The 72,089-nt window shown below is 44.1% G+C and overlaps 1 protein-coding gene across 2 annotated transcripts; it reads right to left on the bottom strand.

Moving 5' to 3' along the window:
* Positions 1-436: 436 nt before the first annotated feature.
* Positions 437-59,481, bottom strand: HUNK (hormonally up-regulated Neu-associated kinase). 2 transcript variants are annotated; one of them, XM_055702509.1, is made up of 10 exons: positions 58,983-59,481; positions 39,258-39,550; positions 30,344-30,399; positions 24,714-24,849; positions 22,746-22,873; positions 17,126-17,261; positions 12,454-12,622; positions 11,377-11,460; positions 5,954-6,017; positions 437-3,584 (listed from the first exon to the last, which is right to left on the bottom strand). In XM_055702509.1, the coding sequence occupies exons 1-10, from the start codon at positions 59,241-59,243 to the stop codon at positions 2,938-2,940; spliced, it is 1,974 nt and encodes a 657-aa protein (XP_055558484.1). In that variant the 5' UTR covers positions 59,244-59,481; the 3' UTR covers positions 437-2,937. The 2 variants fall into 2 exon arrangements, with proteins under 2 accessions (XP_055558484.1, XP_055558483.1); XM_055702508.1 differs by having other exon boundaries at positions 5,954-6,134.
* Between the last annotated feature and the right edge of the window lie 12,608 nt (positions 59,482-72,089).

The raw sequence follows: 72,089 nt of genomic DNA on the forward strand, positions 1-72,089 counted from the left end.
GACTCCTTATGGGTGTTTAAAAGCTGGTTCTCAATTGAACCAGTTGACCCTATTCCCTCCCTTGTATCTGGATACATGTATGTGTTGCTGAGGAGCAATTAATTCTCATCATTTTGGACCTCTCTTTTAAGGTGGGAAGAACTGCAGATACCTATCAGCTTCCACGGTGACAAACAGAGCTTGGATAATGACGAGAGACTAGATGTGCAACTTGCAGAGGGCTAAGATTAAGCAAGGGAAATCCCACCTTGTGCCTTTCAGTTCACTCAGGGTTTATAGGCAAGTCAGCAAGCAGACTTAAAGGGATAGTCTTTGACGGGTGAAAGTAAAGGTGCTGGTAATCCTCTTGTACCTCACCATTTTGCTGGTTGTTTTTGTGCTTAGATTATCCTTGCTACATAGTGTCCTGGCAAACAAAGTCAGCAGTCCATAGCAATCTTGTTCAAAAAGTACATATATTTAATAACGATAACAAATACAATTCTTTCCCCTGGAATTTCCACTACTGTTATTTCAGTAAGTCCCTTCTATGGTCACTGCAGTTTGACTGTACATAGCTACTGTCTAAGCTGGATACATGGTTATGTTTTAGCAGTGTAGTACTCATATATTCTCTATAAATATAATAAAAGATTTAACATTTCTGTTTTCATTCTGATTCTTACACATATTTACTGGGTTTTCACAAAAAATACATGTCTCTTTCCTGCCTCCCCCAACCTTTTATTGGGTTCCAAATAAACCTGAGTTTGTAATTCAAGTCAGTATCTGCCATCTGTTCAGGTAGGGAAGTCCGACGCATGCAAAAGACAGGAGGATTTCAGTGGTCCCCACTCGCTAGCTTTCAGCACAAACAGGTTCTTAGCGTGAAGAAAAAGAAAATGCTTTGATGTTTTTAAAGGAAAGGAAGAGCTAAAATAGATCCCTGGGATGCACAGGTGCTCTGCACAGACAGAAGATGATATTTTTTCAGTCTGAAAATGAGTGAAATTATTTCAGGGCAGTCTTTCTTATCATATTGGGATTTTCCTGTATATTATTTTACAAGTAGCTTAACTACCCCAGAGTGGGTGTCCTCACTACACCGAAGAGTACAAGATGCATATGGACTCCCTTGTACCTAACTGATGGGTGGCTTCAGTGCCAAGGTGAGGGTCCCATCTGCAGGGATGTGAAGGCCGCTCTAGGCATTCATGCTTTGCTGGTTTTGTCAGCAAGCACTCAAAATACTGAACAGCCCAGTTATCTATTATGTCAGTATCTGGATTAATGTCCAGTTTTTCCTCTTGTCAATTTTGGTGTAAGGCCTGTGCTATGCTGAGAATCGGGAACATTCACTCAGATATGGGCTCTGCTGGGGACCTTCCCCCCTGCCTCTGCTGGCCCTCCTCCCCCAGTCCCTGTGTATCCTTCTCATGAAACTGGAAGGAAAGCTTCTCAAGCAGGGGTAACTCAGCATTTGCACAGACACCAGACCAATGGGACCACAAAACTGTGTGCAAAAACATTGATGAAAATAGGGCTTGGATTCCTACTGATGGTCTTGAGACAAAATCCCCATCTTCCAACAACTCCAAGAAGAAGACAATGCTTCTGCTGCCTGGGTTTTGAAATGACATTAAGTGGGTGGGCATCAGTGGGGCATACACGCGTCAGGGCTGCCCGCTTGGGAACTAGATTGGAACAAGCTTTGATGAGACATCCTGTACACATAAACACATAAGCAAGCATGGTACAGACAAAAGAAAAGAGTAGTCTTTGGCTAAACCTTCTAATTTATAGAAAATTATTTGAAGACAAAACCAGAACCAAAAAAATGCTGCCAACCTCTCAGATGTATTATTTACTTAGAAAAACAAGACTGTTATGCAGAACATGGTGCCTGTTAAGAAAGTTAAATCTTCACCGCTCATAACAATACCAAATTTTTGGTAACCACTGCGTTACCAATCTTGCAGTATAAAACAGCATTGGTACAGGTTCATGTGTTCTTTATTAGTCTTTTTAGCTCACTGCAGTCTCTCAGAAAAGCCTTCAGGTGTGTCCAATGCTGCCTTGCTGTAACGAGCTAACACAGTCCTTCATGTAGTTGTGCCATGGAACTAGTACGGATGCAAAAACTGGAGGTGACTGGATTGTTTAAACACAGCGTCTTGCGATCTGGATTTCTGTTTGAAGCATCCACTTGAAAGGAACAGGCCTCTAGTGCAGTGAATTTCCACATGATGAAACTTGATTTTAAATAATCGTGTTTCTTCTGAGTGAGATCATTATATCATCATTTAGGAAAAAAATGATTCCATTATTAGCTACTTTATGTAATTAACAGTAAAATCTGCTTTGACTTCTAGTACTCCCACTTTTTCTGAATGTTTAGATCAATCATATCTTTATTCAAGCTTCTACCAATTTCATTTTCTTGGCAGTGCTTTTTAGCCGGCTGACTTTGGACATAGTACCTTGAGTTTTTCCACTTGTCTAGCCACATAAACAATGCCTGTAGCAGTACCACGTACTGTGTGGCACAGACAGATGGAGCAGGGACAGTCTTACCACAGGTCCTGGATGGGACCGGCATTCATGGCACCACAGAGATTGCCTTGATGAATCAAACTGTTGACGCTCACTGGTCTTCCAACCAACCTTACTGCGATACTAGATGAGAGCAGTGAAAATACATATTCACATAGCTCTTCCAAGACATGTTTTACTGTACAGTCAGATGCTAATACTTCTTAACAGCACAAGCAGAGCCCTTTTCTTTCAACTTTAATATGTAGGACAATGCCTTCCTTACAAGCAGACCTCTGATTTTCTACGCTGGACCACTGTGGTGTGTTGCGTAGTGACAGTAACATGACTGTGGCTTTCCCTTCTTGTTAAAAGTAGAAAAGGTTAGGTCCCAGAGAACAGCAGCACAAATCCCAGGTTGTCAGACTAACACTGGCCGCTGACAGCATCTGCTGCATTGAAGGAAATCTGCGTGGGGCTCATCTGCTGCAGCTGAGGCATCCTCGCTTCCAGAGGCTTGTCACTCGCTGACTGCATCGTCTGGTTCCTCTTCCGCAGCATCTGTCCGATCCCCATCATGGGGAATCTGCCTCTGCTTTTAACACAGTTAGGGCTGCCCAAGGGGTTGTTGGAAACCAGCTGAGTAGGGGACACTGCTTCTTCCTTTGCTGGATACGCTTTTTCTTCATACGTGAAAGAAACTTGGGTGGGGTGGATGGGGGATGTACTTCCTGGTTGAAAAAGTGGGGACAGTGTCCTTTCACTTGAACTTTTGTAAGGGAAATTCATGGGCGAGCCTAAAATCCTGTACTGATGAGAGGGAGAAACCTGGTCTATTTGGTCCTCTCTGTCAACTGACTCGAAGGAGTGCACAATATTCAGGATGAGAGGAGAGTCCTTTGCCCGGCCCCCAATCCTGGCTGGCTCCTGCTGTGGAGACTCCTGCCTCTTGAGGAGCCGAGGGGTTCTGGGGGGCGGCTGCTGGACTTCGAGGTACTCCAGGGAGCTGGAAGTGACACAGCCCGTCTTGTTTGCCAGGGGTTCGTGGAAAGGGCTTACCCCACCACTGGAGTCTGCAAAGCAATCAGAAAAGGAACCAGAAGAGCAGATTGCGTTTAATAGCACTGCCTGCTCTGCCTTAGGCTAACAGCGTCCAACATCACCTTTAACAAATTTTAGAACAGCATGACAAATGCACTAGGTCAAACAAATGGTCTGAGGGATATACTCAGAACGTAATTCCCTGACTTTCTCTCATTTGATACTTACATTGTTTCATGGGTAATTTATCTGCCACTTTCCTCAAAGGAGGAAGAGTGCTTAAACTGAGTAAGACAAGGCCTTGAAAAGGAAAACCCACAGATGTCTTCAGCTGTTTGTATTTATCATACCCTCTAAGGCCACGTCTGAGAAATCTCACATTTCCCCTTTCTTAGCACAACTCTGCATGGTCTTTATTGCATCTGCATACTGTATTCACTGACATACCTAGAAGACACAGGGGACAACAATAAGTTAATCCCTGATGTCTTTCCTTGCATTTTGGAACAAGATCTGTTCTTGGTGTAAATACAGAGTAGCTGCACCGGCCAGATTCAGGCTGTTATAGTTGGAACAGATTTGCTGCATCGACTTCAGTGAGAACCTTCCTCCAGCAAGGACTGAATATAACTGGAACAATCTTTGCAGGATTTGGCCCAGGAAAACAAAACAGCTCGTGGGGAAGATCTGCTTGGTTTCTACAGGATACTGGCACATGCCTATGCCAAGCACATGCCTATGCCAAGAAAACACGTTTTGCTACCTTTACGGAAAGCTGTCCAAGGAGCCTGCTTTGCTAGGTTCCCCCTAATTGAAAGAATAGCGGACTGGCAGTTAATCACAGTCCACGAGTTCCTGCAGTCTCAAACAATCTAAAAGGGATGTAAAATAATTCAGGTCTGCCAGCTCTCCGGTCACAGCAACAAATCTCACATTTATTTCTTTTGAAAGGGATGGTCTCGGCAGGGTTTGAGACCTGAATGGATGCATGGGATGAAATCACTCATTGAGACTTGCCTGGGAAAAGCAGAACAGGTTTAATCTGATTAGTTTCTCTCTAAAACTGGTCAAAATTATTTGACCACTTCATTTAAGAAGTGTCAAAACATGGTTTCCATAAGCAGAGAAATGTTTTAGCTGAGATCTGAATTATTTTCAGGTTTCAGTTCAAAAAAGCAGGGAGAAATCTAAAGAGGGAGCAAAAAAACCAAACAAGGTTTACTTGCCCCTGTACCTTCTTCCCAAAAGGAACAACAAATCTGAACAATACAAATATTAAAAAATGCTTTTTACATTTTTCTTAAAAAGTATGTCCCGTTTCTGACCAGCTCACTGGACTACTGTTACCTTGCAGCAGAGGTGCGCAGACTACTAGATGAACACCATTTTGCCATTTTTTTCCAGTAGAAAGCATCAAATGATAAATTATCAAGTTATGAGAAAGAGCATGAAGCCACCATAAGCCACCACACTGAATAACCCCCTGACACCACAGTAAGCATTTTACGTTGCTGTATTTCCCCCTGCTGCTCTGTAGTGACCTCCCCTCATTTAGTTCCTTCATTTAAGAGCTGGCTACATCACCTTCCTGCTCCTCAGCGTCTCCCATCCAGCTGTGCACTACCAACACCCCATTTTCCCCGCTGACTCCCCTTTTCCTCCACTCCTTTCCTCTGCCTCCTCTTGCAAGCAGCTCTCACCCATCCCTCCCAGGCTGCCTTCTACCCTGTGTGATTAATGCTCTGCTCTCCTCTGGCTGTCTCGTCTTTTCCTTTCCCTGTTACTGCTTTTCCCCCTCCTTGTGCTGTCTGAAATGTGCTGGGGTTGGCAGTCCCACCTGCATTTCCTCTCGGCTGTGTTTTTCCCCTTCCTCCACCACCAACTGCTGTCACTGCTTCTCCAAGGGATGCCACTGTTACCAGCACTCTCCTCAGGGTCTGGGATTTTTCTCCATGCTGCCCCTTAGTCCCCTCTTAGGAACATGAATTTGCTGGTAGGAAGAAGCTTGTCTACCAGCTTTTGGTTTGTCAGTGATCTGGGGTGGGTGTTGATGCTTTCAAAGCACCAGTGTGAACTGCAGATGATTTTGTACAAGTATGTATAAATAGGGAAAGAAAGCTTTTTTTAAAACACTGTGGGAATTCTGCTGAATAAAAAGAGAAGTAAAAGTGAGGATTCATGACTGCTGAAGATCGTCATGGTTTCCTCAGGACGTTTTGTTCAATGTTTGACTACATAATCCAGTCCTCTTTCACATACCACCTCCAGAGCAGACAGCAAATGCAAGCCCACGACTATTTACTAACAAACACATGACACACAAGATGCTCTCATTAATACTGCGCATACCCATGCATGCACATGCGCACAGGGACACGCCACTGGTATTTCTCTCACTGACCTTTCTCCGGACCTCCAGCCTTGGTGACTTTCCGGTCCTTCAGCAAAGCCTTGGTGTTCTGTATCTGTGAGATAAGACAGGAAGAAGGCTGTCTATATGAAACTGGACTTTTCTCAGTTTTCTTTGGGAGCTGACGGTGAAGAATCTCCCCTTTCTTTTCTTGTTCTTTGAGTTTTTTGTCCTTTAAGTTGTAAAACAAACAAGAACAATCTGGTTTACTTAAGGGAAGTTTAAATCACCCCCAGACTTATAAGCACATCGTTTACCAAAGCTGAATTAAAAACTATACATTTACGAGGACCTTATTCCTGGCTACTCAAAATAACTAATTCTTCCATGTCCCATTTTCCTCTGATCTGTTTGACATGATTTCATGGCTCCCATCTGCTCTGACATTCATGCAGTGTGAAAGCTGGTTTTGGAAAATTAAAGGAAAAGGAAAGCTTTCTCTTCAGAGGCCATTTGTCCTAGGACACCTCATTGGAGCAAGCAGATACAGGTTTGTGCTCTGCCATACCTGAAATTTGCCTCCCTATTTAAGCACTGGAAAAGGTCTTTGATTTCTCTTTATTGTACTTCCCCTGACATTTGAAAAGGTAAGCTGCAAAGCTTTCAAGAAATTTAAACTCTTTGAGTAATTTATCTTCTGGCCAAACAAGATCCAAAGGAATGCAGCCCTTGCTTTTACAGCATCTCTGCAACTGCGCAAGAACTGGAGGGGAAGAAAATGACTGACCCAACCCTTCACTGAACCCTAACTCCTTTTCATGATGGGGAAGGCAGCTGAAGGTGGCATTACAAGTTTATACATCCTAAAAGATAGGTTTGATCTCCAGTGATGACAGAGGTAAAACAGAACCTGGGAGTGGGACGCTGAAGAGGAATCCAATTTTCAAAGCACTGTTTTACAGTGAAAATTCACTGTATCTTCTTTCAACATGAATCACTAGATTCTGCAAGCTATGTAACACTCTCTACCTGCCACTGATTTCAGGGGGAGCCAAAAGTCTTATTTCATGTAAAAAAATCAGGCATCGTATTTCTGGCTCTGTTTTTCTACTCCTCAAAGTCTTGAAGGATCTCCTCCTATCTTTGTGGAACAACGCTGTGTGGTCTGGTTTGAGATGCCAGTCTCAAAGAAGTGGGGCTCTTGTTTTAGTTGCTTTGAGGCTGTTTCTATGGTTGTAATTCTCATTTAAGCAACATGGTTTGCTGTGTCTTATTAAAAAGTCACTGTAACTACAAGGTTTTTTTAAAGATGCAGGAAAGTTCCTACTCCCATTTATATGCCTGTATTTTGTCTGATAATTATGCATTGCCAATGCACACTCTTGATGATTTCTTTTTGAAAATTCCTTGACATGAAGTCTATGAGAACTTTCAGATGCAAAGTAAAGTGCCTACGTATGAGAGAGGGAAAGAAAGACACAGAAGACTACTTGGGTTCTCTTGGGCTGCTAAACAGCTCTGGAAATATGTTAGGACACCTAAGAGGAAAATAACTGGACTGCACTTGTTACAATCGTTCCCAGCTCCGACAGAGTCCAGCTCCCTGCATAGATGGTGTCTGGGCACCACTGGGCTTATTAACCTTTGAATTTTCAGACATTATGGAGTCAGAAGGAAAACCTCAGTGAATCATGAACTAGAGTATTTAGTTTTATTACAGAAGTGGTTAGGTGGCTTGGACGAGCAAGAACCAGAGGCCTTCTGTGAGCTTCTCACTGCCTTCACCTCAGTCCCCCTTTGTGCATGCATTTTTTTCCCCCAGCCTTCTCTACACCTGTTCCTTTTTTCTTCCAATTTCTTTCCCTTTAGCTAGGTAAAGCTGGCTAACCCTTCCACAGAAACAAATCATCACGTTACGGAGCCATCACCACTTTGCTTGCATGATACCTCTTCATCCACCTGATGTCTTTCTCCTTGCCTTTAGGGGCTGTAAACACATCCAGCACTGAGCATTTATTCCTCTCTGCCCATGCTGTGCTTGGAACAAACAGCATCTGATCGGTCCCAGGCACTGTCTTGGCAAGCACAGTCACTACTGATGATGATGAACTAATAACAACAACAATGATAATAATAATAATGATAATATTGCTGTGTGAATAACACCCTGTGACAACAGTCAAGTGGGAGCTGTACAGTTAATTTTGAGCCCACCACACTATTTTTTCTCTCCAGGCTCTGAAACTCTGCTGCCAAGTTCAGCAGAGACTGGGCCCTACTGAGTATCTTTTTTAAAGGTACTTGTGAGGATGAGACCAAGTGGTGACTATATAAAGCCTAAAGGAGCCAATCAGATCGTTAGTGGCTTTCTGCTATTTTGGATAGGTGAGGAAAGAATTTGCATGTCAGTTGCTGCAGCATCTGTCAGAATGCAGGACGTTTCAATGCTGCAAAATTTTTAGCCTAATGGTGCAAGAGCCAAGCCACAGCTCCTCACCTGCCAAGCGCTCCTGACTTTGCCTTCACACTGCTGTTTTCTAAGACGCAGTAACACAGTCATACTATGCAATTAAAGCACCCATGAAAAGAAAATTAACATATCCGGTGTTAGCAATTAATCAGTTTACCATGGATGAATGTTGCAAATAGCCTTATATGTATTTTAAAAATTACTAACATTGTTTCTCTTAGATGATGGTTGTGAGAGGGGAAACTACCAAAATCCTAAACTCCCAATGTGCCACGTATTATTACATTTTAAAAGGAAAGGAAGATTTTCTTCAGGGGAGTTACAAAAGTTCGCTCTTCACTGTACCGTGTGCAGCCACATAATGGTATGCTGTCACACAATGCAGAGCTGTACCGGTATGTTATACTTTCATATATACTTGGCATTACATCATCCTCTGCTATTTCCTGTCCTGACCTTGACCCTAAAACCTACTTTCAGTCCCAGCAACAGATTTGCAAGGAAGATGAAGGGTATATGCCTTGGCCATGCCTGAAATGGAGATAGGACAATGACAAGTTCTTTAAAATTGCAATTTCCTTGAGTCTGAGCCCACTAGCTACTCTGCAGTAGGCAGGTATCCCCAGCACTGGTCCCCTGGATTCGCTGGAGGGACAGCCACTCATCACCTGAGGCCTCTCCAACAATAAGAGAGATGGAAAGAGAGAGTGCGAGACAGGCTGCTGCCTCTGTCCCTCCTCCCTGCACTGCCCATCCAACCCGAGCACTAGAATGAAATCAGCCTACAAACCAGCTTGGTTACTTAGCACAGACAGCAGCTCCCAGCACCCTCAGCCTTGGCACACTGATCCCACCATCCCAGGTTAGAAAACTTAATGGAGAAGAGGGGCTGGCCTGACCACTGCCCATGTGCCGCTGCCTGAGGCAAAATCCTTATTTCACATCGCTGGAGTGAGGTGGAAGAAATTCAGCTGGCTGCTGAAGCTGAAGCTGACCAGCTCTTTCTCCCTGCTATTCCCATGGCAACGCACAGCTACACTCTCTGTGCAGTGTCTGCCTAGGGACCAGTGATTCCCAGTTCCCCTCTGGAAATGGGGGATGATAAACGGACTTTAACTCCAGCTCATGAACCTGCCTGAACTTCCAAAATCCCTACCCCTGAGTCCTGGTGGCACCCACTGATCCCGGTGGCATGAGCTAGACACTACCAGGGCTGTGTTCCCATTCACATGAAGGCATTTTAGGAGAGTTGCCTACCATAGTTACAAACAGCAGTAGCATCCTAGGGTCTGTATTCACCCACGTGTGCTGCTTCAGCTGTCCTGGTACAGTAATGGTAACACAATCCGCTTGTGTAAATACAGATAAAGCAATATAAAACACGTTTTATACTCAGCTATGCCCATGCAGAAAGAAAATACACCGTATTATTATCACCGTGTCTGCACTGTGATTCTATCAAGGCAACTATTTCAAGAAAGAAATGACACCCCCTCATCCTCTAAATAGCTACACTGGCACTAACTCCAAGTTAGTAAGGAGGCTTTGGAGGGAGCCTTTATCCCTAAGCATGTCTACAAAGCAAACTGGTGTCACACAGTGTTTTCAGTTATCCTTAGGGAAGTCAAACATTGGTTCCCCTCAGGGGTCGTGGAGATGTCAGGATCACCACCAAACCAGACCATGCATTTCTCTCTTGGCCACATGCAGGGGCACAGGCAGTCCTTGCTGCAGATTCGCCTGCATGGGGTAGGTACACAGAAGCTGAAAGCTAATGCCTGGATGGTGGGCAGAGCCATCCGTGGCTCTCCATCACTGCACAGAGAAGTGACACTGGAGAAGTGACTGGAGAGGCAGCTGGAGGAAGCTGGCCCAGAGACTATCAGGGTGCACCATGAGACATCTGCAACATTCACCTGCAGGCACCTGTCTGTGTTTCCAAGGGAAGGCTGCCCTGCAACAGCTTGAAGTGAGCTGTCAAAGAGCATTTTGAAATATTATATTCATTGAGTCTACCCACAGCTGATACATTTTAAGTATGTTGGGTTTTGATTTATGTAAGGAAAGAATGGTAAGTACTGTGCCCTGATATTTCCATCTGGCTTGCAGTTCAACTTGCTTTGCAAGCAGTCTTTAAAATAAACAAATCCAGCCATGATACAAATCTGCCCCTGCAATTAGATCATCAATCCAGCACTGGAGTGGCTTTTGAAATAGGTAGACTCTTCAAGAATATTGCTTTTTGTGTTGGTAGGTAAGACTTGCACAGCTCATATTACTCTTGTAATTTTAGTGCTTGGCAAAGAATCAGCCAGGGAAGAAAAATCGAGCCATGAGAAGACTCCTGTATCTGATGCATATTCCTTTAACACAAACTACCTTCTCTCTTTGCAGGCAAAAAGACTGAAGACCAACAGAGCAGAAGGTAACCTGGGTAAATCTCTTCCTGGTCAAGGGAAGTCCCATATGATGCAGTGGGCTAGTTCCGCATCACTTCTGCTAAGAAGCAAAAAATACTAACCTGGGCAGAGTTTTGAGATAATATAGTTTCATCATTTCTGGCAGTCAAGCCAGGGTTGGCCCAGGACACCAGGAACACCACCAGGTGACCAAGGATGGTCACCCTGGCTGTCACTCAGCTCTCTGCCCTATACCACCAAGGTCTTGAGACTCAGTTACGATCTTCTTACAACACCAGCAACTTACATACTAGAATGAAACTACAAAACCCCCTGAAGAACTTTGCATTATTTTGCTAAACAGAGCATTTAAAACATTCATTTTATTCATAAAAGCTGAAAGTCACCTTGACACTTCCACCCTAGGGGACTGCTATTTGTTCCTTTGGAAAGAAATTGAGGGAATTGTTTGTCCTGCACAGGTAAGACCACAGGTCCTTTTTTTCTCCACAGGTCCAGAAACCCATCGCCTTAATCACAGTTGCCAAGGATCCTCAAATTCTGTCTGTTTTCAAAGTACCTCAATGAGTTTTAAGGAGCTTTACCTCATAGGATTCTTTATTCATCTTGTATTTTTCTATCTGGTATAGCTGGTTCTTGTGGCAAATATTGTCCTGGCCTTCAGACTTCTGTAGAGAGACAAGCACAGAAAAGTGAAGTATGCAAGATAATTAGAGACCACCAATGTCCTACTTAATGGACTGTATCCACTCTTGGCATTCAGTGGAGGTGCATCAACATACAGAGATGGTGAATTTGGTCCATTATATTTTAAATATCATTGATGGCATCATCATTAAAACAAGCTTGCTAAAAGAACTGAGAAAAGAAAAAAACCAAGCTGTTTTCAGATCAGAAGGCCGTTGGCGATATTTTCTCTAAGAATCAAACACATGAAGAAGAAAAATCCATGCGACCCACCTTCCTGTGGGTGTGCCCATCTCAGCACTCCAGCAAGTACCATGCAAAACGTGGCCTGATGGCTCAGCACCTCAGGACATACAAGGAAGGATGACATGCAGCATCATTCTCCTACCCTAGAGAAAGCTACTGTGCAAACCCATCAGCAGTATTTCTGACCCCCAAGCCATACTCAGGAGCCAGGAAGGTCGGCAGGAGGTTAGGAGGCTTTATATTCATGATATTTCTCATGTAAAATAGAAACTTCCAGCTAAGTTTTCACTTAAAAGCTACATGAAATCTTGATAGCTCTTAAGCTTCCTCTTTATTTCCTGAATCAGATTACATTGTGTTACTGATATTTCAAGCGGCAGAACTATCTCAACATACGGACACAGTACACCACAAGTGGCAAGTAAGGTTCTGCATGGTAACAGTTTGCTTTCCATAGGGTAACTGCCTAGCCAGAGGGGATGTCCTATGGAAACAGGGACTTGTGAGACATAAAGCCTACCAGCTTCACAACCTGGGGAATTCTTATCTCAAATAATGTTACTAGTTTGCAAGGAGTATGTCCCCTTCATGGTTACTGCTACAAAATTAGGAAACAAAAAACCTCAAGTAAAGCTTGAGATCAAATGCCAGCAAGCAGGGAAACTTTTAGTCCTTTTTTTACCCTCCTCGCCCACTCGTCCAAAGAATCGGCATCAAGCAGTACCTACCCTAAGGCTGGCCAAATAGCGCTCCAGCTTTTTATTAAGTAGAAAGTAGATGGCAAGTGTATGACTTGCCCTGTTTGAGAGCACAGTGTTGATGACATCGCTGTTCTTGTAGCCAAGCTTCTCGGTCATATGGAGCAGCACGCTTTGGCTGAGGTCCTCAAGGTGAATCCTGCACAGAGAGAGAGGCAGAGCATGCCATTCATACCATCCTCCCAGCAACACAGCCTTGCCAACCACGGAGGATGTGGCAGAGCGTAAAGAAAAGGACTGAAAGGCTCAGTAACATGGGAGTGATTAGCTCTCTCCTCCCATAAGCAGGCATCAAAAGGGTAGATTATTCCAGAACCACAGGCACTGCAGGAAGCTGTGATAGCTGAACGAACAGCACTGTCTCCACCATGTCCTACCGTGATGCTAAATGAAACTGTGATACTCACTACGTTTGTTAGGCTACATCTGACCAGTGAAGACTGTCAAGATCGACCGGCTGGTTTTGAAGGTAAAACCCAACTCAGGTAGCGACATTTGGCTTTCTGAAATGACCCTTTCCTTGTAATTAAACACCCCTGCATTCAGCTTCACCCCTTACCTGCTGCACAATATTCATGCACTAAGCAGCTAGGGAATTTCATGCTGGAGAAAGGGGACGTACAGGGAGGGTTATTACAGCGGCTCTTAAAATGGTAAAGCTGCTGCTATACTCTTGTCAGTTAAAAGCACAAGCACAAGACATGTTTATGTATGAGCTCCTTTACAAAGTCTGTAATAGACTCAGCTAAGGCAAGAAATGGAGTACAGCAGCCTTGTGGAAACGGCAAAGCATCTTCTCAGTCTAAGCTAAAGCCAAAATTGCCTAAGAACTCTGCTCCTATTTAGACCTCTAAAAGTGCTGACCAGCTTCCCAGATGTACCTGTCAACTCCCATCCACCTCCAAAGAAATACTGGGTTTCATTTGGTTTCTGAAGGGTATTCCTTGCTCTTAATATCAAGCCTAATATCTGGCTATGGTAACTTAGGGGAGCTTAGGTTGTGGGTTTTTTTACAACCTGCCTCCCCCTTCAAAAGGACCATTCTCCACCTTTCCCACCTCTGCCCTGCTGCCCCCCTGTCCTGTGCACCTGTGATGCCCAGAGAGCAGTCTGGGTCTGACACAGAGGATTTAGACAAGATGTAAACACAGTCTGGAAAATCTCAAATAACTCTTTTCCTTTATTTGGCATCCTTATTAACATTCATTCTGCAGCTAAGGAATGCTTGGGGTTGGGGATTTTTAAGTTCAAAAGCAAAACTTATCTTGGCCATTGCACGTTAAAGCATCTGGACAGCAAAAGAAATTCAAGCAATTTCTACTTGAAGTGCTCAGCAAAATAGGAATTTTTTGCTTGCGTTCAGGGAATTTCTTTAATAAAAGCAAGCTTATAAAAAGCCTGGGAGAATATTCTCCTGAAAATGCAGTTTCTGCCATTCTTCCACCTTATCTTCATCTCTCCTTTTTCCTACCATGTTCCTGTCTTGGGAATAACGGGTGGTGGAAGAGCACTGCAAGAACATAACACAGCTTCTTCCTTGTGTTGATTAAGAGAGGAAGTGATTCTTTACAAATACAGTAGTGGATTTTTCAGAACTATTTTGACCCATCTTACCTGCATCTGCACACTAACAAAAACTTGGAGAAACTCTGTTGAAGCTGATCCTGGTGGTACTTTCTGAGGCAAGCTCAAAAGGAGTCAGGCCATTCAGGCCATGTCTTTAAATATGTCAAACTTTACAGAGTATTTTCCTATAAGGCTCCAGTATGACAAAGTCTAGGTAGGTCAAGCTTGCGGAATCAACTAATTAAACTAAAGAAACAGTATCCAAAAAATGAAGTGAAAGAATGAATCTGTATGGCTTTTATCCTTTGCAGCTTCACATAAAATCTGGGTTCAGACAGAAGGAACATGTACTTTTATTTTCAGACCACATGATAACAAAAGGAGTGCAATGAGAAAGGAAGGGAGGGAGGGAGGGAGGGAAGGAGGAAGGGAGGAAGGCAGGAAGGCAGGCATGAAGGAAGGAAGGAAGGAACAAACAAACGAACGAATGAATGAAACTGAGTTTTTTCAATAGCAAAGCACAGCACTCCACATTGATGTTCCCTTAAAAAGTGCTTATAATAGTAAAGGATTATTATCATCACCACATACACACATACGCATGAGCAAACATATGCCCTCTCTATAGTTTGGCACAGCATTTTCCTCTCTTCTTCCATTTGATTCACTTGCCTTCAGGTGGGAATGATTAATGGGGACTCCATAAATAAAGAGTGTTCCACAGCTATTCTAATGGAGGCCGGCCTCTTCTGTGAGTCACCTACCTAACTGCACCGATGAGCAAACTCTAGAAGGGACACTTCCACCACAACCTGACTAAAGCCTGATAACTGCAAGCTAGGAAATAAAAAAGAGGCATGAAGCTGTACCTAAAAATGCAAAAGAATTGTGAAAGCACATTCAAGCCCTATTTCTGTCTCTTTTCCTCTTTTCTGCAGATAAGACACACACAGCAAGAGAATTAAATTACCCATACAGCTCTCAGTTACACTTACATTCACTTAACAGATGCCACATTTAGTAGATTGATTGGACTCATTATGACAGTGATTTCATTAGCTTAACGACTCATTCAGTTTACACTTGTTTTCCCTTTCTTTACCATACAAAGTTCATACGTACCATACTTCAGTACAGTCCAATGCACCATAGAAACACAGATTTCCTTTTGTTGGACAGCACACTACACAAATTAACCCAACTGCCCTTAAATTTGGCACAGTAATGTCAAGATAATGGGTCCGCCTGTTCTCATTCCTTGTGAAACAACTGTTTGTAGGGGCCATCTTTATATTCTGTTGGGGATTGCAGGCAGCTGGCCTCACATTTCCCTCCCCATTTCAGCGGATGGCTCTAGTGATGCCTGCAGGCATCCAAGCTGCTCAACATCTATCCAACCACATTTTGAGAGCATGAGACCTGTTATTCTCCACAGGTCAAAGAAGGGCATAGCAACAGCGATTCGCCACAAGGCAGTTACCAGAAAGTTAAGACGCCCCCTCCAGAAAGGAAACGCTTGCTGCTAAATTAGGGCATTTCTGTTCCCTGCCAGTGCAGAGGGAAAAGGGAGGTGACTCAGGTAGGAGGCCCGACTGTGCAGGCTGTGACCCATAAGCCAGCCAACACCAACATCAAAGGCAAAGGTCTCCAAACATTCCTAAACACTGTCCCGAGATTCAAGGCTCAAACTGGTTCCTTGTGCCCAGGTCCCATCATGATCAAGAAGTGGCAGTGCTCATCACCTGCTTCAGCAGAGGTGCCTCTCAGCCCCACAGGGGTATGACATGGTATGACCCATGGCTCTGAAACATACCCTGTTCACACGGCTAGTGGTAGAGCAGAGGGGAAAATGGGTGGGAGGCACTCTTACCACCAAAGCTCTGACCTGGGCTGAATGCTGAAGGCTGGCTGCGTGCATGGCTTGAGCATGCCTATGGGACTGAGTCCTTCAGGGCACCAACACAAAGAGATGGAGTGGTTGGTGAACACCAAATCATTTTTGGGTGGAGGAGAGTCGTTCAGATGTTCAGAAAAAATTAAGTTGTCATGCCCCTAGGCATTCACTACATCTGGTATCTGGCAACTAAGTAAACTGTAGGGAGGAAGTCAGGATCTTCACTTAGGGACTCTGCTCTTAGCAAGCTGGAGCAGAAATTCTGGCCTACTATCAGATTTTAAGCACCAAAATTGGGCTTTAAATTTCTGTCTTTGCCTCTGTGTTACTTAGGATCTTGGCCTGCAAGACAGTAACTCCTACAGCAATTCCCCTGCAGGTACTAGAATGTGTATGAGACACAGCTGGAGGGCTTTGATACAGGATGGAGGTTTTATCTGATCAAATATAGACATATATTTCTAAGTGAGTTGCCTGAGGCTCCACTTAGAGTCACTGGAGAGGAACTTGGATCTCCTGGGCACAAAATCATCCTATCACAGAATCAAAAAGTCAGATGTATCATTATGTAAAAAGTGCTCTTATTTCTCTCCATTGACTGTAATGAGAGCCCAGGCTGGCTGGCTCATGTGTTGATTCTATACTGCAGATGATTAAAGTCAAGAAAGATTATTTCTAACCAAAGTGGACCACAAGTATCGTTCGTTCTGCTTCTTTTTTTCCTACATGGATGTTTGACTGGCCATGAGGTTTGTTCTCTGCATTTAGTCATGCATTCAGCACTGCGCAGGTATTCAAGATCAACAACCACAAAGCAAGATCATTTAACTCTGACCTTTCTCACCACTGCTTTTACTGGTAAACAAGAAGATCAGAACTACCTGCCACACATACTCATTCCAAAGTCTGGAGCCAAATAATCATATCATCTCCACCCCAGACTACCCTGCAAATAATGCACAATATGCCAGCTTCTAATTTAAGGTATTTTTGACCATTCCAAGCAACATATATGCCACAGCCAATCCTAACAGCTTTTAGGATAGAGTCACAAAAGCAATCGCAGAAAATGCACTGGGATGCTGTCACATAAATGGAACCGAAACACCAGAGTTATTCACATTTTAAAACATATAATGTATATACACCCTGGCAGGCTTTCTCCACTCTTTAGCACAGTACCTGTTTGGATATGTGACATTAGGTGGTGCTCTTCCAGGGTAATTCTCATTAAGCCATCGATTTGCAAGTGCCTGCTGGATGTTTGGTCTCTTTGCAGGATCTGGCTCTAGTAGAGATCGTAGAAAGTTTACGGCCGCTGTGAAGAAATCAAGAAAAAAACCCCAACCAATAGATATGTCATCTGCTTTATGACTTCACACAGTAGTTGAGTTACTACAGGTGTGTAGCCTGACCAAGCGTATACTAAAAAGGAATGCTTTCCTTACAGTATCCTCTAATGTCCTTGAGGAAAAACTGATAAGGGATTAGGAAGTAAAATAAACAATGATTTATAGTCACAATGATTTATAGTCATAAAGGAGAGCACAAAAAGTGCCTTTTGTTTCAGAGCTTGTTTGAAGTTTCTGAGCAGATTAGCCAAAACTTAACTTTTGTATGAAGACAAGAGGCTGGAGTCAGATCAGAGGCAAATCACTCAAGCTGTGTTTTAAAGTAGAATATGGACTGGGTAGGAGTGGAGAGGAGGGTAGGGATGCAAAGCTGGGAGGGAAGACATGGAAAATTGGCCTCCCTTTGACATTATAAGGACAAATTCTCTCCTGGCTTCCATCCAACCTACAATCAGTTGCAACAGGTTTTAGACAAATTAAAAGAGTACAGTAAAATTAATGAGCTTTGTTCTGTTTTCAGATACTGAACCTTCAACTTTCAGTGACATTCAACCATCCCTTGGGATTTTCTTGCAAAAAAACCCAAAAGTACTTTTCTGATATTTTCAAGTCATGTGTTTCTTATACGGTTAGGAGCAATGAAATCAAGTGATTTGCTTAAAGACTCACAAAAAGTGTCTATGTGAGCTGAAAATAAACTCTGTTTTACCTAGGTCTGGTCTTACTCTTTAAGTTATTGAGGTTAGCTTCAGTTTATCAGCTACATGACAGTGAAGAGTTAACTATGTCCTCTACAATTCCCTGCACGGAAAACAAAGAAACCTAATTCTGGGAAAACCAAGATCAGAATGATTTTGTAGAGGAGATAAAAGTCAAGTGAGATGATACCAAATGAGTCCCAGATTAAGTCAATGGCAAGCAAGCGTCAGAAATGATGGCTGTGGCACAGTTTTCTCCAGATCAGATGGACAGGACCCTGGGGGCTTTTTTCCACCTTCCTGCACAGCAGAGCTGCAGTTCCCCTCCTACGCTCGCTCTCCTGAGCGTGTTGCGTCTGCTTGTCTCCTTACTAGCACAGGTGCCCTGGGCTGTGGCAGCACAGGACCACTGTGGCATGACATGGTGTCTTCTGGGATGTGTCTTCTGGGTAAGCTGCAGTACAGCCTTGCCAATACAGCTACTTCAGCTCAGTACAGGCAAACAAAACCCCTTAAAGGTTTGTGTTACAAAGCAGATTAAACTGCATGTACTAACCCCTAAATACTAGAAAACTGAAATTATGAGGCAGTCTTCCCATTGGGCTTTATAGGCATTTGGTCTCACCGCCACAGCACGCTCACTCAGCACCACCTCTGAAGCAGAGCAGCTGCGACACATCTTCACCAGCAATCCAGTGAAACCCTCAGGCATCCCCGTTCCCACATGCAATTTTAGGAGAATAATACACCTGCTGGTGAGGCCACTATGTCCTCATCTGAAAAGGGCATAAATGCAAACACTGGCACAGTGCCACTGCCTTTCACCGGTTCTCCTCTATGAGCCTGCTGCCCTCCTCGGTGTCTGCCTGGCTGTCCTCCCGAGCACCCTGATCTCCCCACCAGTATGGACAGGACGGCTGGGCTGACACGCCAGGGCAGGGCAAGGCATGAGGAAGGGAGGGGTTCTACTCAAATAAGTCAGGGTTAGACTCAATAGGTGCCAACTCCTGACAGCTTGGGTAACCTCAGCATTCAACATCCTGCAAAAATCAAATATCAGCTGGAGAGGGCCCCAAGAAGCTCTCTGTTTTGACACAGGCCTACCATCAAGAAGCTTGTATGTGGATAAGAGAGTGTTACGATTATGTATTTACCAGTTCAGCTTGGCATTAGCTGGCTTTTTAATAAACTCTCTTCACAAATCGTTGATTTCTGTGAGATACTTTACTTAAATCTTTTCCAGCATTTTTGTTATTTTCCTACAACAGCAATACTGCAGAAGCAGCAGGAAAACCCTACATCCAAGTTCGTAAGCCTGCTGGAAGCTGATGCGCGGCTGCCCTCCATGTGTCCTGAGTGCCCCCCCCACCCCCAATGCCTCCTGGGCACCGAACCCCCTGTTACGGCCAACCACGAACCCGATCTCCTCTCTCCAGCACTTCATCCATCTCTTGTGCTACAAACCGTACGTATCCCACAGGTTCAGAGCAAAATAAATAACCCCTCCCCAAACCAACACCCTGCCCCTCCATCACCACCACCCTCAGCCATCCAAATCAGCTCAAGTCTCCTTAAAAATGTTACTTTTTTTTCCCTCCTTGGCAAAAGGCAGACTAACCAAATGAAGCTTGTGAAGCGCCACAAAGATCCACAGATCCAGACCGGGAGAAATGAATTCTGGAGAGAAGATCCCCCCTGGGAGCTCCCTGGCCAGACAGACCCAGGCGACATGGAAGAGATGAGTAACAGCACCTTGGCTGATCTGAACTGTCAGATGGCAGGAGGAGAACAGAAACCTTTCCCAGTTAGCCACACGGCTGTGGGACAGCAAAACTAGTCCGCCAGGGAGCAAACACGAAGCTGCCCAATCGATTTTTGGATCCACTGTGCCTGAAGCCATTTTTCCTGCTGCACCAAGTAGGCTGGCAGCACAGGGCACTGCAAACCCCGTCAGGGCCTCGTTACCTGAGGCCTCATTTACGACGAGCTCAAGGACAGCACTAATCTGATTAGCCGCTGACCAGCACTCGGTGGAATTCTGTTCCCATGGTGTAATTTGGAGGTAAACTTTGGTCTTTTGACAAATGAGAGACCAGCACCATGAGAAATGACATTTCTCTGTTAACTTCCTTGAGTGCATGGAGCTCAGCAGTGAGCAGAAGCAGAGTGCATGTCAGGTGGGGATTGCAAGACTTCTGCCGTCTTCATGTTCATTGCCACGAATCAAACCAATGTAGCATCTTGTTCACACTGTGAGGGTGTGCCTGGTTATAATTAGGTATACTGGTATTGCTTAGAAAACCAGCTGGAGAAAATGCAATGAGGTCATTCCACAAGCCATGAGCGAGCTGCACCTAATAAAATCCTTCCTCCAGACTACAGGCATGGATAGACGATGGCGCTTCTTGTCTCCACTTCATTTCTCTGTTCCAGAAGGAAGACCATGAGCATACAGAAGCCATAAATTGAGGGGAAAAAGGAACGTGTGCAAGGTGAATACCAGCTTCCTGAGCAACTGAACACTGCTTACCTAAAGTCAATAATCAGACAGCTGTGTTGTTTAAGAAGCTTAATGAAAAACTTTCCTAAATGGGAAAATCAAACACTGACTCCAAAATTTCTCTGTTGCTACACATTTGCTTTGGGTGCTCACAGTCACCCAACATTTTAACTAACACAAATAAAATATACTCTTGCTTAGTGATAAGACCGGCTACTTTTATGATGGTACTGCGTGCTCAGTAACTGTGAAATTAAATATTGAAAGACAATGTCCTGAACAAGCAAAACAGACTCCTGCAAAAAAAGCTCTAGTCTGTATGTGAAAGCACAGGAAAAGAAAACCCGATTAAAGAAAAAGATCTATAAACCTAAGAGGTTAACAAACACAACAATTCGCAGAGCAGAGGAGCAGAGTTTTTACCAACTGACCCAAAGCCTAACCCTTGCAAGAACAAATGTCACCTTAAATCACAGTTTGCCATCTCAGTGAACACACAATGCCAATGACTTAGATCAAGAACTGATGCGTACCTTTCTTCACAATCCATAAAGGTTAACACGTTCAAATCTATTCCATTAATTTGCGACCATCTCTGAAACTTCAAGCTGCTATAGTTCTCACAGGATAAAGAAAATACTGTTTTCACTGGAGACCATAGCATCAGTGAGCTAGAAATGCTACAGAGACACAGTTGTGAGAAAATTTGATCTCCATTATGAAATGATAGGATGAATGAAACCTGTCAAAAGTAATGTTATCTTTTTTTGCTACCCAAGGTCTGGTTTTCTACAGGCCTTTTGTGGGTGATTCAGCCCTTAACAACTGGGTTGTCCCAATGAAGTCAGTGAAATCTCCCACTTAAAGAAGACTGAAAGAAAACAATGGGAAACAGTTCATTGGTTCAAAGACACTACATGGCCACCATATCACTGCTTTTTATTGCTAACAGCCTCATTCCGGGAGGTAAGTTTGGTAAATTTTTTGCCAAACTTGGAAAATATTTACTATCACATGCAAGTCCCCAAATTCAAGAGCAACTTTGCAATCAATGCAGGATTTGGCATCTAAATCAGTACAGCATGAAGCAGTCACTATAATCTTTCTTTTAATTTACTCAGTGGGGCTTTAGAGCATGTGCTAGAACATTAAAATAGTCATTTTGTGCAACTGAATCCTAATGGAAAGTCTCCAGAATGGAAATACCAAACACTCTAATTGCGCCAAATAGCAACAAGACTTGCAGCATCCCAGCTCACTTGTAAACCTACCACTTTACAACATGCCAGCAATATGAACTGCTGGCAGGAAAAGTGTACTTCATACAGATGCTGACTGAACAAGGAACAACATGCTCCACTCGACCCATGGATAACCTGCGTGAGAAAACCCTTCACTACCTACTTCTTCCATATGCAGGTAAATCTGTACTTGGAAGAATTCAACTTGTGACACAACTTTCAAGGGGTTTTTCTTACAAGTTGTAACAATGGTTGCTATCCTTAGTGTACTGAGTGAAAAATGTATGCTCTCTTATCCTTTTTTTATTTGCCATCTTTTAATTTTATTGAACGTCCCTTGTAAACAGGCTGCCAGATAAGAAGAACAGAAGCTCTCTATGAACAACAAATTTAGCATACAAAAATAACCAACTACAAAACAGAGTTTGTTCCAAATGCTGACAACGGTCTTGCTATAAGCTGAAAAATGATCCTGTTGCCTAGTGACATCGCTCTGATGTAGGAATTAATATTTCTAATACTAAGACATCAACAATTTTGCATTTTGTGAACACACAAAGGTTGTCACAGGTCACTGTCCCCAAATAATTTTTTGCATGCATGTCATTATTCTGTAATAAACCTGAGGTCATTCAAGGTAGCTTATCACTCAGCCCTAGTCATGACAATGCCCAGGAATCTGTTATTTCAAAGTGATGCATCCTTGCATCCATCCTGTATGGTAAAATCATCTGAATGAGCAAAACTGACCAACTACTCTACAAAAGCAATTTCACAGAATTTCACAGGTTTGTTCTTCTCTCACATTCAGCACAACTTGGCACTTCTCCAGCTTACATACAGAAGTCAAAGCAAAAGTATTTATACTACAGCAACTCCCGCAGATCTGTTGGAGGCTAAAATGAAAAAAGGAGTATTTATTAGTGTGCCATGTCAGCAGCATGACTCACAATCCCACAACAGTTCTGACCAACTGGATCCGAACAGGTCCTAGCACACCCCCTGGATTACCTGCAGAGAGCTGGGTGGGAAAAGGGTTCATTTCTTTGTCCACCATTTTCTGGTACAAAGCTCTCAAGCTGAATGGCTCCACAGTAAAAGGTAATGTTCCAGTCAACATTGCATACATGTTCACCCCACTAAAAGAAAATGTAGAGAAAATGATCAAGAACAAGGGAAAACATAAGCTTAGGATTTAGTGACTGTACTTCATCTTAAGTGTCTGACAGCTTTTAAAAAAGATTAAAAAAAAGCGCTCTCTTCTGTTGCACACAACAATTTGGGCAAGAATTCCCAGAGGTTTGCTCATGGAGGGCCACACAATGTGCAGGGCATAAGCTGGGAGCCACAGAACTGAGTCCAGGTCTTGGGCAACTCCTCGGCTAAATGCCACACCACAATTAAGTCTCTCAGGCTGCACAAAAACACTGCTTTTGGAGGCCTTGTCCTGGTGCTGCCTTTGGTGTGGAATGACTGCCCACAGCAACAGGGACATTGCAGGTCCTGGTGGAGCACCCAAAGGTGAGCTCCACGCCCTCTGGTGCAGCCCAAAGATCAGGTGTGAACAATGACATTTTTCAGAGCAGTAAGCTTACTGCTTGTTTATACCCAGAAAAGTCCGCGATGAAAAGTGGGTTGGAACTCTTGTTCTTTTTCCTCTTAAAAGGGCTTTAAATCCAATTTGAATGGAACACCTCCCTTTTGGGAATCTGTTTCCCTAGTCTGCTGAACACACATATGTGAACAGAGAGAAACTAACACGAGGCACTATCATGAACAGTGATCACAGACACCTTTTTTTCAGCTATGAGGAAAAGTAGGAGTTAACCATATTTTCTGGGGTTTTTCAATTTAAAAAAAAGAGCAGGATTTTATTACTGGAGAAATTCAAATGGTTTACAAGAATGACTGTGCTCTGTTTGCCTGCATTCCTCAGGGCTAGTACTCATCACCCTTGATGTGGATGGATGGCTCACTGCTGGAGTGAGAAATTCAGTAGCCATACAATGATAGCTGTGGGTCTCCTCCAAGGACAGACTGTAAATTAGGCTTCAGCAGGGGACGAAGTTCTAAAGAGCCTTGAAGTGCAACAGGGGACCCACCAGGTCAAACTGAGAGATGAATTTGACACAGGTCCTCATCTAATATCTAAACACTGGCCAATTTTCCTTAGCAATAGTAGTGCTTATACAGTTCTTCACGTTTTCCAGGCATTCCAAATACTTCAACTTGGGAATAACCGTAATTCTGTTACTTTACTGAAATTTACACAAATGGTATTATCCCCACCTGGTCAGGGAAAACTTATTGATACTAAAGCAAAAGCTAAAACTCAACTGATTTCAGCCAATTCCTCTCCTGGTTATCAATGGATAACCAATACCATGTCCAGGGCCAACTGGCAGGTAGTGGGAATTGCACAGTCTACAGCAGTACTGAGGACAAATTCACCAACTCCAAAATATTTTTGTAGCTTCTTCTACCTCTGGCAACAGGGACTTCTGTCTGTTCTTTTGTCTGAACACTAGTAAGCTCACAAAGGCTCACAAGTTTTTGGCCATTTTTATTTCCCCTTTAATGACGGTCCTTTCAAAGTGATGACTTGACTTGGTATCACATTTCCACTTGACTGTGGGTAGTGCACGAAGCCCACGTGAATGCTTGAGAATCCTTCGGGGAAAACAAGAAAAGTTGTTGGCCCTCTTGTGCCAGAGCCATGCCTTCTACTATGTCTGAACATCACTGACCAACAGCTGTGCTTTACTGCAGTCTCTCTGTGCTGTATGTTCTAGTAATCTATATACAGGTACATAAAAGATCTCTTTCAGAAGAAAATATCTGTGTAATTTAGTTCAGAGAGTCATGCTAATTAAACAGCTTTTCTTGCTCAGAGTAGCCAAACACACGAATAACGTTTCTCATTTGAGCAATGGGTAGTGGTAACAGTAGTAACAATTATAAACTAGCGAAGTAACTCACATGGACCAAACGTCTATTTTGGGCCCGTATTTTTTCCTTGCCAGAAGTTCAGGGGCTGCATATGCTGGGCTCCCACACTGGGTGCTGAATGGATCAGAATAACCCAAGATGCCTGCACAGTTGCTCAATCCAAAGTCTGTGAAAGGCACAGGGAGAGAGTTATGAAAGAGACATACAGTAAAACGACACTAGAACACAAGGAAAGAAAGTACATTTTTTTCCAAAAGTTAAGCAATGAACTGCCTAAGAAAAAAAATCACCCACATGCAAAAACATTATATAATATAATTTGTTTCTCTGAGGTGCTAAATAACCAGAGATTTCCAGAAACAATAAAAAAAATCTTAGAACATGCACAATTCTCAATTTCATACACAAAGCAACTACATTTCATGGATGGTAATGACCACTGTTGAGCTTGTCCCAAGCACTACGTGATGCCATTGCATGGGGCAGAAGGCCACCTCAGGCTGTCATGGATTCCATACTGCTGCAGTATGTTATGCAGAGACTAAGTTTAAGTGAGACTTCTTCAACATTTTCCTCTAAATCGTGTAAATGAACCATCAGCTATAAGGCAGAGGTTATTGTTTTCTGGGACTACTGTGGCGATGCACAAATGCACAGGGTTGCAGACTCAGCGTTTCAGCTCTAAAATAACACAGGGAGATCTTGGAGCAAGAAGAGGAATGTGTTGCTTTGGCTCCCCCCTCCCCAACTTCTGCCCTGAATTACTGTATTTCTGGCCCCTGGGTGTATCTGACACTTTTTCTGGCATTAATAACAAGGGACTGGCAAAGGCTGGCACCATGAGCTGACTGGAGACAAGAGGGAGCCTCTCTGCACTGGAGGAGGCTGCAGTTTCCCAAGTGCTCTCAGCCAACCCAGGACCAGGCTGGCGCCAAGAAGGGTGTTCCCAAAATCTCCCGTCTGCTCTGGTGCTGGTATGGCTGCAGGCCGAGCTGGGTTTAGGGAAGGATCTTAAAAATTAAACCACTAAGCAAGGAAAGAAAGGCAGACAGAGTCGCACCAGCAGCAGAAGCAGCAGAAGCAGCTGGGGGCAATGTGCAGCCAGGAGAGTGCAAGCCCACCCGGTTTAGTGGTAGCCCACCCCTGGAAAGGGAGAAAGCAATTATGAAACCACGGCTGACATAGATGGTGAGGAGAGGTTGTAAAGTGTCCTGAAAGTTAAGTCAAACAACTTGATGTGATAAGGAGAAGAAGCAAGACGAGCTTGCAAGAGGAGGATGACATGGGCAAAGCTGACGGGCCAGGACAACAGCCTTTGCTGGGGAACATATCCAGGAGTAGCGGAGCAGGGGAGGTCACAAAGAGGTTCACATTTATTAATAACTTGTTACTGATGACAGCTGCAACAACTAAAATACTGCTATTAAGAACACTTACATCTGGTTTGTTTCTTTCCTTTTTTTGATCTAGTCTTAAAAATTCCCAGAATGCATGCGCCTTTAAAATGAAAACCGTCTTAAACATACACGAGGCAGGAGAGGCAGACTCTTCCTATAGGCTTATGTCTTGCATCTACGTGTCTCGCAAAACAGCAGCTTTCTGGGTGTGCTACCCACCTGCTCAGCTGAGCTAAAAGCATCACATCTCGCAGGCCCATGCAACACTCTCTCCCCACAGTCATTAATGTGGGCCTCTCTCCTGTCCCTCCTCCCTACTTATTTGCTTAAGATTTGAAGTACCAGCCTTTAGCTTTCGCACCACGTTAAATTTGGCTGAAATCAGACAGGAGTTCCTCGAGGGATCAGAAGAGCCCTGACAGGGCAGTCACATAAGCTTTCTTCCCTCACAAAACCAGGCAAAAGAAATAATAATGATGCTTACAAAAAAATGTAATTATAAAGATGACTACGTGAGCTGGAGTGCCCAAAGTCATCTTTGAGAGCAAGACAAGCACAAAAGAGACAAGAATCACCATATTAAACATCTAAAGAGGCTCAAACGGGTTTTGCTGAAGAACATTGTAAAAACTGAAGGGTGGATCAAGACAATTTCCTTGTCTCTGATGGAAAACAATTGTCTCTGGACACTGCTTAATCATCTCTGCTAGATGCGTATTACTCCTGAGGCTTACACAAATACTTCCGAGGATCCACTTACTTAATCAACATATTTATTAGCTATGGCCTGAGACAAGTTATATCAACTGTAAAATATTTTTTTTAATTCCTAGAAATAACATCTCAACGCAGTATTATTCATGGTCTTTACCCTACCGTGTCATACCACCTCAAAATTACTTTGACTGTAATACAACATTTTACAATCAAAGTATTACAATCAAAGGGCTATATTCTGAGATGGTGTAAATCTGCATCCCTCTATCATTATCAATGGAAGGATGCTCTAGTGGTGCTTTTCATTATCTTACTTGCTTAAACTATACACATCTTACTCATCTTTTTCAGCTCATTCTTTTAGTCTAGGCTGGTATTTTTTTTTATTTTTTTTTTTTTTCCCCTAGTGCCTCTTGAAATGCAGAATGCGCACAAATGCATGCATACTGGGGACAGGGGTTTTATTGCAAAAGAAATGGAAATATTGTTATTACCATTGTGGCAGCACATCATGATCGCAGCGTGATTTTTATTAAGGATGCACTGCTGATCTTGGTAAGAACATTATTACCACCGGCATTGATAATTTCACTGCCATTCCTGCCTCTGCCTTGGGCTTCCTTTCAATAAGCCGAGCTAATTACAGAATTCAGATCAAAGGCCACACTTGGTTTTCCAAAGTAAATATTATGACATGGCAACTCCACCACCCCCACTGTTCGTACTATCGAAGTATCGCATTACACTACTACTCTTTAACGCCTCCAGGAAATCAACATCAAGCTATGGATAAATGGCTATCTCAAGCTGTGACAGTTAAAATTGGGAAAGAGTTATTAAATAACAGAAGCCTGAGCACCAAGCTCGTGGACAAGTCTGACCAGCAGAGCTCCACAGATCTCAGCAGAGCTATGTATTGGCAGGGTGTTTGTGGTGCCACAGGTACTCGAGCAGGATGCCAAGGACTTCTCATGGCCTGCGAGTGGCTTTTCATGGCATCTTTATCAGACACCTGGCACCACAGGCTGGCAGATGAAGTGAGTTATTTCCAGCATTTCCAGTCCTGATGTTCTTAGATTTGAGACTTAACAGACAGCTAAGAATAAGTCCACTTAGCACAGCAAAGGGAATTTTTCTAATAATACTATCTAAGAACATATTATAAACCATCTCGTCACGCAGCTAAAACGAGTAACAAAAGCAAGGTGCCATTAAGAAGCTGGGTGAAGAAAGGGACTCAAGGGATTCATCTCTCACTGAAATGCATGAACAAGCAGAGACTTTCAATGTCACTTCCTGCTACATTTTTAATCTTCATTTCACCTTTTCTTTTTCCTTTATGGTGGGTTTTCTTCATTTCACAGTTTTATAAAAGCAACATTTTCATTAGGTACTAGTGTGTTTGCTGCTGTACAAGACACTGAGACCAAGCTCCCACCCCACAGCTGTTAATGTGAGTGGGTTTTGTAGCTTAAGTCTCTTCTCCCAAGCATGAAAAGCAGCACGTAATTCCTCAAAACATGTTCTTCCCTCCTGAAGAACCTTCCTGGGCAGAACTATGTGATGACACAACTGATTCATTACATTTCTAGAAAGACAGACTACATAAAATATTGTACTAAGCACTGACTGAGCTGAGTGAGGGAACAGGCAGGGAGGAGGAAGAGGAAATTATTTGGTCTATAAATTGTATGGTCCATTTTGCCAGCCACAGATGGGTGCTGGAAAATTTTCCCTGTCCTGGGAAACCCTGGTGGCAATGGAAAACTGCATAGCAGTGCAAGCACTACTTCTGCTACCACCTGGAAAATGGTGAGGAGAGGTTGCACAGGGACACGAGGATGGTTTCTGCAGCCCCCACTCCAGCTTTCCCTGCAAGTGCAGCAGAGAGAGCACGCAGAACAGAGGCACTGCTTCCTCAAGGTGAACAACCAGAGATCACCAACATCGCTAGTGAGATACAGCATGAGCTGACTGTGATATTAAATCTGGTTTTACTTACAGCGAAATTATTACTAATAAAACAACCTTTATTTTTCTGTAACATACCCAGTTGGACGTGGAATTTAATTGCTTTGTTTTAAAATACATACTGTGCACAATCTGCTTTGCTTAAAACATCGGGCTGCAGACCTGAGGACAATTTATTTCAATGCTAGCGAGGCTATGGAAAATCAAACTGTCTCTTTTCTCTATTCTTCCCACACCACCCACTGCGAGGAGACCTTTCTGTGCAACCGAAGCCAATGAAACTGCTGGAACAGTTCTGAAGTAATTTTTTTGGCATGTGAGTTTTACTTGTACATGTATCATCTGATTAGGTCTGGGTTTGGATGTCAAGTTCACATACTGTTGTGTAATCAAACACCCAGTAACAGGAAAGTTATAAAAATTCTTTAAATCTATCAGATGTTCATATAGCACTGTTGTAAACCATCTGGTCTCACTTATCTGCTAAATCAAGATAATGGGTGGTATCCATCATTACTGATGAATGATTCATGGTAACATATCAGTATCCTCTTGACCCGCAGCTGAGGTAGTGCAGAGTTCTCCTTTGCTATTATTTGCTCAGAGTCAGTTGATTTACTACGGAGTAATGACTAAAAGTCAGGGTAGTATTTCCAAAGACTGAATTCCCTATGTAAATTTTGAGTATTTCAGATCTCATTGCCATCCTCTTCTTGTTTGTTTGGAAGTGCGTGTGCTTTATACGTTACAGTGAGTGTCCAGTTGACCTGAATGTTAAGTGCTTTTCATCACTTTTCAGATCATGAAACCTTCCGAAGAAAGAAAGTAGTTGAGTTTTTAAGCCTGGAACTACAGACACTGCTGTTGGCAAAAGTGTAGGCATGGAGATAAATATAAACAGATGTTTGGGGTTTATTTTATGAAGCGAATATTTTCTTTTCAGTGCCCACATTAACATTAATGGGAGTTACGCAGAGGCAGTGAGAGACTATACCCACCGATGATTAATCTAAAATGTCTGCACAGCTTGAATGAAGCGAGCACTGCCTACAGCTGATACCCAAATACAATCAAGACTCTATCACTGATCTTTTTTATTTTTTAACAGCCCTCTAAACCAATTTTGTATTAGGTGCTGGAAGCAAATTTAATGAATATAAATATAGTACCAAATTTTGCCAGCTGCTAAAAATGTGTGCAACTCCCACTGACTTCAGCGGAAGCATATGCATATGGGGGCAGAATCCAACCCTTAGTAAATATGAAATTATCAAGATAATAAAATAAATTACTTCTGTAGTGTCAATTCTTTAATTCTTTAGAAAGTTCCTGATTTGAATATGAAAGCTGTTGGTTAAAAGATGTAGGATTATTCCCATACCCAGTTAAAGATGAATTACTTGGAACAATTTTTCACAAGATGCTGTCAGGAACAGCTTGATTGCTATCTATACTCTCTCAGCTCCTCTCTGCAGCAACATTAGCAGTTGTCACAGGGAGGATTATGAAGTCTCAAAAACTCTCTTTCCAAAACTACCAATTTTAATTACTGGAATTGCCAAACTGGTTTCATACCAATAAGCTTGATATTGTTGTCTTCATCTAGCAACAGATTTTCTATCTTCAAGTCTCTGAAAGAAATAAAATATTTTGAGTGAGCCTCCAAAATAACGAAGCAGTTTCCCATCACTCTCACCAGTGTATTTACAAGATTCATATATAATAACACGTATCATGAAAACAGCACACGGTTCCACATTCAAAGCAGAAAGCCCCGTGCATTATCTCCTCTCCAAAATTACCAGTGATTTCACACAGTTTCCCACCTATTCTTCAGGCACAAAATTACTTTATAAACGTTTGTCAGTACATCCTGTAATTAATCAGGTTCTTCAGAATTCTCATGTACTTAAAAGTCTGCAGAAATCTTAAGACACAGGAAACATTTCTAATATATGTTTTTGGAATTGGAAGTCACTTTCTCATTACTCTTCTGCAGGGATCTATCTGAGGAGTCAAACGTCTATCCGCTGCTACCATCTGCAAGGGAGACCAGAATCAACCTTCCTTGGGGATGAAGCATCCAAGCTCCTTATAGGGGTGGTCAGCATTGGTACTCTCATTTGATAGAGGTGAAAACTGAGGCTAAGGGACTGAAATGACTTGCCCAATGCCATCCAGAAGGCCAGTAACAAAGCTGAGAGAAGAAACCACACAGATTTTCCAAGTGCCACATATAGTGCTTTCTCCACCATGCCTGACCTCACAGAGCCACAGTACATATCAGGGCCTGGACCAGTTTTGGGAAGGAGAGGATAAAATGAAAGCAGTCTCCTTCTACAAGACAACCAACGCTTTACATGTACCCCTTCATCACTTAAGAACATGGTTGTGCTTTCCTAAGCCATGTTCTACCTGAGAAAAATATTCCTGAGATCTCACACAGACACACACAAACACCCCAAAACACCGAACTGTACAGACTAAGCATTAAGTATAATATGAAAAAAATCCTTTGGGTTGCTACACAACTTGTTCATGACTTCGAGCAGTTGGCTGTGTCTTTATCACAAGATTTTTTCCTCCATCCAGACATTAAATATTTCTAACGATCACCATGCCGGGATATCAATAGCTCAGATGGGCAGTGATGCTTCTCCCAGCACGCTTCAGAAAAATCTCGATAATAAAGCCATCAGCTATAATTATGGGAAGTCAGTGACATCCATGGTATTTTGCCTTTGTAAGGCAAAGGGAGTAATGAAGGATGCCTCTATTACAGATGAAGATATAAGGCTTAATAAAATAAGACAAGTAAACCAACCAAATCACACCAAGTACTTCCACAAGAAAGGATCTGGGAAAGAAAGAAAAACAGCTGTCATCAACTCCAAGCCTTTTTAAAAACGTTCCTCTCCATTTCACTTTACATCCATGCTGTGTTTCAAATAAACCTGAGGCAGGAAAGCACTTGCAGGTAGGATGCCACTCACTTCACCAATACAACTACAAGTACCTTCTCCAGATGCTTCTACACCCTAGTAAGCATTTCTTGCAGATTTTCCTTGCTGACACATGTGGAAAGAAACAGGGGAAATACTACAGGAATCTACCAAAGGAGAGTATTTTGCAAATTTCAGGTATTCAGGGGCGATATCCAGGCTTTCCTAGAATGTCCAGCTGAACGCGTTTTCAGGAGAGGAGTGTCTTCTGCAGCAGTCGTCTTCTTGGAGAAGGAATGTAACTCAGGCAATAAAGCACCAGCCTGAGAGACAGGAGGAGGGGATTATGCTCCCTCCCTGGCAATAACCCAGTGCGTTACCTTGAGGAAACCAGCCACGTTAAAAGTAACAGCTAATTTCAAATAACAGAACAACGATGTTACCACATTTGGCCAGGTTTTGAACCAAGACCCAGCCTACAAAGAGCCCACTCTCCAGCCCTGCTCCTGCTCCAAGGGCGAGCGCTGGCTCCAGGCTGTGCACCCCAAGAGCCCAGCTGTCACCCACAGCATCCCTCTCCTCACCCACAGCATCCCTCTCCTCATCCAAAGGAGATTCCACGTGCTGCAACTGCGCTGCAGACCCACTGCCCTGCAACCTCCAAAATGAGCCTCCCTCGGAGGGCAGCGGCTGCTGCTGCAAAATGGCTTCATACAAGGAGGATGTGCCCTGCCAGGTGGATCCGGATCAACCCGCTTCTGCTTCCCCCTACTGCCAAAGAAGGTCTTATTTCTTCACATCTCACGTCTTTATTGCTTGCAGGTGGAGGTTTTCACAGACAGTGTGATTAGCCTCTAGAAAGATATCGGGGCTGGGAATTTAACTGGAGAGACTGCCAAAAAAAAAAAAATATGGGAAAGAGGAAGGGATAAAAAAAAAAAAAAAAGCCAAAACTAAACTGAAATTAACAGAAGAATGTGGAGCTTTGGGTCATACATTGCAACATCTCAAAGCAAGAAGAAAAAACATTTGGAATCTCTGAGTATATTAAACATTAGCTAAGAAGAGGTAAGACTTTAAAGATAAGGGAATGGAAAGATGAAAGCTGTAAGATGAGGAGAAAAGGCATGCAGGCAATTAGAATAATAAATGAGTGACAGGAGGATTAAACATAAACACAAGAAAAGATATTTAAAAGGATTCAGGGTTAAAAACATAAAACTAAAGGTAAATATTTCAGGGCATTTTAAAGCTATTATAGGAAAAAAAATTAAGAAATAAATATAGCCTGAGTATAGAGTGCAATCAGACCTGGTTAATTAAAGATATTTACCCATATGTCTATTCTCAGCACATTTGCTGGGAAGTAGTAACTGATATAATAGTCCATATGCACATTTTTGTCAACCCATGTCAATGAAAGCATTTTTTGTGTGTGTGACACCAGGAGCTAGGACAATCGTTTTTTACTCCTTGATGCAACCTAACGAGAAGTTTTCACACAAACCAGCCTTAGAGGCGTGAAGCAAAAGCCGTGCAAAACCAAACCAAAAATCCTCAGACTAAGCCATAGTTGGAGAACCGCTACTACACAGATGTGGACCTGAGGGCAGGACCCCTGGGCAGCCCGACCCCCTGCAGCAAGCTGGCAGTGGGACATACAGATGGCAGCTATCAACAGCCAGAACAGCAGAAGGGCAAACAGAGCCTGCATGTCAGGACAAGATCCGTGGCCATCAGGACAGAAGGGTTATTCAGTGAATACCTTAAGCGACTTTAACAATGCACCAGGTTACCCACCATTTCTTTCTGACAAAAAGTGCAGTGGTACGATCCAACTACACGTATGCCTTGAGTTCACCCTACAGACAAGATTGATTTTCCCCAAACTTCCTAAATGCTTTATGATGTCAGTTCTGTCCAATTCAAACTTTAGTTACATTTAAGAAAAAGAGAGGCTTATCTGAATTGCTGCATTGTTTGAACATTTACATTAATTCATTGCAATGGAGAGAGTAGTACCAAAAGTGTTAGGGAACCCTGAATTTCATGCACTATATTATCAATGGCTTAACAAATGAAAGTAAACATAATTCCTTATTTATTTTAGTCAGTGGAGTTTTTTGCATGTTTTTAATAGCTGTATACTGCAAGGCAGAATGTGAGTTACCAGCTATGACACGCAGAGCAATTGAAGTCCTTGTTGAAGTCAATGAGAAGACCCAGAGCACTGAACATCAGATACACATGCTGGTCCCTGCGGACTCAAAGAGCCTCATAGTTTCGCACGTGGCTTGCATTTTGTGGTGGGCTGGACACAGCTGCTTTGCAACTGGAAGGGCTGGGCAAGCCCTCTGTTATGGCAGCAGCACACGTCACGTTGTGTGGGGTTGAGTTGGGGAAAAGAAATGCAGTTGCTGGAGACCATAAGTTTTCCTCCTTGAAGTAAATCTGACCTTGTTTCTTACTGTCACAGCTCCTCATAAAATAGGGCTAAAGGATTTTTTCCCCCCCCCTTACACAAGTTTTTGGCATTCATTGCTGAAAAGCTTCAAAATATCCTCTGATTAAATACTAAAGGAACAAAAGATTCTGCCTTCTCCTGAGGGGTTAGTTCCATGATGCTGAGAGTGTCTAACTATTATAGTACAAGTTAGTCAAATCTGTGAATAATGAAGACACTCAAGAAACACCAAACTGCATTACCACAATGTGGGGAGTCAGCATATATTTATGCCTAGTCAGCTCGTGAAGCTAGCAACACACACTCAGCATTCCCTGTATTCGAAAATACACCTCCATGGGATGCATTTGTCTAGGAGTTTGCTTTCCTGTTGATGGGGCTGATTTGTTTCTGGCTTTGCTTAAGAGCTTCACAGACCACTTTGGAAACCCCAGCTCCAGCCACTGCCTCCCCTGAGCAACACAAGCCTGCTCCACCGCACGAGCTACCGCCGGCTTCAGCTGTCAGCTCAGTGTGCTTTTGAACGACGCTTATTCAGTGCCATTGCAGGCATCAGACGGCAAAATTTAAGTTTTTGCATTTCACACTTTATTGCTTGTCTGGAGGAGGAGGGATGAGAAGGAAGGTTTTACCAGCAAGCAGCTGCAAAGCAGCAGTTGTTGGCTGCTGTTTCCTGCACCTTATTTTTAATCAGAACAGCACCACAAAAAAATCACTCCTTAACTACCAACTCGCAAGCCCACTTTCTACCCCATGCAAGAGCCGGAGGTGAGTTGGCAAGGTTGGAGAGATTTGGGTTCACCATCACGTCCATATACATTTCAAAGGCTTTATTATGAAAATATTATTTATTGAGTCTGATTCTTCTATCAGTCACAACGTCACCAAGTACAACGCAGTTGCCTCTGTAAAAGAGGAATTCAGTCTATTGTCTTCACTAAAACAATGTTTAGTTTGTTTACAGCAGAGTACTCCAAAAGAGAATGCCCAAAGATAATTTTGAAATCTGACAGCAAATAGAGAGACAAACCAGCTCTGCACTTCAAAAGGAGACTTTGTTCTGTAGTGCAGGATCCATCATAAATATTGCATCAGCAGCCAGACTACTGGCACTTAAAATTAATCGGATGGAAGTTATCAAAGCCAACATATCAAAGCAGCAGGTACCAAAGCAGGAACCCCGTAGCACCCTCAGCAAGTGGATTGCATGGCACTACCTTACTCAGCTAGGGAAAGAGATCATGGAAAAATATACAAACTCCGCTCAAAACCTCAGGGCTTTTTTGTGTCTTTCGAACTCCTGATCTGGTTTTAATTACAAAATGGCAGTGGAAGGTATGAATACACTGCCACGAAGACAGAAAAAGGGGAAATATAGAAAGCTATCTTTGCTACCAATACATTATTAAATTCTTTTCTTTGACATCCTGACAGTAATTGCAATTACTTTAAAGGGGTTGTTGAGGATTTCCTTTGGGATACAGTGGCAAGCACCAAGGCTTTTGCTTCATTTTCTCTGTTGTCCTTACACTCCCAAGGGGCTTATTGTTCATCCTGCTTTTTGACAGCACGAAGGCCTATGTAAACACCCTCTGAAAAGAGAAAGCTTCACCAGACACTGCCATTTGGGTTTGTTTTCCTCTGTCAGAGGGAAAGATAAATATTCCTACCTGATTCACAGCTAAGCTTGTTGAAAGTATATTTTTAGCAACCAACCAGCTCTTCTAATAGAAGGAATGAAACACAAACAGTTACATAAAATTATATATAGAACAGTGGCTTTTTTTTTTTTTTAGTGAGCAGCCAAGGAGTTCTGAAACCTGGACACCCCTCATCAAAGACGTAGCTCCTGCACTCAGGAACCTGCAGCCTTCACCCACCGTAGTAGATGAAATATTTATAATTTAAAATATATCTATATTACACAGTCAAACATGAGTTTGGGGGTTTTGTAACCTCTCTAAATAAAAGGATGGTTCTTGAAGTTTTTTAATTTTACACTGTTCACACATCAGTGCCTCTTAACAAAAGCATTTCCACTGAGTTCTTGTCCAAAGATCAGAGTGCTTTTCTGCCATGCCGAGTCTTGATTGTAAGTCATGAAGCTTACCAAGTAGTATTCATCAAATAACGTAAGCAAATTGCATGCAATTTATTTCATCTGGCTTTTTTTCATCCCGAGTTAAAGAACATGGTAAGCCATCTATATTATTTCCTGAATAATGCAGACAAACCCAGTGATTTTTTGTAATAAAATACTCAGTGAACACTTTTCAATGTCCTGCCCCATTCAATGTGAACGATGAAAGCACCTGGAAAGAGACAAACAGTAGACTGCCTTCTGGCCCAGGATGCCGTGTTTTGTTTCACAGGCAGTGAACGCCAACACCCACAGATTACCACGTAGATGAAAGTGCTGTTATTTTTACCTGCTTTAAAAATAACAACAACAAAACATTGCCATTTCATCCAGGGTGAGAATGAATCAGACTTCTGCACTATTTTTTTCCTCCCTCTTCAGTTGCTGATCGAGTAGCCTGTTTTTAGAGTTGCCACGATCAAAAGGCTGATGCTGAAGGACAACTCCTGGGGTAACTATTATTCTTTCTCCCTCTCTCGCTCACAGAGAACCAGGAGAATAAATATGGATTGTGCCACCAGTGTTCTTCCTGCATCCCTACGTTGCTCTACATACTCTGTTTGCAGAATAAATCGAGGCATTGAATGGTTAAGCTAGAGAAAATACTTGCAGATACACGGCCTGTGATTCTGTCAAGTTTTATCAGCTCAAGCAGAATTGGACCTGCTCATTACCCAGATGGAAGACTCCCAAGAACAAGCTCTGTGCTGTGCTGTGACTTGAGAAACAGAGTGGATGGAGTACACTGCCTTTGGGGTAAGGATTAATCCAATGCCGCAGGGCCGGACGGATAGAGCTCAGCTGGCAGATGCAGCAGAGCATGGCAGTATTTCCAGGGCTGCTTCCTCCCTCTGCTCTGCTCGTCAAGGTCCCACACACTGCAGTCTCTTTGAGCTGCGCCTGTGTTCACACGGACAGCGGAGAGAAGGGGTCAGGGCCAGAACTGCCGCGAGTGTGCAGCATCCGTCCAGGAACTCGAGCTCCTCAGGCTCACGGTCTCTCTGAACCCCAAAGCCTTTTCTTCCCACCAGAGCAGCCTGTTGATTCTAGCTTGTACCTAGTGAACAAGCTATTTTTGTACAAAATACGGGTCTGATTCTCCTCTCAAAAAGAAGGGAATCAAAGCTAAGCCTACCAACCCCCCGTAAGTGCTTCAGCTACTATGCAGAGGGTAAATTTTTCAGGGAGACGAACTGCTGCTGCTGAACGCAACACTGCTGTTAAAAGATAAACATGTTCAGCTGTTCCTGCTGGGTTTTCCTCTGCCCATCTCAGAAACTTTGACCTTTTTCCTTCCTTTCTCTCTGTACATACCAGGTATCAATTGATCCCTTAAAGCAGGAAGTAGACTTCCCTTTTAATGCCCCAAACTGTGGGGTTAATAATTTAAAGAGGTCAGCAGTTTAGCTGCCGATAGAGAACCTGCAGAACAGACATGGTGGCTGCTCGAATACTCAGTAGTACCATGAAATTTCGCTCAAGATATGACCTCAGTACACCCAAGGTTGTATGTGCACATAGCACCTATCCCTAAGGGACCACAGGGAACACACAGATTGATTCTAGGCAAAAAAAAGGCAGTTTTCAGAGCACACGCATTTCCACCAGGCCAGATGCACCCAACAGCGTTGCACAGTGGTAGGCAGCTCAGCACACAGCTGGGCACAGCTGGAGGAGCTGGCTGTGGGTTGCCTTCAGGCGGTTTGCCAGCTGCCTGCACAGCAGCCCTCTGGATGGGTGTGTACAACAGCTCTCCATCTTCTACACAGTCAGTGCAGCCAAGGAAACTAAGACCCAGATCCTCGAAAGTATTCAGGCATCTAGCTCCTGCGACATGCCTACATAACCTAAGAGGATGGGGCCCACACAACTTGCTCAGCATCATATGGGAACTATGTGGGAGTCCAGACTTAACACCAGTTGGCCCAAATTTAGAAAGCAGAGCCTCCTTCTTAGACATTATCCTATAAATATACCTAAGAACAGAGGACAAGACATACTGGCTCAGACTAAAGGTCCACCCAGCCCACCGTCCTGTCTCCACAGCAGCCAAGAGCACGTAAGTGGAGAAGGTGACAGGGACAGGCAACAATGTGTGATATCTCCACCTGCGCTCTCCCAGCCTCTACCACTTGCTGATTAGAGGCTTCGGGCAGAGGTAGCTACTCATTCAGCAAACCTCCACAGACTTCTCTCTGATGAACCTGCCCTGTTTCCTCTGGAGCCCAGGGAAACTTTTAACTCCACAGCACGTTCCTGGCAAGGAGATCCACATCCTGCTTATACACCAATTGAACAAAGGTCCTAAAGAAAGCAAGTGACATATTGCAACAGCTCTGGATTTCTCCTGAGAAGACACTGCGAGATGAACTAAATGGTTGCATACTCTGCATTGCAGTTCACTGTCTTCAAACTTGCAAGGTCCTGTTGAGGCAATGTAACAAATGGAAAGAGCAAAGAAGCAGAAGCAAGGGACCTGTGTGGTCCCATTTGGGCTTTGTCCCAGCTGTGTCGCTGCGAGGCTTTAGGCAAATCAGTTCACCTCCCTATACCGCTGTATTTCCACCAGTAAAACAACAGATGCAACCACCTCCTCAAAGAAATACTGAAATGATTCATTAGTTAATGTTGGCACAGAGCTCTGAAGAGGCAAAATAGTACTTACAGGGAAAGAGCCCTACTTTTGCAAAGCACAGGCTTATATTTCAGGACACGGAGTCAGCATGGCTCCCGTGTGCTCACCTGCAGCTACATACCTACTTAAGTGCTTTCTGCAGATACTTTCTAAAGTATGAGTATCTACAACAGTACCATGAAGATTAGCCAAAAAAGCTGTCAGAAGTATGTTCTCATAAGGAAGTCTCCTTACTAATACAAATAAATGCCAAAATACCACTTGGAGGCTTTAAGATAAATTTTAACAGAAAGGGTTTTTAAGATTACCTGTGAACTACTCCTGCCCGGTGAAGATGTTCAACTGCCAGGATAAGCTGCCGGATATATTTGCGTGCTTCATGCTCCTCAAGTCTTTTTTTCTCATAGATCTTGTGCATCAAGTTGCCACCAGGGCACAGCTCCATGACAAGGTAGTAGCTGTTTTCAGTTTCCAGTATATCCAGCAGCTGAGCAATATTCGGGTGGCGGATCATCTGCTGGATCTGCCCTTCTCGTCGCAGATTCTTGGTGACATAGGTGTCCTTTTTGGCTCTTTTCTTGTCAATTACTTTCACTGCCACCTAATGAAAAAACAGAGGAGAGGGAGTTGTTGGTAGTCACACCTATAATTCAGTCCTTTAACCTTGTATAAACAACCTCAAAAAAAACCCCAAACCAAACCAAACCACAAAACAATGTCAGTCTCAACTGATGCGCCATGGTTTCAGGCACAGCTACCCAGGTCTGAGAAATAGCTGTTTTTTCCAACCCCACTGACAATTTCTTTCTTTATTGCCTTTTACAATGACAGACAAAAGTTACTGCAAGGGAATAGGTAACAAAAGAGAGGAGACAATCTCATTAACTATACCCACTATAACACTTAGTATACTTAATGCTGGGCATTTATTTTATCTATTTTCCCATAAAGTCTTCAGGCTTGTGTTTACAAGTTTTAAGTGTCATTTTTGGCTTTTCCTGGCTTTGGATATACGAGTTGAGATTACATGCTTCCATGACAAGTTTCTTAAACTATAGCCAAGTGTCAGCTTCGCATGACAGAATAAAAACATACTATGAAAAACAAAATAATTTTGGTACCACTCTCTTAGCACATTTCTTTTTCCTCTTTCAAAACGTACATGAAAGAAGATTCCCTTGTGACTTCTAAAACTAAGCAACTCTGCAAAACTTTTTTTAATGCGAGTTCTCAGGGGCACACCTGCTCACAGCTGTCCAAGTCAACTGAAGCCCATCATGAAAGTATGCAATAAAACTAGGGAGACTGTACCACAACCTACGACACACCACATGCTAGTGTCTATCCAAGCGCTTCCCTTCTCACTGCTGGTGCGGAATGCCAAATGAGAACAAAAGGATGGAACAGGCGAGGGTATCGCTCTCTTCTATGCCTAACGAATCTGGTTCTTTTTATTGTTTTAATGGATTCACTAAATAGCCACAATAAAAGTATCTGCCTTTTTCTGCCTCAAATTTATAGCCACTTATTTATCTATTGAGATTTCTTGTTTAGATTGGGTGCTGCAGACTTCCAGGTCATCTGCACCAAACAATGATTTAACAGCTTGTGCCAGGCTGAGCAACAAAAGGCACCACAAAATCCTCCTCCAGGGCTCCTCATTTCCTCAGAGCTCTGCCACAAAGAAGTCCTTCACCGCACACACCCAGAGCCCTCAGCTCACCCATCATTACCCAAGTGACAGCTGCTTGTTTGTCAGGATGAGGGGGCGGGGGGAAACACAGTGCTCGGTATTCCTACGTGACCCTGAATTTTACATGATGCAAAGGAGTCTTGTTTGCATGGGTACAGGTCCAACAAAATGCACAGAAAATGCCACATCTGCCCCCCTTAGACAGAGGCACAAAGATGCTGCATCCACAGCTTTGCTGTCTGCCTTGATTTGGCCCTGGAGGATCTCCCGCATTACCTTACTCCTACAACGAAAAGGAGTAACAGATGTGGGGAAAACCTCAGAGTTTTATTTACCCTATTCTTAACACCCAGACAACAGCGCAAAGCCCAAGAGGCCTCCCTCCACCTCCAGCTCGTACAACATCCCTCCTCATGGCTGATGAACTAACTACTCGCAGCAAACTCACTTTCAACTACGGCCAACAACCCCGTGACAATCCACAGCACAGTGTGCTGGTGGGCTTTGGCAACAGGGAGACAAACTTATTCAAAATGGATCTGGCTGCCTTCCTAGCTTGAGAAAGTGCCAAGCACACATCAGGCACATGACAGCTCCCAGTCTGATCAGCCTTACCTTTATTTTTTCTGCAAGCAAAGGAAAGGTTAAATTAGCGAACATTTTGGTTTTCCTTTACAGAGAACAAAAGCCACAAAATACACAGTCTGGAAATATGTCAACAAAAATAGATCCGTACCCTTTGACAGGAGAACTTGACTTGATTCAAGGCGTTATCAGCAGAGAAATTGAAAAATAGAACTACAGGAGTTGGGGCTTCATAGTCTGTCCTAAGAGCCAGAAGTCAGTATCACTGAGCATGTTAATAGCTGGATACAGTTCTGCTGCTGACAGATCATTCTGATGAAATACTCTTGATCAAAAGATAAGGCTGAACACCACACACAAGACACCTGCCTAGGTGAAGCCCAGAGCAGTATCTGGACCATAAAAACCTGGAAGCTACATTTCTGACTAGTCACACTAAAGATCATTTAGTCGCAAGATAAAACAACAGGTAAATCAGAGCTTAACTTCACCGGTTTTGAAAGCCTCAGGTGATTCACCAAGGAAACAGTCTTAAATTAGCACGTTCTTCCATCTAATGAGATAGAACTGAGAACACAGAGGCTTGCATGGATTATTTAAACAGCAAACCACAGAAGTTATTCTGGTGAGGACAAATTCATGGCTTACAGAAACATGAGATGCCAGATTGTTTGCTGGCAGCACAACACAATCTCTGCAAAAATTAAAAAAAAAAAAAAAAAAAAAAAAAAAAAAGCTGATATTTTCCACAGCTGCAGGATACAAAGCATGGAGTATTAACAGTATGGAGCAGTGATCCGTTACCTGTATCGGTAAGTCATCTTCAATCCATTGACCAACAAAAAGCACACTACTACATGTGTCCACATCTGTTGTCCAGGGTGAACACAGCTGTGGAGATGGGGGCAACCACCTGAACCCAGGAGACAGAGCCAACTACGCGTCTACTTGATGACTTTTTCACTGTCACAAGGAATTAGCTTTCTGTGCCTTAAGGACAAATTTTCTCCTTGATTTTGACAGATACTTAGTCAGGCACCCTACCTATCCCAGCAGACAAGCAAAGCTGCTGTCAGACCCACCCTCGACTCCAAGCTACCTTTCCCCCTCCCAGGCCCCTTGCATCAGGTCCCAGAGATCCACCAACAGAGCTGACAGAGCTGACAAAGGCGGAAAAACAGCTCTGTTGTGGCAACAGCTTTACATAGGGGAAAGAGAGGAGTACCCCACCAGGTAAGGCTGTGGCAGACTTCCACCTCCCACACCGGGCAGGAAACCAGCTTTGGTGTGACACTGCTGGCTCCTGGGACAGACGTGCGTGGGACCTTGCATCCTCTCCTAGGTCCGTGCTGCAGTAGACAGATGCGCCCCTCTCTCCATCTCGGGGACTATTCAAAAGCCAGGGGCTTTAAAGAAACCTCTGTAGAGCTAAATAAAAAGATCTGTACCTGACCTAAACACACAAGCAGCCTACCAACCTTCATATGGACGTCCTCCATAATAGCTTCTAGCTTTTGTTCCTCTCTATTCCTCCTGGGTCTTCTTCCTTATGATTCCTTTCACTGAGTCTCCTGTCCATCTAGTCAACGCCTTTTCCCTTGCACTGCAGTCTGTTTTGATTTTGCTTTCTTGTAAGATCACTTTGCTTTCCTAAATGAAATGCATCCCGTGTACAAGCGTTGTGCAATGGAGTCAGCATTCTTAGGCAAAGCTCCTATGGATCTTTTTTGCTTGTTTGGGTTTCTTGGATTTTCCTCTGATTTACAATTTTCTCTGAAGCATATATAGGAAATCTAGGGATCAAACACTCCGTGCTCAGTTACTCCAGGGTTAACTTTGCTAAATAGCCCCAAGTTCATCCGGAGTTAGACCAAGGTAAGTGAAGACTGAATGTGCACTGATGCATTTAATGTACACAGTACGGTGTAGATGTGTGTGCATATACCTGAAAATTTCATTCATGTAGAAGAAAAAAGCATCCAGTAGAGAAAATACTGCAGATGTTAGATAACCAAAAAATAAACACATCCGAGCTTTCATAGCCTAGTCAAGACATGCCAATTATTCAGTTTTGCTTTCCCATGTTTCAAGTATGGGCTCTTTGTCTCTGCATCATGCATATCTCCTGACTTAAATTCTTGGCCAATATTGGCACAGAAATAAAAAACCAAATGGTAAAGCAAGTAATTACTCTGAATATGTAGCAACAGAGGCTCCTGACATTCAACACTTTGCTTTTGGTTAAAGCTTTGCTGTGTAAATAAATAAATGGTTTAGGTTATTCTGTATTATGAGATACAAAGATGAGTAATAGGCCATATTTTTGGTTCCCGACTCTTAGAATTACACTGGTGGAATGAATTACTTTCCTGAAGTTTATGGTGTGACACATCATATGAGCAATTGCTGCCTCTCTCAATCGTCGCACTAAAATAGTTCAGGTTGAGCTAAAGCATACTGAAGCGGAGGTGAGGTGGAAGTGCAAGCACCACTCTTCTCCCCAGATCCTTGAGGAAGATGGTGACACTGCTTACAGAATGAAGCAGTTAAAACACCATCAGCAAATACAGGCACGTGTCATCACCCAAACAAAGCCACGTGTTTGACACACACAGGTGGAGGGGTTTTGCCAGCTCGTGTTCTAGGAGAGCTTCTGAATCTGCAAGAAAGAGGCAGGGGGGTGGAGCTGACTGGCACCAAACTGCACAAAAACACTGACAGCAAGGCCTTGAGGAAAAGCAAGAAGAGACAGCTTAAAGGACCAAGCGTTGCCTGGAGAAATCTGGCAGCCAGGGTTTTGGTTGCTAGATCACTGCTGCATCCAGAGAAAACACATTTTGCACCCTCCCTCTGAACAGTCATGCCTCAAACATATGAAATTGCACCAAAGCAAAGAGGTGGCTCACATGCATCCTAAGCATGTCCCAGCACAGCATCCACATGCCCGTGCAAGAGGCACATTTCGCATTGGGCAGTTCCCCATATCTGTGCCCTGACCACACGCCGAACCCACAGAGCCAGTGACAGGTCTGCTGTGCCAGGCAGGAGGAACTTCCAGGTGCTCAGTGGGCAGAAGTCACTGTCATCTGCTCCCCCTCCCCTTCTGCTGGCTATTTATAACCCCACCAGTGACATTTGGGAAAAAACACAGGTCAAGAAGTTGTGCTTTTGTTAGTGAGGCAAAGATGTTTGCTTACCCGGCGGACATGCAAAGGTCTATTTAGATCACTGCCTGACTGCTCTGCAGCACTGTCGTTTTGTCACACTGCACAGCTCAGTGAAAGATTTTTTTTCTTCATACCAACCCTTCACAAATGCTCCTCGGTGTTGGAAGTCTGCTTTGAAAACTTGGATTTTTCAACTTCTGTCGTACTTCAATAAGAAATTCAAGGCATGGTACACCTGCAGTGTGCTGCTGATGGGAAACCAAATGCTGGATACCAGGATGATGCTGAACATAAAAACATAATAATGCTGGGGGAGTGGGGATCCAAGCCTGTTGTAGAACCTAATTTCAACTACACACAAAATTGATGGAAGGCAATCAGGTTTCTGTAGTTTCGGTTGGCCATCCCCTCCTCCCCAAGGTGCAAAGAGCTCTATTCAAGCCCTGATTTAACAGTAGAAACATCTATCCCTCTACCTAGCTTTCCCTGGTGAATCCCAGGCTTCAACCAGTTAAGCCACATCACAATATAAAATAATGATAAATAAAACCCAAGTAACAACCTTATGATCAGCAGTGACATCAGTCACATGGTACGTTAGCACTCAGGGAACACAGGTCCAAGTTCAGCTTCAGGTTTCTCGCTTGCCAGGTGGGATGTCTTTGTACGGGCTGCCTCTTGGCAGAAGGATGCATCTCAATGGCAGCAAGCCTTCTTGTTTGCCAGAAAACAGGTTTTTCTCAATGGCCTCTTTGCCAAGTCAAAGTCAAGGGGTCTTGAACAATACTCACATCAGATGTTTGCCATAACAACGAGAAGAACCCTTCATAGCAATGGCCCCAGCTCAGCAAATAATGTTGTAACATGTTTTAACTTTACAGAGAACAGAAGATGGTACATGACCTTGCAAAATCTGGGGATGACATTTTGAGGGCCTTTAAAGAGTTTTCCCCTTTACCCAACCACTTGAACTGTTTCCTTCTGCAAGTTCTCTCCTAACTTTAAAAAAGAGGAAGGCAGTTCCTGCAGACCTCTGCCAAAGGGAGCTTCAGCTGAATTGAGAGGAAAGTGGTTTGAATAAGAATACGACAAGCACCGTTGGCCAGGAGACCAAGAGAAGCAAATTCAACTATCAGAGGGACTATTCAACTATTGGAAGGACAACCCCTCTGCCTTTTTTTTTTCCCTTTCCTTTTTTTTTTTTTTCCTCCTGCACTCCTCTTTTTTTGCCAGAGTCCTCCTTCTGGCAGACCTGCTGGAGATGATGCCAAGCCAGGCGGCAGCGCTGACTTTCAGCACCTGGGCCATGGGCCATTGGAGGCTTGGTGTACCCTAACCATTGAGATGAAGTTCAAAGCTGCAGGCTCGAAGTGCAGAGACAGTCAATGGGAAAGCCTGAGACTTGGACTCCTGCACCTAAACCCACAAACCTTTATTGTCTAGTTTAATCTTAGCCAGGAGAATAAGACGAAGAGCCAGACCATGCAGGTATTTTACAGCCATCATTAGTGCAAGCCCATCTCCAGCTTTTTTTTTTTGATATGCCCAAGAAGGCTCATGCAATGAATTAATTTTCTTTTCTTCCTTCCTTTCAGTGATAGCTGTCTGGCATCACTTCTAGTTTGCTGTGTATTTACCACTGTTCTCACCACAAAAATCTGAGCCTAGTTTTTAAAACTGGCTGGTGATTTTGGGTAGCCAATTCAAATCATACTGAGCAGACCTTAATCTGAAGCCTGCACAACTGTCAGCACAGACCTGAAAGCATCACTTCAAGGGTATCTCAGTTTGGGCAACCAACCAGCCAGGCATGTAACAAGTTGCTTTTCACAACTGAATCCAAGGATTAGAAAAATGCCAACTTCATTCACTGGGTAGCATTTATTCTTTCCTTTAGCTGTTACAACTTAGCAAATTTTACAGCATGGCAAAGCAATAGTTTTGTGTACACACAGCAAGTTCTAATATGTTAAGAAATAAAGCACTAAAGAAAAGGATCACCCAAGCAAATGCATACCATAAATAAATAAACTGTACACCTTCAGAAAGAACCACACATGTTCCACTCAAGGCAGAGGGAAATCACAGGTGTTCCATTAGGACTGTCAGACACAAACGAGTCAAGACACCACCATAGAAACACAAACTTAATTTTCACCATGGGACTGAACACAATGAAACTGTGAAGGTAACATGCTTGATGTTAGGTATTTGCCAAATTACCTTGCAGCCCATACCACCCAATTTGGAGAACCTGTCTCAAAAGGCTCCTGGGGTGGCATTTTTGGTAGGACTCCCCTGGGTTACCCTGCTTGGCTTCCCGGTTCCCTAACAAATGTTAGTGTCCTATTCACCTCTCAAGAACTACTTTCAGAGAAAACAGCAGAGCATTTCTGAAAGTATCACAAGAAGGTAATCGCTCCCTAACAATTAATTCTGCTTATAGCTTAGCCATTCACTCCAAGGAAGCCAGCGATCGTCCAAACCCACAGCCATGCATGAAGGCAGACTCTTCCACGAGAACGTCTGTCCTATTTACCAAGGATAGAAAAGGACAACCATTCAGTGATGGCCATCTGATACCTTTTATATTTGCCTTGTATGCTCGCTACAGATGGAACAGGGGGAACAGAGGTGCAGTTAAACATGTACGTGCATGTGCACATATATGCACTGTGAAAACACCGCTCTGTAGCTATACAACTAGAGACGCATTGAGTTTTTACGTTAAACAAGCAGTATCATCTCTTTGCTTCACACCTGACTGGCAATGTTTGGTCTTTGACAGTTTTTATATCTGCTCTTTGTAGGACAGCCAAATACATAGTTTTTCTTTTGTGTTTGCTCTGATATCAGTAAAATCAGCAATCAAAAAAAGTAGAGAGGAGTCACTTCTGTTAAAGTATTTTCTTCCAAGTCTCTGCAAGCGAAGAGTTTTGGACTCAGCAATACATAAAACCAGCTGCTGTACAGACAAGTACAGGATAAATGCCTCAGTAGGCAGAAGGCTGCTCTCTCTGTTGGCAGACTAGACACAGTCAAGGAAAGCTTGCAATCAGCCCCTGAAGAAATATAGTCTTCCAAATCAGAAGGTAGCTCCGAGTGTGCTCACTCATGTACTTCAGATTCAAGGTAGCTTGAACAGAAAGAATCGAATTGCCCCGGGATAAAAAGAACATCTTACCATTACCTACAACCCAAAGGCAACAGTACCCAGCAATGCCAAAAAGGATTCAGGAGTACTTCAGACAAGCAAACGAACATAAGCACTCTTGATGCCACAGCCAACTTAAACATAATCCCTAAAAGCATAAGCAGGATGTATTTGTTAAAATAAGAAAAGGTATTAGTTACACCTGTCCAAGGCACTGGGGACTATTATTAGATTACTGTATCCAGTTCTGGTGCCAGTAATTACAAGATTATGTTAAAAATTTGGGAAGAGCTCTGGAAAGAGCTTCAGGAACAGTCTGAGGTCCATGAACCGTTTGTTGTAATAACTGACTGAAGCTCAAAATATTTCATTAGGAGAGTGTTAATCACTGACAATGATTTTCTGCAAGTACTTACATGATAAAAAGGTTTCTGATAACAGAAAGGTCTTTAATCTAATACAATAAAAATTAACTTCCCAAAAGGTAAACTGGGCAAACTCCGGCTATAAACACGACCCCTGGGTTTTTTAGGTGTGGTGAAGTAAGGATAGAGACAACTTCTTTTACAGAGATGAATATAGATCTTGAATCCCCCCCGCCTTTAAAGGTATGCAATAGCTCAACAAAACATTGATACAGAAACTCCTGATGAGAGTACTGGGGCTCATCTTCTGCAGGAAGTATAGCACGTCAGGCTGGATGATTGCTGTGATCCCTTTGGGCTTCAGTGCCTGTACCTATGTGAGGAGCCTCTGGTCCCTGCAGAGAGTGTCGGGACAAGGCACAACATGGGAGGATGAGGGTTGACCTAGGCAAGATGCTCTGGGAGCTGTCAGCAGCCGCATCGAGGGGTGTGAATTTTGCATGCTCTCTGACATCGCTGCTGGAGCTCCCCCAGCGCAGAAGACATGAAGTGTCATGAGGAGTCACGCAAATATTGATGCTGCCGCAGACAGCCCAGCTCACCCACGGCTCTGCTGCCAACTGCATCGGCACAGCCAAATCAGCGTTTCCATGGCGAGACAGAGTTTACATGTGTCAAGGCAGTGGCGTTTGTAAGGACATACTACAAGGCTGTTCCTGCTACGCTAAGAGTAACGACAGACCACACAAAAGTTTTAAGACTGTCAATATTGCAAGGCTGCATTCAGGGACTCCTCAGGGCTTCCTCGCGCTCCCCCTTAATGCCCTTCCACAGAGTCTGGCACTCCCTGTACTTCTGCAGTTCTTCCTCCCCTTTCCTCTTACTTCAGCCAGAAAGAAAGGACACAGAGTAGAGGTTATTGCTGATTTAACACACAACTAATGCCTTGTCTGATGTGGTCCATTCCCATAGAGCAGCTCAGCTTCCATGGAGGAGAGCTGTTCTCAGCCGTATTCCTTTCCAGCACACTTTTTACTTCACATAATATTTACGAGCAACTTCATGCCATGCTTCATGGGCAACTATTGTTATCCTCTCCTGGATGTGCTTCTGCTCTGCTGTTTCCATAAAGCCAGCTGCCCCCTTCTCTCTCACCTTCTGCTTTGCTCCCTTTTCAAACAGCTGACAGACAGACTCCTCACCTGCTAGTGTCTCTGCCCCCTACAATGGCCAGACCCTTACAGCACAGCCACCAGATCCCTACGGGTCCCTTCCACCTCGAGATATTCTACGATTCTATGGTTTTGAGGCACGGGGGATGCTGCAATTCTGCCTCTATGCAGCTGCTCTGAAATGAAACCCCCACAAATTACATTTTTCCTTGGTGCTCTACGTCCAAATCAGCAAGATTTGTAAAACACACAGGTGCCACAGCATCAGGGCACAGCCCAGGAGCCTGGGAAGCAGGAACCTGTGTGGCTACAGCACAGCCCCATCCACAGGGACACATAGTTTCTCTTGAGTGGGTCATGGAGGAGATCCGCCTTGCCTTTGGCAGAAAGAAATCAATTCCAGCAACCTTCTAGTGCCCTCTTGGTCAACTAATTAATGGGGTAGCCATAACTGCACGCCCTGAGGGAGAGGGGCACGTTTTTACCTCCCTGGCCTTTACAGAGATCTACACAAGTCAAGAGAGATTATGCAGAGAGCGATGGCAGTAGTGGTGGCAGCAAGCCAGATGCAGCGATATGCAAGGATGCACTAAGGAGGTTCCAAAAGAAATCCTTATGAGCTTGTCAAAACCAGCCTCCAGGCTGGAGACATCCCCTGCAAGGAGAAAGCATGTCTCTGGATCCCTGGGACAGATGGGTTTGCCTTGCCATTGACACGTAAAATATTAATCAACTATCACTTTCCAAAAATTAGCTGTTTTACAGAAAAAGGCTTTTTGACGCCCATTCATAAGGTAAGACTGGTATGCTGGAACACTGGCCAGCACTTAATATGAAAACTCTTTGAACTCAAGGTATGATCAACTAAGAGGAAAGACATTTTTCAGGGCCCATCACATCACCGCACGGGGAGCCTGATGGGCAGTCACTGTGGCCGATGGAAAACCTGTTTGGACCAGCAAGGTCCTTGCTTCACATCGATGGGAGCTGACGGATACCCCCAGCCCCTCCTGGAGGAGGTCGGTGCGACAACTGCTGGAAAATGGAGGTCCTCTCCACCCAGATGCGGCCCTAAAGAGGCTGTCAGGACAAGATGCAGCCACCAGAGCCAAGGCACGGCAAGGCACAGTTGATGCCTCCGTCACAAGCAAACCGTATCGTATGCAGCTGTTTCTGATAAACCGTAACTTGCTTTCCTAATGCTGAAAACTTCTGTCACAGTGAGATGGATGAAGGCCTCGGGTTATGTGTGGGGAAGCAAAAGCAGAGTAGTGATACCAAAAGACATTGCTCCAACACTGATCCTTACAGGTGAAACCTGGCTGCTAATGCTGCTTCCCATTTTCTTGATCACGGACTCGTAATGTGTTTCATATTAAATAGTACCCATTTCACATTTTAGTGATCAAACGCATAATGGATTGATGGAAGACTAAGTGTCCCTGATTTAAAGCACTTTAATACCAATATAGCTTTATGGCTTTAAGGAAGAAAAAAAAACCCAAACCAAACAAAACAAAAAAAAACCAAAAACCCAAGAGCCACTGCTTCTGAGGCCCAGGTAACAATCTCCTTTGTAGCGATTTAAAACACAGCTGATAAAACATTTACAGCTGTTGGGAGCCAAGAAAAAGGTGTCTCCAATAAAGTTTTTATATATAAATAATATGTTATCTCCCTTAGCTCTGTGGACATTATTCACAGAAAATAAATTTATTCTCTGAAAAAAATGTTTCCATGACAATCTTCCACAACAGGCAGAGAGCAAAGGAACTTTATTATATATAACTTAGCTTTTTTTAGTTCTCTTTGTTGCAGTGATTTTCCTCATAGTGCCAGTAGCACTGATCTTGCACCGCAAATGAGAAGAGCCCTGTTGGGGCTAGCATTAAAGGTGCTGGACCTCAAGCTCAGCAGTGTGATAGCAGAGCAAAGCACTGAAAGAAAAGGAGACTTTGGTCAGGGCAGCACCGGCTTTCTATTAATTTTTTTGCAGGTGGTCTCCCTGGGGGACCACAGTAACTCCTCCTAGACTCTTTCCGTGAGTATGAGGTTTGATCCTGCTCCCTGCTAGCACTGACACTAAATGCAGATCAACACACAGGTTTTGCAGTGATTCACTGTATCAGCTTATAAAGGAGTACCGATGTTCTAGCACGGGCCCCAGAGTTGTGCTTGTGATGCTGGCTTCTCTCTTACTGAAAAAACCTACCTGGTTCTTTTCATCAGCACAACCTCCACCAGCCCACCAAAACCATTGGCACCACTAAGTTCATACCCTCAAGGAAATCAGCCACCAGACAGCCCACTAGGGAAGCGCAGCCGAAGTAGTTTCATAGAGCCACAGGATCGAGAGGTTCAGGGTTTTTTTCCTCTTCAACTTAGTATTTTTGTAACAGCTAAGCCAAGCTGGAGCTGAAGCAATGAAAAGTGCGGCTACACTGCAAGCAGCAGAGTACTCAGGATGGTCTGAACCTAGCCAGTTTGCTTTGGTTCAGTTGTATCCTACGCTCTTAAGTGAGTGCCAACAGTGCAATCCACCTAATTCCTTTGCTGGCTGGTATCCACGCCAGTCATTGGCTCTGGACAGTTTTAGCTGCTTCGCTATAACCTTGAAGAGTAGAGTACTCAGCACATAAACTCTCAGCTCATTTTTATACTGTTGTTCATACAACACAACAGCTTGGGTTTTAGGCAGACTGTTACAATTCAGTCGCCAGAAGGTTTGTCACACCATCTCATGACTGCTTTCCTTCTGGGGTTATATCCTTGTGAACAGTAAGTGCTGCTCATTAATAACCTCCATTTTCCTGACTGCAGGCAAACAACTAACTCATGAGGGCAGAGGGGCAAAGATGCCTAATGTGTTACATCCGCTGAAATGCATGAAGCCACGGTAGCATTCTCCAGCTCACTGGTGTAAAAGGTGATACAGCAAACTGCAAGATCTAGAAAGCAAGATGTGTTTTAATTACCAAGACATTTATAGGTAACACATGCCTACAAAAACAGGCATACAGCTTTAGATATCATTAAATATGTTAAAAATATAAAACTTGCAAGAACAAATACAAGGATCCAGATGTGAGCATCACGTAAGAACTACACCTGGTGTCAATTCAACCTAAACACTCAGCTTCCCTCAATCCTGTGTACACCACTAAAATTATAACAGTCTATATGAAAAGCAGCACATTGCTGACATGCACTGTTAGTGACGTCCTTAAAACTGCTGAATGTAAACTTGAAAGCAGATTATCTCAAGAGGATAAGCAACTGCCACATGTGCATCAATTCAGCTCACTGCAGAACAAGTTGCAAGCTACAGCTGAAAAATATTAAAGCGATCTTCCTGAAAGACAGACCACACTAATGAACAGGCTCTCTTGCCTTTTAAAGCCTATTCCCCCTTATGTCAAGTATGCAACATAGGAAAGGGTTAGAGGGAAGAGCGAGTGCCTGATACAACTGCTTGTTCTCCTGATGAACAATTAGCAGGTGAAAAATTGAGCAAGTAGGTGCACATCAGCAGTTTGGCTTTATTCTGCCTTACACTCAAATACTTGCATGCTCCATAACATGTATCCACAACAGGTATTGGGGAACGCTGTGCTGACACGGTCAACCTATCCTCTGGTCATGCCTCCAGCCAAGTCCCCACTGATGCCACTGCAACCATGACACTGTCCTTCGAATCATTTTCTGAAGCATCATATGTTAACAAAAGCTTATGTTTAGTAGCTTCAATACAAATTATGCATGTGCACACACACACGCAAACCTCTGTGAAAAGAATAGTGTCAAAGCTGTGAAAGCAAACACTTAGAATCAAGGAAATGTCAAAATTCAGGCTGCAGAAACACCCTCATTTTATTCCCTCAGTGCATATAATTATGAGTGGCATATCATCCAGGTGCAACAGTTGGCAGCTCTTAATAAAGGCGAACAGCCTCCCAGGAGGATGCCACCATGCAGATGTGCAGTAAGCACTTTTCAAAACAAGCTTTTTTTTTTGGACAGAGATAAAATTTAAGAACATGCAGACCAACAGGTAAAAAGAGAACTGATTAAATACTTGGATTGAGAGAACAAATGCATCTAGGAAACTGATATACAGGTATCACTGGAAGTAGAACGTAAAACAACAGATCAAATTTCAAATTAAAATCCTGCAGCTTTACCCCCTAAGCCACCAAAAGCGACAAAGGCATTCCAAGTTTCACACTTTTACCTGCAACCTCAAAATATTTAGGGGAGGAAAAAAAAGAAAGGGTTGAACCAAAAGACTGGCAGCCACCTTAGACACTCAACTTTTGTTGCAATGAAGTAACTTGCTGGCCCATTTGGTTGGCAAGATGGTACAAACGTGAAAGTGACCCCACACACACACTCACAGCTCCCAAAACTCAGAAATCAGACAAAAGTAAAGATCCTAGAACTATATATGAGTATACACCAAATTCCCCAGCTTTTAAGCCAGTGCTACCACACTTGGGCAACGCCGGAGCCTGAGATATGCACAAGGCTGACAACGGCTACTCCCGACATAGAAACCCTCAGTGGGGAGCCCCCACGAGTGCTGGTTTCCCAGATGAAAAGAGGTCGCTGGTGCAGGCACAGTTACCAAGGGCATTAACAAGGCATGGTCTCGCCTGCCAACACACCCAAAGGCCTTTGGCCACCAAGTGTCTCCATTCCCTGAAGTCTGTGTTAGAAGACGCAGGAAAACAGTGAATTTAGTCAAGGTAAAATTAACACCATGACATGTGAAAGCATATACAGCACCGTAACATCTGCTGTTGTCTACTGGGCACCACTTTTGTCTGTATTTCTCTGTGTCCATTTGCCTCTATTCTCTTAAGTGGTAGCTAGAAGAATCAGTTGCTACAGCCTTTGCTTTGGCTAACAGGTCCTGATGGGCTGAGGTGAGAGCTGCCTCCTCCATCCTACCCAAAGAGGGGACAGAGGGGTCTGCAGTGGGAGGGGGCTTGCAAAGGGAAAGGAGGGGTGCAGGGCCAGGGCCAGATACTGACACAGACTTCTCTACGCTCTCACTTACATAAATGCTGCTTAAACTGACAGCCTGTGCCTCGTCACGGGAAGCATTTTCTTCGGCCACTTGGCTGACGTAGAGCTGTCACGTAACCTGCCTGACCACCACTCCACTTCACGTGGGCTCCCCTGGCAGTAGCTCCAGCCCCAGTCACTCCACACCTACCAAAAAGGCTGGGAACTACACTGCTCCCCCCATGCTCATCAGAAAGCACTTCAGAAGGTGAAGGCAAAGCACAAAGTTTGCACAGAAACGCGCCTGCTGCGCCTGTGTACTTCGCGTAACACACGCAGCGCTATGCACCACTAGCAGGTGACGGCCATGCAGGTGCCCTTGGAAACACCCCCCTGCTTTGAGGAGGACCTGCCGGGGCCAAAGAAGCATTGCCAGTTCTCTGCAGGGAGGCTGCTCTGCCCACTCGCCCACCCCTGCATCTCCAGGGTGCCCAAATACACCCCTTGGTTTTCTTTCTTTTTTACCTCTTTAATACAGAAATGCATTCTGAACACCAACTCTCCCGTGAAAAGGCCACTTTTAATATTAATTGCTTTGCCTTCATAGAAGAAACTGGTAAATTGTATTTTTAGCCACTACTTCCCACTGTTGCAGAAAGGCACCTGACTAACTATAACTAAAAATTCATCTTCTCTGAGCTTAACAATAGCGCTAAAGAAAATGATAAACAATTTTTTTTGGTGGATGAGAAATCAAATTATTCACTTTGCCTCAATGACTCTTTTTTTGTAGTGCTAAAGATTACACCTAAAAGTAGTTAAATGTAATCTCGGTTCAAGTTTGTTTGTAAGAACTTTGGCTCAATATATTGTCAATACATTGTCACTCCGCAATGCTATATGGACTTACTCAGCCATTTCACTGGGGCCCACAGCAGATAACACAACCTATTCAGCCTAGTCACAGAGCCTCATACCACCCCCACCACAGTGATGACAACGTAATCTCAGCTGTCTAAAAAATGCAAAAAATCACTGTCTTGCAATATCTGCCTTTGCCCAGTTCCCACCCCCAGTGACTGCCCCTTCTGAGCCCCAAGCAGAAGGCTTGAAACAATCCAAGAGTATATTGTGCACAGGCTCCCAAAGTTAGCAGAATACAGCTAAATCAGCGGGTTTTCAGAGCCGCAATTTAAAGCTAAATTGGCCTGCTTTTCATAGAGGAACTATATTTCCTTAGGATTAGCAATAAAGACTGCCTGAGCTGATCTGACAAATCAGCCTTTTACCCAAAAATGTCAGATTATAGGCTGCGATATTTTTATTCAAAAGCAATGGAAAGAATAATCTGTTCAACATTCTCCTGCGCTCAGCTAGAACACACTTAATTGCATCAGGCACTACCAAACATTTTTCAAGCCCAGAAAATAATAACATGCCTGATATTATGGCAATATAAACCACAAGAGGTACCATAAAAAGATTTGATTTAAAGTCCAATGCTAAAAGATGTTCATAGGGAAGGTTTAAAAATCTTACCTTAGCTCACCCTTCTCATGCTTAGGTACTCATAGGAGCTGCTGATTCCTGTCCCACTCAGGTCACTCAAAACGCATCGTCCATCAAACTGCCCTCGAAGCAGCTGGTAAAGTAACTAGCTTTTGGCCCACAGTATGTAACATCTCATGCTCTTTTGAAGACCTTTTTAGCTCCTAGCAATTTCAGGGTGAGGTAATGGCAGATTTTTGGCATCTGCTCCGCATTGCCTTGATTCTGTACAATGCATTGTGTCAGTGCGATGGATCCAAGCCTAGCTGGGGACTCATTAATCCACAGATTTCATTTCTAAACACACAATTTTCTGAAACAATAATGCGCATTAACTCCTCCAGAGTTGCTAAAGTCTGCTGCAAATCAAAACCTGTTTAGGCCCCCCTTACTGAAGTTAGATATTTCAGTGGCCATAAGGGCCCAGGCCCTGCCAAAACCACTACCAGACATTAGTAGTAAGACCTCGCTTTATACTCTTATGGCAATTGTATTGAAATTTAGGCAATGCCCTTGCTCAACAACGGCTTTACAAGACAGAAATCAGATGTGAATTTATTTTTTTTTTTCTTTCAAAATACATGGAGGCACTAATCCTGGAATAATAGACTCATAAAACATCAGCTTTGAAAAATGCAGCAATTACTCTGATCCAGCGAGCTGTCCAGGGGAGACGGCTTTGTTTCCACATTTTGCTTCACTGAACTACACTTGTGAGCGTATTAAGTACACGCTCCTGCAGATTAACTTTTCCTCTGCAACTGAGCAGACTGGAAGACTACACACAGCCAATTCCTGGCTCAGCCCACGAAAGGAGGGACTGCATCAGGACCTTATGGAGCAATCTTCTCTTCCAGCTTCTGGAGGAACATGGTGTCAAGTTTTCAGGGATTTTCCCCTCGAAGACAAGACAAGTTTAGGGATGGAGGTGGGTAGGGAGAGATGACAGAAGGTAACTGTCACATGCATCTACTGATGCCATGTCTCAGACAGCTCCTCCGTTAACTCCAGCCTGACTTGGGCCACCTGACCTCTGGAGAGGAGGAGGAGCTCTGCACGGAGCTTTGGTGTCACCTGGGCTCGGATGCTGGCACAGTCGCATCTAACTCTCCAGTGCCTGGTCTGCTGTTCGCCGAGATTTTTGAGAAGGAACAAATATAGCTTAATGAATGGATCTGGCCCTTCATGTATCAGGATGCTCTTACAGAAGTACTTTGCCATGGAGATAAACCACTTCATATGTAAAACGTCCTCTTCCTACAAAACCTCCTCCCATGACCTGCTGCTGCCAGTCCCCGCTCTCATGCCACTTCGCACTTTCGCTCCCAACCCCACCCTTGCCACCCTCAGCCCCCTCTCCGACACAGCCTTGCACACCAAAACAAAGCAATCCAGGGAAGCAGATGTTTTCCTTCTTCTCTTCCTTATATCACAGGCAGAGCTCAGTCACCCGTGGTGGGCTCCATGTAGGCAGAGCTGCCAGCAGCTGTGAGGCAGAGCCAGTCTGGGCATGTTTCAGCTGCCTTTGGCTGGGGGCCACACAAAAGCTCGGCAGAGGAACGTGCCCAGAAGAGCCGAGTGTCCATCGGCTCTCTACTCGAGGTGAAATTCTCACGTGAGGTCACACGCGGGATGGGAAGCCTTCACCCCTCCGGTTAGAGGGAGGAACCTCACCTAGATAGGACCTCACCTGAAGCAAATCATTAATTACTCTTATCTCTCTTTCCATTAACTCAAATTGCTTATCCATAAATACCTGGAATTACATAGGTGGATTTTCTGGGAAAACGGACCTTTGATTAGTCATTTTGAAACTATGTGACTGATCTTTCACCCACTGAAGTTGACAGCAAGAGCCTCCTTTGATCCCATGGCACAAGATCAGGTCAGACAGAGCTCAGAGATCATCATGCCTGTCCACAAAGACGGACACAGCAGCTCAGCAGGAAGGAAGCGTGATTCTCCTGGAGTTCCTGCTTGTCACTTTGTCACAGTGTGTTATTGAAGACACTGGGGGGAGGGGGGGCGGGCGGGAAGCAGCAGGCCTGGGAGCTGAGACAGAGCAGGGTGTGATAGGTCTTTTTTATTTTTTCCCCTCTTAGCAGACTGAGATAAATGTAGCAATCCAAAAATGTGGAGGTGGGAAGGACGTGTGTGTGCATGTGCCTTTTATCAACTGGAGGATCATTGGATGTATCTGTTACCAAGGAGAAGCACACACTTGGTAACAGAAGAGAGCAACATTTTTTTTTTTGCATTCCTATATGATAATAATCACCAACCTTATCATTTTTCTCATGATGAAATTCACAGCCCTATATTAAATTTTACTCCGTGACAAATTTAGTGAAATGGAAAAAGAAAAAAACCAAGAAATATCCAAGAGTGCAGGAATGCAAGCTACCAAGATGCAACCTTAACAGCAGCACACTCACAGTGCTGCTGGAGCTGGCGGAAATTGCACCGTACTCGGCCCCACTGGTCCAAGGAGCTTCCAGCAACAATAAGGCGTCCTGCTTTGGGTAGCCCTCTGTCAGGGATCTGATAAAACAGAGGCAGAATTCAGACAGTCCAAACAAGAGCAGCGCAGCTCCTCACCGGGGGGGGCCTAGCAGGCTTGCCCTTGCTCTGCTTCTTGCCCAGCCAAGCCCCTGCTACTCGTTATAACGTTGTGATAGATCCCGATGGATGGGCAAAAGCCTCCACCAAAAGGTTCCAGATAATAAACAAAAAGCAAAGGCCCGGCGACGACTTTTCTTAACCAGCACACTTGAAAAAACCCCATCCGGGGTGCACCTCGTATCTTTTGCCGTGCAGTGGCACCAACAACTCGTAACCGCCGAGCCGTGCCCCCCCTCCCCCCGCCGGCACACGCAGCATCGCCCACCGCCCCGCCGAGCGGGGAGTACCTGTGCCCACCTGCACGCCAAGCGTCGCGACTAGGCTGGCACGCAGCGACCGGCCCTCGGCAATACAGGTCTCACCATTACAAACACATCTCTGACGCAAAAAATAAGCAAACAAACAAGGAGGAAAAAATGAAGGGGGAAAATAATGGGCAGGTCAAGGCAACTGGAGTACTTCAGGAGGAAGGAACCAGAATTACAGCCACGGAAATCTCCGCGGGCGAAGGGGAAGCGCCGCTCGCAGCCCGCAGCGTGCGGCAGAGCCGCCGGGAAGTTGGAAGAGGGGCGCCCCCCGTCCCGGCCCGTCCCCGCCGGGGGTCTCCTCCTCCCGGCCCGCGGGGCCCCAGCGCCCCCATCTCACCCGCCCCCCAACCCCGCGCCGGGGTGCCGGCAGCCACTCCAGGGGTGCGCGGCGGCCCCGGTCCGGGCGCGGTACCTTCTCTCCGGTGAGCACATGCAGCCCCTCCCGGACCTTGGCGAAGGACCCCTCGCCCAGCTTCCTGCCGATCAGGTAGTTGCCGACCCGCTTGGTGTGCTGGAAGTCGCGGAGCCGCTCCCGCGGCGCCGCCGCCGCCGCGCTCAGCCAGGCGGCCAGGAAACTGCCCTCCGCGCCCGCCGCCGCCTTCCGCGCCTCCCCGCCGCCGCCCGCCACCGCCGGCGGCTCGCTCAGGAGCCCGTCGCCCGCCGCCGCCGGCATGCCCGGCCCTGCCGCTGCCCCTGCCGCCGGCCCGCCGGGCGGTCACCGGGCGGGCAGCAAAGTTGCTCGGGGGAGCGCGCCGCCGGCCGGGCTGGGGCGGAGGGGCCGGGGGGCGGAGCGGGGCCGGCCGGGGGCCGGGGCCGGGGCTGGGGCGAGCCGGCGGCGCGGTGCCCCGGGCTGCCGCCCCTCATTGGATCCGGCACCTCCCCTCCTCCTCCGCCTCCCGCCGCCGCTGCTCTGCTCTGCTCCCGCCGGCAGCGGCTGCAGGCGTGAGGCTGCCGCGCCGAGCGGGGAGGAGGGACCGGCGGAGGGAGGGACCGGCGGAGGGAGGGGGAAAGGGCTCGTTCAGTTTGAATTTGCGGTAATTTAATCCGCTCGCTGGCGGCGGGAGCAGATGCCACCCGAGCCCGGCAGCCTGGGTGTTTTCAAATCCGGCCGCCCCCTCCCCCGGCACCCGAACCCGGGGGTGGCAGCGCATCCCTCCCTGGAATCCAAGCGGGGCCCCGGCTCCCGGGCAGCGCCGTGACTCCGCCTGCGTGCGGCTCGGCTTCACTGCTGCCCGGAGTATCTTTTGTGCCGCTTTTCCGCACAGTCCTTCCCCAGCACGCCCGAGCCTCAGCCCCGTGGGGGGAAAACGTGCTACCGCGACGCGATGGCGACCGCTCCGCGCCTCCTTCACCACCCGCTTCTCCATTTTATTCCTCCCGGACCTCGGGTCTCCTCTGCCGGCGGCCAACTCCTCCTGCTTTGCAGCTCGGAGTCCCTGGCTGAGCCCCCCCACACACAGTCTGCATCCCCCCCAAATGCTCTCCGGGGCCCGGTGGCCCGGGAGAGGGGAGGTGACCTGGGTACCCATCCGCCGCAGGCTGCCTCCAGGGGACAGTCATTTCCCTGCCGATCTTCCCCCCTCGTGGAGAGGGAGCAGAAAGGTTATTGCCATTCTCGCTGCCCGGCCCCCTCCCACCTAGCTGGGGGCTGCGCTGGCGAGCAGGAGAGCGGGGAGAGGAGAGCCGGCAGAGCTACCCTGCCTTGAGCTTCCGACGGTCAGTGATGCCAGGAGCCTTCAGCTCATGCTGTGGAAGATCTAACACAACAGTTAATTCATTGAAAGGCCTCGGGTCATAAGAACTTTAACCTACAACCTGTCTTTACCATGGTATTCGGCAAGAAAGTAATCGAGGACCCCTATTTATGTCCAAGCTTAATCTATGTTTTCAAGTTTTGCCTGCGTAGTCACATTAGTTAATACTTTGAAAAAAAGAAATCACGCGCACCCTAACAGATGCGAGCTATGTCAGCAAACCCTCCCATAAAGATGCATTTGTACCTGATAAAAACCAGCTTAGAGCTTTGCTGCAATCACACTCCCGCCCCATGTGAAGCTGAGTTTCCCACTAGAGGGCTGGCTGGTACAACTCTCTGCTGCCACAGCTTTTTAAGCTCTTTCACTGCTTAAAAATGTCAAACCGATTTTACGCCACGCTGCTGCCCGTTAGCCTCTGCTTCTGTCTCAATTCCTATCACTTTTCTGGGAGAACTATACCCCTCTGGTCCCTTCCGCTGGAGTGGTCTAACTGCATCGCTGATCAGATTTTGGCTGGCGCAGGTGCTGATGAGCCCTGTGCTCCTTCCACACCACCTTTCCTTGACGTTGCTGCTTTGGTAAAACTTACTAATTTAAGCCACAGCAGAGCAACACCATGATTTTACTGTGCCAGTCGTAACGGATAACGATCTGTAGTCTTCCCCCATGTCGGTCCCAGCTTCCCATGCTGTAGTTAATCATATTAAAACATACCCAGGTCTGGATTTAGGCAGAAGGTGGGCAGCTGCCCAGGGAGGCTGGTAGTGAGGAGCTCCAGGCTGCCTGTGCTGGACAAGGAAACATGGCTGCCCAAGGAAAAGCTGGAAGACACGCCTGGATGCGGCTTCTGGCTAATCCTTATATGCAGCAGTGGAGAGCAGGGGAAAGGCGTAGCCCTGTTTCAACAGTGACAGCCTGCCCTTGGGCAGGGAGAGCTGCAAGGTAAAAAATGAGTTGGTTAGCAGCAGGAGGCCAGCTCACAGTTTAAATGGCAAGATGTGCTATGCAGCAAGAGATGCTCTGCATGCACAGGCCTGCATCCTCTGCTCCCTGGCTATGGAGCTTGTCTCAGCCACCCCACGCCAGCCAGCCTCAGCACCTGTAAGTAGGGATGCCCGAAAAAGGGATGCACATCACCATCATTTAATCCTTTCTGGCATAGGAGAAGGGAGCTGAGACCACGTGCCTCTGTCTTCTGCTTCCCTGCTGGTGCCACCTGGGGAAGAGGGCAACCTCACAGACTACAAAACGAGCAGGACCCTTGCCTTGCCCAAAGGAACACGCTTTCAGACAGACAGGCAGAGGTATGTGCCTCTGTTTGGGCTCACGGCTCCCACTCAGCTCACAGAAACATAGGTTTGGCCACTGTGATGATTAAACAGATGTTAATGGTACGATTTTCAGTCAAACACCTAAAAATCAGCCTCTTATAAAAATGAAACTGGCAACAAATAGCCATTGCAGCAAACATTAGGAGAGCTCTGAAAGAACCCACTGAACATTTTTTTTTTAATTGACTCAACTTGAGGACTTAATGAGTTGACAGTATCCTTTTAAACAGGCGAGACTGCTGCTTTCTCACGATTCCTATCCTGTCCAGCTGTGCCCATCAGGGTGCAGTCTGGATGGAAGGGGGATCAAAGGCTGCATTCATTTCTGTCCATGTTTTAATTTAAATTTAACTCCAGTGTGCTTTATTTTGAGCTGCAGTCTTTTTAGGTAATGACATTTTCTGATTAACTGTTGAAATTACTAATGAATTAAAGGCAGTAGTCTGTCTTCAGGTTGCAAAAGCTGTAATAACAAACTGCTAAAAATAATTCAGAACTTGATTTAAACCCATGAAAGCAAAGAAATTCAGAGTTACCCCAATAGTATTGTCCTTTGTCACCTTCAGCATTTTAAAATATTGTAGTAAAATGTATTACTGGCTTGCTGAGTGGAAGGTTTGTGGCCACGAGGAAGACGGAGGCCCCTGGGCTCAATCCCCAGTGTCAAGGTCTACCTCGGCTGAATCCTTCAGGGGGTCAAAAACACAGCTTCGCTGGCTACTCTGTCATGTCCAAGGAAGATATGGATGGGGGCAGAACTGGAAAACATTGGTCCAGCAGCAGAACATGGCACTGCAAAGGAAACGTGTGTAACCCTGAGAGCCTGTTAGCAAAATGTTTCACCTTATTGTGCTGTTGCCTCTTCTGGTGCAGCCGGTGGTGGCAGATTTCCAAGCACTTCTCGTGGAAGCATGGGGCTGTCGCCTGGGATGCTCAAATTCTCCTTTACACCTCACCTGCATATGTGATTCAAATTAATTGCTCTCACTCATCCTTCTGAAGAGATGTGAGATCCTTGAGTGAAGGAACGATGAAATTTCATCTCTCTTCAGTGGTATGATGGTAAATGAAGCAGCAGGTAAACTCATAATAATGCTGCACAAGAGCAATGAGTACATTCTGTTCTGGTTAAATTAAAAGTGGGTAATTTACCGTTTACCTGCCATATCACCAGGCCTTTTGAAGTCAATGGTTAACTGCTGACTTCAGGTTGTAGAAGAAATCCTGACTTAGTACTGGTATCTTAAGTTAAAAAAAGAAAGTTATCCTATTACTTATGCTGTCTTTGGTATTTTGTTCTGCTTTAAAATAAGCAGGGGTTTTGCAGTTTGGGTTTTGGTTGGGTTTTCTTTGTAGTGTTTTGTAGTTTGTTTTGGTTTTTTGTAATGTTTGGGTTTCAGATACTACAGGGCTATTTATTTAAACCAGTTGGCTTTATTACTTTTTTTGAAATGACAATGTATTTGTGTTTGTTCTTAAATAATTTATAAGACATGGGGTTTTACAGTGCTTAAACCCCTGAGTTCAGACTGACAAGAACCTAAGTTTACTGACACTTCCACAATAACAGATTATGTACCCTGCACAGCAAGGGTGCCCTTTCTCCCTTATACTGCAATACGCACAGCAGTGAAGACAACAACCCTTTCAGTGTAACAGTGATGTCCAGTATCAACTGGTGATGTTGACTTACGTGCCTACATATGGGTACTGGAGATACCATTCAGCTTACGGTGACAGTGGTATTTCTAAATCCACATAGTCTTGTAACCATAGAGAATGAATGTACTTCACCTTCCAATGGCTGCAGGAAGAGGACTTGTATAGTTCAGCTTTCAGAAGCTTAAAACTTGTATTTGAAAAATATTGAACAATTTTTGTCCTCAAAATTATCTAGAAAACATATATATATATATATATATATGCAGAAGTACCTAAGTAAGAATTAAAACTACCTAATGACTGTTACACAAATATGTTGGCAATGGGGTTTTCTGTCACTGTCTCGCCGAGCACCAAAAGCCCTGCTGTTCCTGTGCTCCCACCAGAATCTCCAGTTTGCTCTCTGCCCTGCAGCTTCTGTAATATAGTTCTCTGCAGCCAATATATAAATCAAGAGTGTGTGATGACCTGGAGGTATCATAAACCAAATTGAATTTAATATCACAGTAAATAACAGGAGGTTGCTGTATTGATGTTATTATTTTTCACATTTCATTAAGAAGTTCAATTTATGAACTTAAACTGCTGTGTAACCCTCCTTGCACCTCATGATGTCATAAAATTTAGGACCTTGAATTTAAGTTTCATTTACATATGAGAGAACACAACAGTATTGTATAATTATGCCTATGTGAAATACTTGTATTCACAGAAGCCTTTAGACATCAGTGGTGGATGACATGTAAAGGGAAAGGAAGTCAGACATCTGTGAATCTCTGGAGTGTATCATGCAGAAAAAGGTGTGAGGTATTACGAATGCTGACAAAGCCCTCTCAGTGAACTTCTTGGGTCACTCCATGGTGTCATGATGGCACGCTGTTGTCGTGCTCTAAAAGTGATTTAAATGCAAAGAGAATGAAGATGAGCATGTATTTGAAATAAAGTTTTATATTCAAGTAGGGACTGATGCTAGTCCAAACAATCCTGCTAATATCATACCAGATAATGTTCAAGCAGGTAACTGCCACAATGGAAAATCAGAATCAAGATGCCCTCAAGCCATAAGACTGTACCTCCTTACACTTCTCCTTTTTCTTGGCAGTATGTCAGAAAACATCCCAGTACCAGCATATATATAATATAGGACTGGTGGTTTTCCCATTGTCGCTGCAGACTGAGTGCCGTCAGCCCATGTCTGCTGTGTGCTTGCAACTTTAGTAATCGGGGGGGTTTCAGCCAAAGAAAGTCAGCTATTTAAATGCTTTCTTGCAAGAGATGTTCCAAATATCTTGTTTACATCCATGCTAAAATGTGAACAAACCAGTGATTCACTCCTGAACTAAGACTTCCACGTATTGTTTAACCCTGAAAGAATTTTTGATGACTGAATGAATTGTTGGAAAGCAGAGTTTTACAGTGGTAAAGGTGCACATTATCACAAAAGTATTGCAGATACATAATCTACACCTATGGGCTATAGGAGCATAACCACTTAGGGATAGGATCTGAAGGGCTCAGGTCAAACCGTTCACTGTCTTTGCTAGCTCTGCTTTAGCTCCGCTTTCCTCCACAGATAGGAGCAGCAAGGTGGGTGTCTACTGTCATCAGACAGATGTGCACAGGGACTAACTCGGTCGTGTTCCTTCCAGCTCCTACCTGCCAACTCATGCTCCTTCCTTAAGGTGTGTAAAGCCTGCTGCGCAGTGGCGTACAGCAGGAGCAGCCACGCAGGGCACAGTCAGTAGCACTGTGTCAGACACCTGCTTATGGTTCAGCTCGGGCTGGCTTTAGCTTGAGTTATATGGATGTTACGTACAGCAGCTCCATACATCTCAGCTCTGGCCCAGGCTTCCTTGGTTCTGAATAGATGCAGAGTAACTACTCTCCATGCCATCAATAAACAGGTTCCCACGGGCTCATAGTATACTAGACATGTAGCCTGTTAGCTTGCGGAACACTTCACCTATGAAAAAAATAAAAGGAATGATGCATCTTCCCAATGCATAATGTGGCAAGGAAAAACAACAAAAAAAGCTCAGCCAGCCATCATTTTGACTGTTGCACACAAATCCCATCATAAAACCGCTACTAGTACAAATCTTGTTAGTATCTTCAATGTTAATTAGAATTTGAGTACACTTACACATTGAATCAGATTAAAAATCTTGAAATGAACACAGTCCCACACTAAGGTATGAAAATTCATCTTGGTGCTTTGCAACTGAAAACATTAATTTTCCAAGTGTCTTCCTTTTTATACAGATAGACTTGCTGCACGATTATTGCAAATCGCATTTGCAAGTCATGTCTCTGTATGCAACTCCCCTAACTATTGAAACTACATAAAAAATTCATAGTTGGGAAACTCAGTTACGAATTGTACAATTTTTTACAGGTGAATACTTTGGCATAGATTCACAACCTGACATAGTCCTGAAACATTTCTAAAGTGCTATTAGCTCAATAATAGATGAATTAAAATTTAAATTATTAATCCTGTTTGTGCAATTTTACCTAAATGGGACTCAGTATCTGAAATCTCTAAAAATTCACGATTAGCATAAAAATCTATATAGGACTATTCTTAACTCACAAAAAGAAAGGGGTGCACAGCATTCTGCAAACATGAAAATAAGTATAGGATCAACTCACAGTTTCTTTTTTGACATTCATGTTTTAATAGGACAGCTCATGCAAGTAAAAAGGCAAAGATCTGACTCTGACCCTTGCTTCCAGAGCTCTGCAAATGCTGAAAGCCTGAAACAGCGTAGAGAATGAGCGCTGGAAGCAGGAACAACATAAGGAAGGGTGTGATGCTGCACGGGAAGCAGGCAGCCATGCCAAGCCATAGGTGTCTTGGGGGAATGCATTCGATTTCAAGTGGAAACAGATGATTATGCAGAGTCAGAGCTTTCCAGCTGGGACAGTATGATCCCTTTGTGATCAGGGTAATTTCTAACAAGTTTTTAACATCATTTGATTCCCACCAGACTTTATACCAATGGCAAAACCATGGCAAAAATGAGTTAATTAGTACCTGTTTTGCCACCCTCCATTTAGTCCATACATATTTCAATCAACAGGTATTTCTTCTTGATGCCAGGCTTGCATTTTCCTTTACATGCTTAAAAGAAGGACTAACCGAACTGAATGCAAGAAGAAAGAAGGAAAAAAAAAAAGAAAGAAAGAAATGTGCTTCTTTGTTACCTTTAAATTCTTTTAGTGATAAGAAGGGTTTTCTGTCACATGGGCTTCTTGTAATTAATGATTCAGTATTGGTCTAATCCTGAACATAAAACACGTGCCAGTCTGTTGTCATGGAGGTAGTTGTGATATGCTTTCTTTGCAGGATCAAGAATGGATGGCCTGGGAGAGATCACTTTCTCAATCAAGCATGAAGAACCCTCATAGCACAGGTACCAAAATCTGAGGAGTTTCTTTCAATAAATTTGCTTATTGTAAAATGCCTGTAAGGTAAAATGTTTTTGTTTAATTTCCCTGTAAAAGCCTGGACACATATACATTGTTTAAAACCACAGATACACACCAGGCAGGCCACTGTTCATCTCACAGAGTCCCACAGGACAAGTTAACTATAAGCCTCCCTGCCAGACCCTCAGGCAAAAATTTGAGAAAACAGATGGGCCCTGAAGGTCAATGGACGTCGGCTCTGCTAGGCCACTGGGAGAAGTAAATTCCTGAGCCGAGGATGTTTCACAAAGAAAGCAGAGCTTACACTCTCCAGATGTTCAGATTCAGGGTGTGTCAGCAAAAGCTCTCTGGCTGGTTTCAGCTGTCAAGATAGCACTTGGAGGAAAAGAGGAAATTTCTCAGGCAGCCTCAGTCTAAGCTACGCTGTTTCACTGGTCCAAACTGGTGGTCTTGGATTCAAGCATCAGAATCAACCCAAGAACCAATGCCTGGAAACATGGGACTGTGTATTTCATAAGGAACCTCTCTCTTGATAGTGTACCTCATACGGTATTCTTGTGTAATTATTTGTCATTCACCTGAAAGTTTCCTGCAGTATGATTTTTTTTTTTTTTTTTTTTTTTTTGTCAATCATACTGTTCTAGTTTTCTTTGCAAAAGCTTGGGGACACACTGTGCAAATCCTTCCTTCCAAAGCTTGTGGACTAAAACATGGGTGGGATGCACACAACCGAATCTCTCAGTGCTGCACGGCTCCCTTTCTGCACAGCTACGCAACACCCTCAAATCCCAGCTTTTGGCTTGGGTACCCTCAGTGAGCAGCAGCTCCTCCTGAAGCCACCCCTGACTCTGTCACAGAGAACTTGGCCAAAACCAGCCTATCTGGAATGATGCTCACCGCATACTCAAAGGGATATTTGCTCCCATTTATTTTCTGGTTTTCTCCGGGTTATTTTTTCATTCTTGCTCATTTTTCAGTCTCAGAAGCCCGAATCCTCACACATTGGTTCAGACAAAGAACACAAAACAGTAGGACTGTGGGACTCTGGGACTACTGACAGTTTACATCATTGCTCCAACTTCCCTCAAAAGAAAGAAAAAAAAATGTTGGTGAAAATCTTTTCTACAGGATTTTGTTGCTCTTTCTCTTAATGGTGTCCTCAGATACCACTTTGGCTGCTGCTGCAGCCACTCAGGCACTGGTCCCACTGATGCCAGGGGAGGATTTGCTTCCAGTGCTTAGGGAGAGGATAGCAGCTGGCCAGCGTCAGCAGAAGGAAAGTTGCACAGACTGCTAAAGTGGCTGGCAAACTGCCAAGCTCGACAGAAAACAGCAGTTTCTTCAACAGTGGCCTGCCTGGCAGCCACAACCGCAGCCAGTTCAGCAGGACACTGTGCTCAGCAGCTGGCACTGCACAGTGCTCCTCCCTGCTGCAACTACCGGATCTGGATAAATTGTCCAAAACACCCTAGATCTGGCAGCATCACCAGATGCATCATTTCAAACCCCTCAACAATGGGCAGCTGGCTCCACCACCAGACAGGGGGTACCCAAAACATCTTCACAGTCCTGGGCACCCCTGCTGCAATCTTGGACTCCAGAACTGCCAAGTGTACTGAGGTAAAACTCCCGAACCTCAAGTGTACAGAGATAACAGTTTTGGAGAAGGTTTTGTTTTGCTGCAGCCTTGCCTCCACATGAAAATCCTGAAGCTGCAGACTAAAACCAGCCTCCCAGCACCACCAGGAGGGGCTGGCTGTTGGACTCCCACCCAGTTCCTCAGCCAGCTCTCCTGCAGAGCTGGTGCTAAGGAGGCCCTCATTCAGTAATGGCAAGCCAAGCATCTAAAAATCATTCTTCACACCTCCAAAAATCACAAAGCTGGCTTGAAAGAAGTCTTAGCTCTTTTTGTCTTTCCCTTCTGGTTTATGTGTTTGGGGATCTTTTTGGGTTTTTTGTTTGCTTGAGTTTTTTAGGTTAGTGTTCTACAGGTCATTTAGTCTAGCTCTGAGCATATATGATCTCTCAAGCCTGCCTTTATACAGGTAATCCATGCCCAAACGAACACTCTTGTTTAAAAAAATCAGACCACTTCTAGTGAGGAAGTTTTAAAAATTAAGCCCTAAATACATATGGAATGACCAAACCAATTTTGGGTGTAGAAAATGCTGCTCAGAAATTTTCTGCACAGAGGTTCCAGTCAACTCATCCTTGTAAATCCTTCAGTGGAAAACTGGAAGCCAGTTACTGCTGGGTCCAAATAAAGCTTTTACATTTTTTCTAGAGAAATGGGAGGGGCGGGGGGGGAGCCACAGAGGGAAAAAAAATAGTTCTGGGTTTGTATATTTACATGATTACAGAATCACTTAAAGATGCAAATAGATCAGGATATCAGGTTGATTATTACAAAACCCAGTAGGTTTTTCATTTCTGCACCTGTTTCTATAGCAAACACATAATTTCTCCCTTGAATCAGCACTGATATATCCACCTGGCTGATGAATGCTAAATATCATGACATATTTGGCAGGGAAGAGGAATTACTCATGAAAACTTTGGCTTTGATTACACCTTCAGACCCTGCTACTTGCTGTCTGCTCTCAACTTAAATGGCCAAAAGAGATAATGTGACTCAGGCACTGGGTGGGTATTTCTACCTATCAAAAATAACACCTTAGCTCATTTAAAACATGGCCCATAAATGCATACACAGGGGGAGTAGGGGGAGAGTAAAGAAAAAAGCTGCTAAATGATCAGAGTATTCTGCATTTCTGTAATCCCATCTGGAAAACTGCACCTGGTTCTGCTCTCCACAATTCAAGGACTAAGCTGGTAAACTAAAGAAAATTCAGAAAAGAGCTATGGGAGTGAAGACCGACCTAAATAATACACTTTACATTGGAAGAACTTGGTCCTTTTGAGCCTAACAAAGGGAGGGGGTGATTGCTCATAGTCTGCATGTCTAAGTATGAACACAGACTCACAGACAAAGCTATAATGAGATCCAGTGGTTGGGAGCTGAATCTAGACAAATTCAAGCTATAAAATAAGATACATATTTTTAACAGTGATAGTAATTAACCACCACAGCAACCCAGTGAGGCATTATGACAAAGTCTCCTTCTTTGGAATTCTTTAAATCAAAATCAGATGTTTTTCTAAAAGACATTGTATTTCAAACAGGAACAAGCCTGATGCTGTGTGTCAAACAGGAAGGCAGGCTAGACCATCACAGTAGCCCATCTGGCATTATGAACCATAAATTACAATTATTCTTTTGCAATGAACCAGATTCTCCCCTGAGAATTGACAGAAAGTTTTTTCATCAGAATTGGAAGTGATGTTGTTGGAACAGGGAGAGTGGAAAGGTGAAGCAGAGTATCATTTATAGGAAGAGACATTATTCCATCAACTGATACAGTTTCATCAGCCCTCACTAGCTTCACTGGAGTTTTATCCAGCTATATCCATTCATCTAATAAAATATTTTATCTCCTGACAAACTCAGCTTCATTTATTGTGGAAGATGACTGAAGGACTAGTCACAAGCTTGCAATTAGGAAACGCAAAGGGAGAGAGAAGCAGACTTAGAATGAAGGTGAGAAGAAGCTACAAAATATGGAAGGGTGAAGGACAAATGGGACAAAGTTGTATTTGTGATGAATCCAGGGATATATTTAAATACCTGGTAATATTAGGTACACAGTCAAAATGCAGAAATTCTTGCTTTACTCATTACAAAGGTGCTGAGCTCCTGAGCGCATGTGCAGTTTGGCAGAAAACACTAGAAAAGTGACAACGGCTCAATTGCTTCATCTACCTTTCAATTAGGGATATCCATCATATGGAAAATAAGAGATTTGACCTCTGATGACCTTGTGTTCTTCTTCACTATTATATATATTTTGTATGGCATCGGGAAGGGCCTGGCAAATCAGCTGCTTGCCCCCTTGGTCAAGTAATTGAAATTTCACAGATCCTTAGATGCAGTGTTTTCTGTAAAACCATCAGAGCATGGAAACGTGTTAGCTGAATGGGCAGAGACAAACGACTTACAAAGAGAAAACTACAGGTGGCTCCATACAACATAAAGCACATCCTATTTTCCCAAGGCAGACCTTTCCCCTACCTGGATTACATTGTGTGAAATGCCTAACGCTTCAGAACAGAGACAATCGCAGCTTAAAGTTGCTGTTCTGGTATGAGCCATCTGTAACAAGTCTGATTTTGCAGGAAAGTTCAATTGCAGAATCCAAGGTGCTTCCAGCTGCTTGCTGGCCCCTGAAGGACCAGAGATGGAGCAGGAAAAGCAAGTGTGATACGTGTCCAGTCACACTTAACCATCATCAGCTTGCTTCTGATGCCAATAATCCTGCAAGCCCCTCAAATAAACAGCAAAATATTTTACTATGCCAGACAAAGTGGGTAAAAAAACCAATCAACTGACAGTGACAATTATATAGCAAGATTACAATGAATTACCTTGTTATTAAGTGTATTGCAGCATTCTGAATCACTTAAAGTTACAAGTACTCCTTCAGGCTGTTCCCTAAAATACAGTAACATAGGATAAGAAATAAGACTTATTAAAAAAGTAGATCTTTATCTTGAAACAGATAGAATAAGTAGTTTTAAGTGCAGCAAAGCTATACATAAATATACATAAAGCATAATATTCAGAATTAGTCCGTTCTTACAAAAGTTTATTTTTAGAAGTAACCCTGGTGATATAACAGGATGATTATTACATATAAGCATTGCTACTTGAGGGAGTTAAAGGTTTGGACTCTCAATAGCCAAGGTTTTATCCAATCAATTAATCAATAATGACATATACCTGTGACCAGATTAAAGCCTCATTTCCCCAAAACACAAAAACATGTACAAAAAGCATAATTACATGACCTTCATTTTCTTAGTATTCTAAGTAGCAGAATGATAGCAAACCTCAGGGTCATTCAAAGCACAGTACACGTATCTTCACAGTCCATGCCAAATGTATCTCATTTCCAGCTGGTCAAATTCCAAATACTGTAATACCAAAAATACAGAACAGTTCTAAGAATCTTTCCAAAATCTCATAAATAACTACTTCTGAAATATGTCCCAATCACTAATTTGATTAAAATATCTAAATAAAAATCTTATTTAGAAGTACATGTATTCAACATTAATATACTTCCAACTATACCTGTATGATTATGACAAGATATTTTTTCCTAGAATCCACTATAAACTTTCCTATATTTTTACAACATCTCATATTTTTGGATATAGATTAATTACAGGAAAACAGAATAAAGTAATGAATATAGTGGAAAAGACCTTTGCAATGTA

This window comes from Falco cherrug, chromosome 2, assembly GCF_023634085.1.
Source record: "Falco cherrug isolate bFalChe1 chromosome 2, bFalChe1.pri, whole genome shotgun sequence".
Classification (NCBI taxonomy): domain Eukaryota; kingdom Metazoa; phylum Chordata; class Aves; order Falconiformes; family Falconidae; genus Falco; species Falco cherrug.

Excerpts from the sequence above, each read along its gene's own strand:
- HUNK (XM_055702508.1), bottom strand. The coding sequence starts at position 59,243 with ATGCCGGCGGCGGCGGGCGACGGGCTCCTGAGCGAGCCGCCGGCGGTG. Across the intron at positions 17,262-22,745 it reads TCCCACCCAGCTCTCTGCAG|CGGCCGTAAACTTTCTACGA; the intron begins GTAATCCAGGGG and ends ATTTCTTCACAG. Across the intron at positions 12,623-17,125 it reads AATGTCACATATCCAAACAG|GATTCACCTTGAGGACCTCA; the intron begins GTACTGTGCTAA and ends CTCTCTGTGCAG.